The following is a 72,089-nucleotide window of genomic DNA, read 5'->3' as shown; positions in this document are numbered from 1 at the left end:
TTCTTAAAATAAGGCAACAATGAATTTTGCCACATCTATTGACTCTTCCTTTCATGAGAGTTTTCTCTGTAGCATGTGATGCTGTTTGATAGCATTTTACCCACAGTACAACTTTTCTCAAAATTGGAGTCAGTCCTCTCATAACCTGCCACTGCCTTATGAGCTAAGTTTATGAAATATTCTAAATCCTTTGCTCTCATTTCAAAAATGCTCACAGCATCTTCACCAGGAGTAGATGCCATCTCAAGAAATTACTTTCTTTGCTCATCCATAAGAAGGAACTTCTCATCCATTACAGTTTCATCATGAGATTGCGGCAAATTCAGTCATATCTTCAGGCTCTACTTCTAATTCTACTTCTCTTGCTTTTTCCACCACATCTGCAATTACTTCCTCCACTGAAGTATTGAACCCCGCAAAGTCATCCATGAGGGTTGGAATCAACTTCTTCGAAACTCTTTTTAATGCTGATATTTTTACCTCATTCCATAAATCACTGATGTTCTTAATGGCGTGTAGAATGGTGAGTCCTTTCCAGAAGGTTTTCCATTTACTTTGCCCATTTTCATCAGAGGAAACACTGTCTATGGCAGCTATAGCCTTATGAAGTGTATTTCTTAAATAATAAGACTTGAAAGTTGAAGTTACTCCTTGATGCACAGGCTGTAGAATGGCTATTGTGTTAGCAAGCATGAAAACAACATTAGTCTCCTTGTACATCTCTATCAGAGCTCTTGGGTGACTAGGTGCATTGTCATTGAGCAGTAATATTTTGAAAGGAATCTTTCTTTCTAAGCAATAGGTCTCAGGAATGGGCTTAAAATATTCAGTAAGCTGCATTGTAAACAGGTGTGCTGTCATTCAGGCTTTGTTGTTCCATTTATAGAGCACAGGCAGAGTATATTTAGTATAATTCTTAAGGGTCCTAGAATTTTCAGAACAGTAAATAAGCACTGCGTTCAACTTAAAGTTCCCAACTACATTACCCCTAATAAGAAAGTTGGCCTGTCCTTTGAAGTTTTGAAGCCAAGTATTGACTTCCCTCTCTAGCTTTGAAACTCCTAGATGGCATCTGTGATGGTTAGGATGGCGTGTCAACTTGGCTGGCCGTGATTCTCAGTGTTTGTATGTGATCTCCCCATGATGGGATCTGTGGTGAGCAGCCAATCAGTTGAAAGGGAGTTTCCTTGGGTGTGTGGCCTGCATCTGAATATAAGTTGATGCCCTGGTTCTTGCCTACTCTAGATCCTGCAGCTGGCTCTTATCCATCTGACCTCTTGTTCTTGGGACTTGAGCTAGCAGCTTACCTGCTGATCTTGAGATACTTCGATCTTCACAGCATGTGAACAAGAGCCCTACTCTCTGACCTGCTGGTGGTGGGTTTGCCAGCCCCTGTGAATCAGGAGAAGCCTCTATCCCTATCCATGGAGGTGGGAGGTTCCAGGCTTTACAATCACATGAGCCGTTTTCTTGATATGAATCTTTATATATATTTATACTCTTTACGGCTTTTGCTTCTGTAGAGAACCTGCCTAAGACATTTGGTACCAAGCATGGTCTTACAGAAACAAAATTGTAAGGATGAGTTTTCTAAATTGATTCTCAAATCTAGTTAGTCTTAAAGATGTTGCTGATTCTGCTTTCAGTAGTAAAGAGAGCACTGCTAATCCATGACATGAGGTGGTGTCATAGACTGAATTATGTTGCCCCAGAAATGTGTGTATCAACTTGGTCAGGCCATGATTCCTAGATCAAGGGAAGGCTGATGACAAGGACATTCCTTCAGAGCCAATTGAGAAAGAAAGCCTTCCCCTGGAGCTGGCATCCTGAATTCGGACGTCTAGCTTACTGGACTGTGAAAGAATAAACTTCTCTTTGGTAAAGCCACCCACTTGTGGTATTTCTGTTATAGCTGCACTAGATGACTAAGACAGAATTTGGTACTGAGAGTAGGGTGTTGCTCTAACAGATACCTAAAATGCGAAACCAGTTCTGAAATTGTGAGTGGATAGAGGACAGGCTGTGGCAGAGAAACAGTAGCAGAAGAGAAGCAGCAGCAGCAGAACCAGGAGGCCAGCACCAGACAGCACTGGAGCTGACCCACAGAGCTAGAGAGCTGAGTGCCTTGGAGCAGGAGGCTTCCTGGTGGAGTGGGGTTCTTCTGGGCACTTATCAGTTGAGCTGGGCTTGCCAACCCACGAGCAAGAGAGCTGAGTGCCTTCCAGCTGAAGTTTACTGGAGGAGTGGGGTGCCTCCAGTGGAGCTACAGAGCTTTGGCGCATTTGCCCCAGCAGAGTAAATGTGGGCATGAGGTCGGAGAAGCCTAGAGGCCAAGAAGCCAGGAAGCAGAAGCTGAAGAGACAAGGAACACAAGAAGCTGAGCTTTCTCAATCTCAAAAGGTAGGGCCAGAGCCTCTAGGGCTTCAAAAGTGGAGCCACGGCCTCCGGTGTTTCTAAGGGTGGAGTCTCCACTCAAATATACTAGGAGAATGGTGCTGCTAAAACAGAGGAAGCAGAATTGCTGTCCCGAGGGCCTGGAAGGTGGAAGTGAAACCCAGGGCCCATAAGTCTCCACTCAGAATCTGGAGAGGGTGGCCAATACCTAGAGTCTGAAGGGCAGGGTTATTGAGTAAATTGTCTCAGAGAACAGAGGATTATTTTCAAAGCACGGAGGGCTAATGTAATGTGTTCCACTGACTTGCTTGGTGCCTGTTATCCCTTCTTTTCCTCCAGTTTCTTCCATTTGTAATGGAAATGTATAGCTTGTGCCTGTTCTGCCATTATACCTTTGGAAGCAGATAACTTGTATTCTAGATTTCACAAATGAAGGTGACTGCTTGGATTTTGGACTGGGAGTTAAGACTTTTGCTATGATATGATGGGGTGACTATGTTTTGCATGTTGCAAGGATGTGATTTTTGGGGGGCCAAAGGATGAAATGTCATTATTGAATTATGTCCCCCCAAAATCTGTGTATCAGCTTGGTTAGACCCTGATTCCCAGGCCAAGGGAAGACTGATGACAAGGACCTTCTTCCAGAGCCAACAGAGAGAGAAAGCTTTCCCCTGAAGCCGTTACCCTGAATTCGGACTTCTAGCATGGTGGACTGTGAGAGAATAAACTTCTCCTTGTTAAAGCCATCCACCTGTGGTATTTCTGTTATAGCAGCATTAGATAACTAAGACAGGTGGCAATTCAAATATGTAAAATATTACCACCAATAGATCAGGTATTTGTGAAAGGCCAAGCTCCAAGCAATTTCATATATGATACTCTTCTACAATTTTGTCATAATGAGAAGTGTAAGGAAGCTGGTTGGTTTCTTTCGCTAGACCAACTGGTAAAAGAAAGAAATGCACTCAGAGATTCAAAGGTCAAGTGCCACGTAAACAACCTCAAATTTTCCATTTGTGCTTTGAAAGAACTTATTTCTTGTAGTAGCAGAACTGATATTGCCGAAAATCAAACCCAGGGTCTCACAGTAAGGGTGGCTGAATTACAATGCCAGCTCAATTTCCAACCTAGAGAAATGTCTGAAGTTAAAGTGAGGGCACTGATTGGGAAGAAATAGGATGCTGAAACTTGAGATAGGGATGTGTGGGCAGATAATCAGGAAGCTGGAGACACTGAGCCCCTAAATTCCATTGAACCACTCCTGCCAATAGAACTACTCCCATCTGAAGAGATTACTTTATGTTTTTCTGCTACACCACCCTGCCTAGAAACACCACTAGCCTCTCTACTCCCATCTAATGAGATTAGCCCTAGCCCAACCCAAACCAAAAAAAACAAACCCATTACTGTCGAGTCAATTCCAACTCATAGCAACTGTTTAGGACAGAGTAGAACTGCCCCATAGAGTTTCCAAGGAGTGCCTGGTGGATTCGAACTGCCAACCTTTTGGTTAGCAGCTGTAGCACTTAACCACTATGCCACCAGAGTTTCCAGCCCTAGCCCAGCTACCTATAAAGAGCCGTTGCCTGAGTTATTGTCTGAGACAAATGTTTTACAAGACAATGCTGAATGTTCTCAATACAATTCCACAGTCTCAATTCTGGGTTCTAGACCTATAACTAGACTTGAGTCCCATTGAGCCCCAAAAGGTGAAGTATAAAGTGTGACCCAGGAGGAGGTATGCTACATTCCAAAAGAACTGCTTGACTTTTCTAATGTGTACAAAAAGAAACCTGGGGAATACGTGTGGGAATGGCTATTAAGGGTATGGGATAATGGCTCAAGGAACATAAAGATGGATCAATCTGAGTACATTGATATGGGTCCAGTAAGCACAGATTCTTCATTCAATGTTTCAGCTTGAGAAGTTAGGAAATGATTTGATAGTTTATTTTGTTGGGTTGCTGAAGTACGGATTATGTGGTAAAAAAAAAGCCTACACTAAATCAAGTTAAAGTACCAGACCTGCCTTGGTGTACTGTACAAGAAGTCATCCAAAGGCTTAGGGAAATTGGCATGCTAAAGTGAACTTATCAGGTTAGACCCATTGACCCACACATGGAATGCCCAGAGGACACACCTTTTACCACAATTGTGAGGAATAAATTTGTGAAGGGAGGTACAGAATCCTTGAAGACTGCTGTGATTGTTATTTTATGTAAATAAGATTTTTTTTTAAATTGTGCTTTAAGTGAAAGTTTAAAATTCAAGTCAGTTTCTCATACAAAAACTTATATACACATTGCTATACAACCCTAGTTGCACTCCCTGTAATGTGACAGCACATTCCTTCCCTCCATGCTGTATTTCATGTGTCTATCCATTCAACCAGCTCCTGTCCTCTTCTGTCTTCTCATCTCACCTCCAGGCAGGAGCTGCCCACATAGTCTCACGTGTCTACTTGAGCTAAGGAGCACACTCATCACCAGTATCATCTAATAGTTCAATCTAATCTTTGTATGAAGGTTGGCTTTGAGAATGGTGTTAGATATGTGCTAACAGGGAGTCTAGGGGCCGTGACCTCTGGGGTTCCTTCAGTCTCAGACCATTAAGTCTGGCGTTTTTACTAGAATTTGAGATCTAGCATCCCGCTTTCTCCTGCTCCATCAGGGACTCTCTGTTGCATTCCCTGTCAAGGCAGTCATTGGTAGTAGCTAGGAAACATCTAGTTCTGGTCTCAGGCTGATGGAGTCTCTGGTTTAGGTGACCCTGTCTTTCTCTTGGGCTCATATTTTCCTTGTGTCTTTGGTGTTCTTCATTTTGTTTTGCTCCAGGTGGGTTGAGACCAAATTGCTGCATCTTAGATGGCCACTTGCTAGCTTTTAAGACACCAGATACCACTTACCAAAGTGGGATGCAGAACATTTTCTTAATAGACTTTGTTATGCCAATTGACCTAGATGTCCCCTGAAACCATGGTCCCCAGACCCCTACCCTGCTACTCTGTCCCTCAAAGTGTTTGGTTGTATTCAGGGAGGGAGGGAGAGGGGTATTCACTAAATAGATAGGAGATAAGACTTATTTTAGGAGAAGGGAAGGTCAACACACAATAGAGGGGAAGTAGCACAACTGGACTCATCTAAAAGCTAAGAAGTTTCCTCAATACAACCAAACACTTCAAGGGACACAGTAGCAGGGGCAGGGGTCTGGGGACCATGATTTCAGGAGATGTCTAGGTCAATTGGTATAACAAAGTGTATTAAGAAAATGTTCTTCATCCCACTTTGGTGAGTGGCATCTGGGTTCTAAAAAGCTTGTGATCAGCCATCTAAGATGTATCAATTGGTCCCATCCCACTTGGAGCAAAGAAAAATGAAGAAAACTAAAGACATAAGGAAAATATTAGTCCAAGAGACTAAATAACCCCATAAACCAGAGAATCCCCTAGCCTGAGACCAGAAGAACTAGATGGTGCCCAGCTACCACCAACAACCACCTTGACAGGGAATACAACAGAGAGCCCCGGACATGGCAGGAGAAAAGTGTGGAGCAGAACTCAAATTCATGTAAACAGGCCACACGTAATGATCTGGCAGAGACCGGATGAACCCTTGAAACTATGGCCCCTGCACACTCTGTTAACCTAGAACTGAAACCATTCCCAAAGCCCACTCTTGAGACAAAGATTAGACAGCACTATAAAAAAAATTAAAATAATACACATGAGGAGTGTGCTTCTTAGTGCAATCAGATACATGAGACCAAATGGGCAGCTCCTGTTACGAGGCAGGATGAGAAGGCAGGAAGGGACAGGAACTGGTTGAATGGACCCAGGGGACCCTGGGTGGAAAGGGGGAATGTGCTGTCACATTGTGGGGATTACAACTAATGTCCCAAAACAATATGTATAAATTTTTGAATGAAAAATTAACTTGAGCTGTAAACTTTCACTTAAAACAACACAATTAAAAAAATTAATTAACAACAATAAAAAAATGAGATATGCCTGTATGGCCAATAAAAATGAACACACACTATTATTGTATTTTCCAGCCTAACCATCTATATAGCAAGTTCAGTAGACACAAATTTATATTATCCCATGCCACAGCCTAACATGAATTGGGGCTGATGTCTCTGCTCCATGCATTCATTCAGAGATATAGGATTCTTTTACCTAGTGACATATACCATTTTCATATTAAGTCTATCCCATAAAGTAAAAGAGAATTTAAAGTTGTCAATGGGGTATTTAATAGACCTGGAGGTGGTGTACATAATTACTGCCCACACTGCCTTATCCAATGTATAGTCACATGCCCCCATATATCTGCTATGTAGTTGGTACATGTAGTTTAGAATTGTTTCTAGAGAAAAAAAGAACATGAATATTGGTAAGTATTAGGGTTCTTTACCAAAAGGCAGGCACTTAAAGTAATTCATATATATTATATTCTTTAAATCACACCACCAATATTTGAAGTAGGTTATTAGTTGTATTTCTGTTTTACAGAGGAGCATTCTTGAGGGATATGGAACATTCTCAGACAAATAACTAAATTTACCAAATGTCTATAGTCTACAAATGATTTCAGAATAGTGTAAGTACTTCAGTCCAGGTAGAACAGCATAAGGGTTGTAATGGCCTAGTTTAGAATGCCTAGTTTGTGCTTCACATGGTGATGGCAGTCGAAAATATAGTTTCCGCATTGTACTATCACCTTAAATTTTACTTTTTTTACTAATCTTATACACTTACTTTGTCATTCCATGTATTTGGTCTGGCGGAGATTAGTGATTCTGCTTGGCCCACAGAAAACAGGCCTTTTTAGTTTCAGTCTCTTTTGGACTCATAAACCATGTATGTTAATAATTATAACTTATGTTCCCTTACCAGCCTTCGTGGATTACTACTGATTCCAGAAACCAGTTACTTTTTAAAAAATAATTTTTATTGTGCTTTAAGTGAAAGTTTACAAATCAAGTCAGTCTCTCACATATAAGCTTATATACAGCTTACTACATACTCCCATTTACTCTCCCCCTGATGAGTCATCCCGCTCCCTCCTTCCAGTCTCTCCTTTCCTGACCATTTTGCCAGTTTCTAACCCCCTCTACCCTCTCATCTCCCCTCCAGACAGGAGATGCCAATATAGTCTCAAGTGCAAGTAGGTCACTCCTCATCAGCATCTCTCTCCAACCCATTGTCCGGTCCAATCCATGTCTGATGAGTTGGCTTCAGGAATGGTTCTGGTCCTGGGCCAATAGAAGGTTTGGGGACCCTGACTGCTGGGGTCCTTCTAGCCACAGTCAGACCATTCAGTCTCGTCTTTTTATGAGAATTTGGGGTCTGCAATCCACTGTTCTCCTGCTCCCTCAGGGGTTCTCTGTTGTGTTCCCTGTCAGGGCAGTCATCAGTTGTGGCTGGGCACCATCTAGTTCTTTTGGTCTCAGGATGATGTAGTCTCTGGTTCATGTAGCCCTTTCTGTCTCTTGGGTGCATAATTACCTTGTGACCTTGGTGTTCTTCATTCTCCTTTGATCCAGGTGAGCTGAGACCAATTGATGCATCTTAGATGGCCGCTTGCTAGCGTTTAAGACCCCAGGCGCCACACTTCAAAGTGGGATGCAGAATGCTTTCTTAATAGATTTTATTTTGCCAATTGACTTAGATGTCCCCTGAAGCCATAGTCCCTAAAACCCTGCCCCTGCTTTGCTGACCTTTGAAGCATTCAGTTTATTCAGGAAACTTCTTTGCTTTTGGTTTAGTCCAGTTGTGTTGACCTCTCCTGTACTGAGTGTTGTCCTTCTCTTCACCTAAAGTAGGTCTTAACTACTAACTAATCAGTAAATAACCCTCTTCCGCACTCCCTGCCTCCCCCCTCTCATAACCACAAAAGAATGTGTTCTTCTCAGTTTAAACTATTTCTCAAGATCTTATAATAGTGATCTTATACAATATTTGTCCTTTTGCATCTGACTAGTCTCACTCAGCATATTGCCTTCCAGGTTCCTCAATGTTATGAAATGTTTCACAGATTCATCACTGTGTGTAATATTCCATTGTGTGAATATATCATAATTTGTTTATCCAGTCATCTGTTGATGGACACCTTGGTTGCTTCCATCTTTTTGCTATTGTAAACAGTGTTGCAATAAACATGAGTGTGCATGTATCTGTTCGTGTAAAGGCTCTTATTTCTCTAGGATGTATTCTGAGGAGTGGGATTTCTGGGTCCTATGGTAGTTGTATTTCTAGCTTTTTAAGGAAACGCCAAATCGATTTCCAAAGTGGTTGTACCATTTTACATTCCTGCCAGCAGTGTATAAGTGTTCCAGTCTCTCCACAGCCTCTCCAACATTTATTATTTTGTGTTTTTTGGATTAATGCCAGCCTTGTTGGAGTGAGATGGAATCTCATCATAGTTTTAATTTGCATTTCTCTAATTTTAATGGCTAATGATTGAGAGCATTTCCTCATGTGTCTGTTAGCTGCCTGAATGTCTTCTTTAGTGAAGTGCCTGTTCACATCCTTTGCCCAGTTTTTAATAGGGTTGTTTGTTTTTTTGTGGTGGAGTTTTAGCAGAATCATGTAGATTTTAGAGATCAGGCGCTGGTCAGAGATGTCATAGCTGAATTTTTTTTTCCCAGTCTGTAGGTGGTCTTTTTACTCTTTTGGTGAAGTCTTTAGATGAGCATAGGTGTTTGATTTTTAGGAGCTCCCAGTTATCGGGTTTCTCTTTGTCATTTTTAGTAATGTTTTGTATTCTGTTTATGCCTTGTATTAGCACTCCTAACATTGTCCCTATTTTTTCTTCCATGATCTTTATTGCTTTAGACTTTGTGTTTAGATCTTTGATCCATTTGGAGTTAGTTTTTTGTGCATGGTGTGAGGTATGCGTATTGTTTCATTTTTTTGTAAATGGATATCCAGTTATGCCAGCACCATTTGTTAAAAAGACTATCTTTCCCCCAATTAACTGACACTAGGCCTTTTTCAAATACCAGCTGCTCATATGTGGTTGGATTTATATCTGAGTTCTCAATTCTGTTCCATTGGTCTATGTGTCTGTTGTTGTACCAGTACCAGGTTGTTTTGACTACTGTGGCTGTATAATATGTTCTAAAATCAGGTAGAGTGAGGCCTCCCACTTTGTTCTTCTTTTTCAGTAATGCTTTACTTATCTGGGGCTTCTTTCCCTTCCATATGAATTTGGTGATTTGTTTCTCCATCATATTAAAAAAAATAGTTGGAATTTGGATCAGAAGTGCATTGTATGTATAGATGGCTTTTGGTAAAATAGACAATTTTACTATGTTAAGTCTTCCTATCCATGAGCAAGGTATGTTTTTCCACTTATGTAGGTCCCTTTTAGTTTCTTGCAGTAGTACCTTGTAGTTTTCTTTGTATAGGTCTGTCACATCTTTGGTAGGATTTGTTCCTAAGTATTTTATCTTCTTGGGGGCTACTGTGAATGGTATTGATTTGGTGATTTCCTCTTCAATGTTCTTTTTGTTAAAGGAGAGGAATCCAATAGGATTTTTGTATGTTTATCTTATAACCTGAAACTCCGCTGAACTCTTCTATTAATTTCAGTAGTTTTCTTGAGGATTCCTTAGGGTTTTCTGTGTATGAGATCATGTTGTCTGCAAATAGAGATAATTTTACTTATTCCTTGCCAATCCGGATGCCCTTTATTTCTTTGTCTAGCCTAATTGCCCTGGCTAGGACTTCCAGTACAATGTTGAATAAGAGTGGTGATAAAGGGCATCCTTGTCTGGTTCCTGTTCTCAAGAGAAATGCTTTCAGGCTCTCTCCATTTAGGATGATGTTGGTTATTGGCTTTGTATAGATGCCCTTTATTGTGTTGAGGAATTTTCCTTCTATTCCTATCTTGCTGAGAGTTTTTATCATGAATGTGTATTGGAGTTTGTCAAATGCCTTTTCTGCATCAATTGATAAAATCATGTGGTTTTTGTCTTTTGTTTTATTTATATACCCAGTGCCATCGAGTTGATTCCTACTCATAACAACCCTATAGGACAGAGTAGAACTGCCCCATAGAGTTTCCAAGGAGTGCTTGGCGGATTTGAACTGCTGACCCTTTGGTTAGCAGCCATAGCACTTAACCACTATGCCACCAGGGTTTCCTATATTTATATGGTGGATTACATTAATTGTTTTTCTAATATTGAACCAACCTTGCATACCTGGTATAATCCCGCTTGGTCATGGTGGGTTATTTTTTTGATATGTTGTTGAATTCTCTTGGCTAGGATTTTGTTGAGGATTTTTGCATCTATATTCATGAGGGATATAGGTCTGCAATTTTCTTTTTTTGTGGTGTCTTTACCTGGTTTTGGTATCAGGGATATGCTGGCTTCATAGGATTAGTTAGGCAGTATTCCATCCTTTTCTATGCTCTGAAATACCTTTAGTAGTAGTGGCGTTAACTGTTCTGTGAAAGTTTGGTAGAACTCTGCAGTGAACCCGTCCAGGCCAGGTCTTTTTTTTTGTTGGGAGTTTTTTGATTACCTTTTCAATCTCTTTTTTTGTTATGAGTCTCTTTAGTTGTTCTACTTCTGATTGTGTTAGTTTATGTAGGTAGTGTGTTTCTAAGAACCCATCCATTTCTTCTAGGTTTTCAAATTCATTAGAGTACAATTTTTCACAGTAATCTGATATGATTCTTTTAATTTCAGTTGGGTCTGTTGTGATATGGCCCATCTCATTTCTTATTCAGGTTATTTGTTTCCTTTCCTGTATTTCTTTAGTCGGTCTGGCCAAGTGTTTAAATTTTGTTAATTTTTTCAAAGAACCAGCTTTTGGCTTTGTTAATTCTTTCAACTGTTTTTCTGTTCTCTAATTCATTTAATTCTGCTCTAATTTTTATTATTTGTTTTCTTCTGGTGCCTGATGGAGTCTTTTGTTGCTCACTTTCTATTTGTTCAAGTTGTAGGGACAGTTCTCTGATTTTGGCTCTTTCTTCTTTATGTATGTGTGCATTTATCGATATAAATTGACCTCTGAGCACTGCTTTTGCTGTGTCCCAGAGGTTTTGATAGGAAGTGTTTTCAATCTTATTGCATTCTATGAATTTCTTTATTCCCTCCTTAATGTCTTCCATAACCCAGTCTTTCTTGAGCAGGGTATTGTTCAGTTTCCAAGTATTTGACTTCACTTCCCTGATTTTTCTGTTATCGATTTCTACTTTTATGGTCTTATGGTCTGAGAAGATGCTTTGTAATATTTCGATGTTTTGGATTCTGCAAAGGTTTGTTTTATGACCTAATAAGTGATCTATTCTAGAGAATGTTCCATGTGCACTAGAAAAAAATATATACTTTGCAGCTGTTTGGTGGAGTGTTCAGTATAAGTCTATGAGGTCACATTGGTTGATTGTAGCAATTAGATCTTCCGTGTCTATATTGAGGTTCTTACTGGAAGTCCTATCCTTCACCGAAAGTGGTGTGTTGAAGTCTCCTACTATAATTGTGGAGGTGTCTATCTCACTTTTCAATTCTGTTAAAGTTTGTTTTATGTATCTTGCAGCCCTGTCATTGGGTGCATAAATATTTAAAATGTTTATATCTTCCTGGTAAATTGTCCCTTTAATCACTCTGTAGTGTCCTTCTTTATCCTTTGTGGTGGATTTAACTTTAAAGTCTATTTTGTCAGAAATTAATATTGCTGGTCCTGCTCTTTTTTGATTTTTTTTTTGCTTGATATATATTTTTTCCATCCTTTGAGTGTTAGTTTATTTGTGTCTCTAAGTCTAAGGTGTGTCTCTTGTAGGCAACATATAGACGGATCATGTTTTTTTATCCAGTCTGAGACCCTCTGTCTCTTTATTGGTGGGTTTAGTCCATTTACATTTAGCATAATTTTTTATGAGTTTAGTGCTGTCATTTTGATGCCTTTTTGTGTGTGTTGTCGACAATTGCATTTTTCTGCTTATTTCTTTATGCTGAGAAGTTTTTCTTTGTAAATTGTGTGTTCCTCATTTTCATAGTAGTTGAATTTATATTTGTTGAGTCGTTATGTTTATCTTGGTTTTTATTTTGAAGTATGGAATTGTTATACCTCTTTGTGGTTACCTTAATATTTACCCCTATTTTTCTAAGTAAAAACCTAACTTTTATCATCCTATATCACCTTGTTTTCCTCTCCATATGGAAGACCTATGTCCCCTGTATTTAGTTCCTCTTTTTTTTTTTTTTTTTGATTATTGTAATCTTTTACATAATGACTTCAATGATTCTGTGTTTTGAGCATTTTTTTTCTTTTTTAAATTAATTTTATTTTGTTTTTGTGGTTTCCCTTTTTGATTTGATATCAGGATGTTCTGTTCTGTGACCTTGTGTTGTGTTGGTATATGATATTATTGATTTTCTGACCAATTTCCTTTAGTAATTCTTGTAGCTTTGGTTTGGTTTTTGCAAATTCTCTAAGCTTGTGTTTATCTGTAAATGTCTTAATTTCACCTTCATATTTGAGAAAGAGTTTTGCTGGATATATGATCCTTGGCTGGCAGTTTTTCACCTTCAGTGCTCTATATATGTCATCTCATTGCCTTATTGCCCTCATGGTTTCTGCTAAGTAGTCTGAACTTATTCTTACTGATTCTCCTTTGTAGGTGACTTTTCTTTTATCCCTGGCTGCTTTTAAAATTTTCTCTTTATCTTTGGTTTTGGCAAGTTCGATGATAATATGCCTTGGTGATTTTCTCTTGGAATCTATCTTGTCTGGTGTTCAATAAGCATCTTGGATAGACATCCTTTCATCTTTCATGATGCCAAAGTTTTCTGCCAATGGATCTTCAACTATTCTCTCTGTGTTTTGTGTTATTCCTCCCTGTTCTGGAACTCCAATAACACGCAAGTTATTCTTCTTGTTACAGTCACACATGATTCTTAGGGTTTCTTCATTTTTTTTAATTAATTTATCTGATTTTTCTTCAACTATATGGTGTCAATTGTCTTATCCTCTAGCTCCCCCACTCTGCATTCCAATTCCCTGATTCTGCTCCTCTGACTTCCTCTTGCATTGTCTAATTCTGTAATTTTATTGTTAATCTTTTGGATTTCTGAAAGCTGTCTCTCTATGGATTCTTGCAGCTTATTAATTTTTCCACTATGTTCTTGAATAAGGTTTTTTTATTTCTTTAACTGCTTTATCAGTGTGTTCCTTGGCTTTTTCTGAGGTCATCCCTGATGTCTTGAAGCATTCTATATATTAGTTTTTTATATTCTACATCTGGTAATTTCAGGATTGTATCTTGATTTGGGAAAGATTTTGATTCTTTAATATGGAAATTTGTAGAAGTAATCGTGGTCTGCTTCTTTATATGATTTGATATCAACTGCTGTCTCTGAGCCATCTATAAGATATTGTAATGATTTATTTTATATTTCCTCATTGAGACTTCTTGTTTTGTTTTGTTTCAATATACCCAGATGGGCTGCTAGATTGCACTATCTTGATTGTTGTAGCTTTTAAGCACTTATGTCCTATTACCAGCTGGTTTGAGCAGTTACCAGATATATGAGCCTATGAGTCCATTCACTATTCTCGAATGGAATCAGCTTAGGTGTTCTGATTGTGGGTCGCCTAGTGTGTGGTGTAGGCTGTCAGCTGTTAACTTAGAGGAGTAGTGGTGGTGGTTGTATGCACCAGATTCTAGCAGCGGCAGGGGGTCACACTCCAAGGAGGGCAGGATGCTGACAGCCTTCCCCCACATGCCAGTGAGGTAGGCGTGTCTCTATTCCTGGAGCACTTTGGTGAGTGGGCTCTGCTGCTTTACCTTAGGCACCCAATGCTTGTACCTTTAAAGATGGGTAGGATTCACTATCCTCAGACCCCTTTAGCAGGTGGCTAGGTGGTGTGGGTGGAGCTTCAGCCCTCAGTCCTGTTTAATAGGTAGAGAGGTATCAGACCTCCAAAACTTGTGTTTCCACTGCTTTGCTAAAACAATTACAGTTAGATCTCTATCACAATTGCCTTTGCATTATAATATCCTCCTGGTTCCCTGTAAGGATGAAAGCCAGAGACTGTGGATATCTTTTGCTTGGCTGGAGCTGGTTGTGTATTTTTATTACAGTTTAGGGAAGTCAGGGAAGGATTTTTCTCTCTGGGATCGTTAATTGCTGCTTCTCTCAGGCCAGGAGAATGGGTAGAAAAAGAAAAAAAAAATCAGATAGACAGGAGAGAGTAGCGCGGCAATATAAACAAAGTTACTTATCTTGTTTGATGAAGACTGTTTTATCTGAGATTCCAGAGGGGCGTGTAGCCTGTGTGCTCTGGCTGGGTTGAGATTGCCCCCAAGGGTCAGGTCTGCATCCCGTGCTTGTACCATCTCAGGAAGCCGTGATCAGCTCCTCCACTCCTAGTCCAAAGCCCAGCACCAAGGTTTTCTGGCTGGGACCCTGTGCTCCAGGCTCCAAAACCAATCCCTGCTTCCCCTTGATTTCTCCTTCTCCTGTCAGCCACATCAGTGTACAGCTTGCGTGCGCTGGCTGGGTTTCTGGCCAAGGTTACTCCAGGGGTTTAGGGCTGTGTCCCATGCTTGTGCCATTTCAGGAAGAAGTGATCTGCTCCTCAGCTCTTAGTCCAAAGCCCAGCACCAAGGTTTTCTGACTGGGATGCTGGCTTCAGGCTCTGCAAAAAGTTGCTGCTTCCCCGTGGGTTCTCGTTCTCCTGTCAGCCACATCAGTGTGCAGCCTGCTTGCACTGGCTGAGTCTCTGCCGAAGTTACTCCAGGGGCTTAGGGGATAGGGCTGTGTCCCGCATTTGCCCCGTCTCAGTAAGCCACTGTCAGCCCAACTACTCTGGCACCAGGGAACTGTGAGAGCTCAGTGCTGTGGTGGGGGACGCTGGTTCCAGAAGTGGTCGCTGCTTCAGCGTGCGGCTTTTCACTCCCCTGTCACTCAGGTCAGCTCCTTAGTTCTGTGTTTGATGGTCAGGGTTCATAGATTGTCATGTACGTAATCAATTCACTTGTTTTTCCTAGTCTTTGTTGCAATAGGGATCCACGGTTGCTTCTACCTAGTCAGCCATCTTGGCCCTGCCTCCATAACTGGTTACTTTTAAAGGCAGAGAATTTTCCAAGACCCCATTGAAGATTATGGGCCACATTTACTTGCTTTTCCTCTATGTTAGTGACATAAAAGGAGAGCCCTATGTTTTGTTAAATATGTACAAACGTATGTCTTTTTTCCAAGAGAAAATCAACCTACCAGAAACTAAACAAACAAGCTAAAAATGAATAAATAACACTAAAGTTAAACTTCCTTATAAACACATTATCAAGCACATCAAACTAGAATGAATGATACCTAAATTATGTGAAGGAGATAATTTTTAATTGATGTGTAAATCATAAATGTTGACCAGTAAAAAAAATAAAATGCCATTTAGTCAATTCCAACTCATAGCAACTCTATAGGACAGAGTAGAACCACCGCATAGAGTTTCCATGGAGCAGTTGGTGGACACGAACTGCCCGACTTTTTGTTTAGCAGCCAAGTTCTTAACCATTGATCCACCAAGGCTCCAACATAAATGTTGAAGGTCTAAAAATTTTGGAAATTCTGTAATCACACTTTTTCAGAATTTTCTGCCTTAGTACTCAAGGTTAGATATCATTCCTATTTGATTGCACAGCAACAAATAATTCCCCTACTTTAGCACTTAGCACAAAATCGAAACGAGAATCCCATCTGTTACCATCCAGTCAATTCTGACTCATGGCATCCCCATGTGTTGCAGAGTAGAACTGCTGCATAGGGTTTTCAGAGTAGTGATCTTTGGGAAGCAGATTGCCAGGCCTCTCTTCTGAGGTACCTCTGGGTGGATTCAAACCACCAACATTTCAATTAGTAGTTGAGTGTTTAATCATTTGCATCACCCAGGGACTCCTAGCACTAAACACTTTGAATTACAATTTTCTGTTTACTTCTCTGTATCTTCCAACTATCTGGTAGGTTTCAATAGTACAGGGACCATGGCCCTCTTGTTCATTTCAGTATCTCAAGTGTATTAATAACTGACTAATTGTCTGTGCTAAAAAAATATGTCTTGTATAAGTGAAAAATTAAATACACGAAGTTTTCCCTGAATATCCCTGGTTTGCAACCAACAAATTTACCTGGAACTTAAAGAAAGAAAAAAAAAAAATTAGGAGAATGTCTATTTTCTCACATGTAGTACAAACCAAAAACCAAATCCTTTGCCACAGAGTTGATTCCAATTCATAGCAACCCTATAGGACAGAATAGAACTATCCCACAGGGTTTCCAAGAAGTGGCTGGTAGATTCGAACTGCAGATATTATGGTTAGCAGTTGTAGCTCTTAACCACTTCACCGCAAGCTCAGCAGATGTGCATGTTTACTTTGCATTTAATATTTACAAGATATTCTGCTAGGAAGTTCTGACCAATGAAAAGCATGTAGCTTAATGGAGAAAAATAGTTCTATTAGAAAACAGGGAAAGTGTCTGGAATCAGCCATATCAAGTGTTACAATACATCTTTTGTCAATACATAAAGCACCCCAGCTCTTTGTGAGTTGAAATCTTTTCAGACCATAAATTCTAGAATGTGTTCTAGGCTTATATTTCATTCTGCAATATGGGCCGTGTTTACTTAATTAGATTGCACTTGACTGACTATTCTCTGCGTGGAAACTCACATACTTTTCATTCACTTTTTTCCTGGGGAAATGGCCCTAATCTACTGGCATACCCCATATCTTGTCCACATTTCAGCTTTGACCTGTCATAACCGCCCAAGTGCATTTAGTTGTTTGCATCAGTGAATCACGGAGTAAATTAAGTACACTGGTGTCCTCTGTTCACTGCAGACCTTCCTCCTTCCTGCTCAGATGACCTTCATGCTTGCATTAAAAACAAACAAAAAAGGTTTACTGTCCCTGTAGAAAGATGAAAAAAAAAAGAAAGAAAGTTTTAGTATCTGCCTCAAAGGATTTATAATCTAACCTGTGACAAACACAGGTTTTCTCAGAGGTGATCCTAACATCCCAGGCAGTAAGAGAACTACTTGGATGAGGACCTCAACCAGTAGCATCAAGCCCCCTACGGGTGCTACGTCCATCTATTCTGATTGAGCCAAATCACAAAGTGTTGGCAAGTGAAAGTTGTTTAATTACTCACAGCAAACAACAGCAACAGTTCCATGGTGAATGGTCCCCCATGGTTCCAAAAGCTGTCCAGCAGAGATGGAGAATCTTCTACGTGTGCCCCCACTTTGCACCATAGTTGAGAGACCAGGAAGCCCCTCCTTCCAGCCACTTTCATATTCCTGGGGCTTCGTGACTCACTGCACGAATTTTCCGGCCTGACCACACCGAGGAGAGGGTGGTTAGCTAGATGGGTGCTGGGCCAGAATTTCATCTTTTTAGCCCTGCTAGTTACCTGGAAACCCTGGTGGTGTAGTGGTTAAGTGCTTCTGCTGCTAACCAAGAGGTCTGCAGTTCGAATCCGTGAGGCGCTCCTTGGAAACTCTATCCAGCAGTTCTACTCTGTCCTATAGGGTCTCTATGAGTAGGAATTGACTCGAGGGCAGTGGGCAGTGGGTTTTTTTTTTTTTTGGTTAGTTATCTGGACAGTACATCAGGCTTCAGAGTGGGCTGTTGTTTGTCCTAAAGCCTAAAAATTCCAGCAGGGGAGGAGTGGGGAGTAACTGTAACCTGTGGGCTGTCGGAAAGACTGCCTCCTGCCATCTTACGAAGATGAGAAAATCACTATGAAAGTATAGTGAAACCTGTGAAAGCCAAACTGCCTTATCTTTCCCAGTCTTGCCAGTTTTCCACCTTTGACAGAGTGCAGTCTTACCACCTTATTTTTGCTCTCTATTATGGAAAATATTTTAGTTTTCCTTCTCTGACAGGTTTCTGCCTTACACACGTTCTGACTTTCGTAGGTTGTACTGTACATATAAATACTCGTTATTTTTCATGTTGAAAAATGTTCATATAAGATTTGTTGCATTAATGGAACAGAATGATCAGAAGCATGTAATTAAAGAAGGAAACTTTGAGTGAGTTGAGTCTTGAAAGAAAGAAGACATGATTCTAAGTGTGGGGTGAAGTATAACAATTCAAAGAAAACAATGGAAATATTAAATCTATTCAGATAAATATGTTTTCTAAAAAGTAAAACTAATAAATAATCACTTTTTTTTTATATATAAGCACCAGGGGAGACCTGGTGGCACAATGGTTAAGAGCTCAGCTACTAACAAGAAAGGCTGGTAGTTCAAATCCACCAGCCACTCCTTTGAAATCCTATGGGGCAATTCAGCTCTGTCCTATAAGATCTCTATGAGTCAGAATCTACTTGATGGCAATGGCGTTGGTTTTTTTTTTTTTTTTAAACATATATAAGCAACACATTTATAATTATAATTATAATTGATGGAGAACAGTTTTTTAAATTTTTTTCCTAAGCCCATCAAAGGGAAGGATAAGAGTAATTCAAGATCCAGTTAGTTCTTCTCTCCATATTTGGAAAAAGCTATGAATATTTAAAGATACCAAATAATTTTCACTCAGTAATGTAGTTTGAGGGTTATTTTTTTTTATGAGCAGCATGGAGTCATCAGACTTGCCTTGTCTGTTAGAAATTACTGGGATAAGGGAAGAATGTGCATATACAATTCAATTATCTGAGGAAAAGCCATTTCAAATTTTATTCACACCCCAGAAAACAAAGTTAACCTGTTGCTATCATGAAACATTTGTTTGTTCTCAGATCTACTTTAAGTATGATGGAAACAGGGTTATTAAAAATAGGTATAAGTATAGGTATATAAGCCATAACCCCCTTTAACCCCATATTTAAGGTGGTAGAATATTTCTTTTTTACTTCTTAAAAAAAAAAACACAAACAGCTGATGAAAAAATAAAAGAATACCAAATATGAATTTTAAAATATCATTCTTCTATTTTAACATGTAAATATTTCTATTATTTTTCTCTTAAAAGTAGTTAGACCTGTTAGTGTCATGTGCTAATTTGACTGAGAAATAGAAAATTCTTTCATAAGTCACCTCATTTTAATAAAGTCGTCAAACTCAAACTCGATTCCTACAGGTCAGAATGATGCTTCAGTAAATTTAAAAAAAAATGGTGAGAGTTCGGTGTATTTATGACATGAATTTCTCAGATCATGCATTTCATTAAAAGATTTTTTCTATTATAGCAAGAGTTTTGAGAAATAAATGAATACATTTAAGGTTGTTCACAACTTTATTTTTTTTTTTCGTGTCAAATCAGTGCTGTAGTATTCTTAGGCTTGTCTTGATTTAATTAAATTAATTCTTTTCAATGGGTATTTTATTATTTCCACTGTTACATCTAGCATTCTAAAAATTTGAAAATAAAATAACTGTATGGTGCTAAAATAACCTTTCCATTATTACGTTAGTCATCAACCTTGTATTATTAATGGTACTATTTCTTACTTTTGGAGTAAATCCAAATACTTCTAGGATGAGCCTCTCCTTGAAGATAATGGATATGGCAATAATCAACTTTAGGCTAGATGGATGAGATCAATTGACTTTTTTCTTTTGCACATTCCTTCTTCAGACTTTAAGATCTTCTGAAAATAGGTTTAATGGGTTTTTGGCAGAGGCATTTATAGATTGCATTTAAACAATATGAGATTCAGGGAAAGCCTGTATGTGAAACAGTGATGATTAATGTTATGTGTCAACTTACTGGGCTATGGTTCTCTGTGGTTTGGCATACACTGGACTGATTGCTCTTGCCTATGTGATATAATGCAATCACCTCCATGATGTGATCATCCAATCAATTGAAAGGAGAGCTTCCTTGGGGATGTAGTCTGCCTCCAGTACACAAATGAATGTTCTAGCAAAGCTTGCTCTCTCTCTAGACCCTGCACTTTTCTAGTCACCTGACCTAAAGTTCTTGAGACGTAAGTCTGCAGAAATCTTCAGCCTGGTGCTTTACCTGCAGATTTTGGATAATGGTAATAAAACATGCTATGCGATAAACTTTTCTCAGTGTATATGAGGATTTCCAGAGGGGAGAAAAGGCCTACTCATTAAGGAAAATAAATGGCTGCCTTCAATAAATTGACTTTGACAGCAGATACAGAAATTTAACCAGGGAGATTTCAATGTATAATGGATTTTAAAGAGAAAACTACTGAACACTTATTTGACAAATGATGGAAATGTGATTAAAGAGGTTAAGACATTTGCACAAGGTCACAGATGGCTGGGGAGGGGCATAACTTAATTCAGAAATCCCTGACCAGAGCTTCAATTAATATTCCAGTTTAGAATCTTATGATAACTTCTTGTGGCATAACTATATTATCTGTGCAATATTTCTCATCAACAGTTATATATATATTTTGCTTATTTTTTATGCTTTGACTTAACTGACCTATATTTTGTTTCTGTACTGATAACTTCTTATTTAATTTTTTTGTGACTTTAGATATTTAAAGCATTTTTTATCTGTTGGTATATTTCTAAGTTTTTCCTAGAGTCCAAAATCAATGTCTTAATAATAATTGTGTTTAAATTTCCTCCCCTTTGGTCAGGATGAATGTAAAGGGAATAGAATCTGATTCTAGTGGTTTACTTGTGCAGTGAGAGAAAACATAGTTAGGAAATGCATAATCTGGTAATGTGTAGAACCAAAACTAGAACATATTAATGATCTACAAAAATAATTCTTTAAAGCTTTTTTTTTTTCCTCTCTCTCTTTCTCTCGTATAGAATATATCTTAACCTTCTATTTATGGCAATGAAGCACATTTCAAGTTTATCTTTTGAAGTTTGTGCAACATATTTTATAGTATATTTTATAAGCTCAGCTTCTATTTTCAACAAAACTACCTTAGAATAAAACTATAGTTTTTATTTGCACATTCATTTGTTAGATATCTGTTACTACATTATACTGTACAAGAGGATGAAGAGAAAATGATGACAAGATAGAGGTAGCTCCAGCTTTCACAGAGTAATCCATGTTAATGACTAATGCTGAAAATTGAGCAATCACTGTGAAGTGTGATGAGTAGCATGCTGGCGGAAGTGCAGTGCTCTGAGAAAGTACCTTTGAGGATGGCTTACTGAGACATGGGGAGTCAGGGAACCTGTTATGTTAGTGATATTTCAGCTCAGACCTAAGGTTTGAGGGAGAGAATTTTAAGCAAAGGTCAGAGATGTGTGAGAACACAGCCCATTCAAGAAACAAAACAAAACAAACAAACAAAATATTTAGTTTTGGGGAAATGGCAGGAAAATAATTGATAAGTAAGCAGAAGACTTAGCCCTTGAGGAACAAGTGATATCATTACTGATGTTAGATGGATATTGGCTAAAAGCAAAGAATACCAGAAAGATGTTGACCTGTATTTTATTGACTAAGCAAAGTCATTCAATTGTTTGGATCATAACAAATTACAGATAACATTGTGAAGAATGGGAATTCCATCCACTTGATTATACTCCTGTGGAACCTGTACGTAGACCAAGAAGCAATCATTCAAACAGAACAAGGGGACACTGCATGGTTTAAAACTGGAAAGGTGCGTGACAGAGTTGTATTCTTTCACCATATTTACTCATTTTGTATGCTGAGCAAATAATTTAAGAAGCTGGACTATATGAAGAAGAATATGGCATCAGGATTGGACGAAGACTCATTAACAATCTATGATATGCAGATGACACAACCATGCATGCTGAAAGTGAAGAGGACTTGGAGCACTTACCGTGAAGATCAAAGACTACAGCCTTCAATACGGATTACACTACAACATAAAGAAAAGAAAAATCCTCACAACTGAACTAAAAGGCAACTTCATGATGAGTGGAGAAAATAGAGAAATTGTCAACCAACACCCATGGAAGCAGCAGTCAAGGTATCAAATGACATTTTGCATTTAGAAAATCTGCTGCTAAAGACCACTTTAGAGTGTTAAAAGCAAAGACATCACCTTGAGGACTGAAGTGCTCACGACCCAAGCCATGGTATTTTCAATCACCTAATGCGCGGAAAAGCTGGATAACGAATACGGAAGACCAAAGAAGAATTGATGCCCTTGAATTATGGTGTTGTCAAAGAATACTGAATACACCATGCACTGCCAGAAGAACAAGCGATCTGAGTTGGGAGAAGTACAGCCAGAATGTTCCTGAGAAGCGACAATGGCAAGACTTTCAAAATGTAATTAGGACATATTATCAGGAGTGACCAATGCCTGGAGAAGGACATCATGCTTGATAAAGTTAAGGGCCAGTGAAAAAGAGGAAGACCCTCAATTAGATGGGCTGACACAGTGGCTGCAACAATGGTCTCAAATATAAGATTGTGAGGATGGTGCTGCACTGGGCCGAGTTTTGTTCTGTTGTAAGAGTCTCTATGAGTCAGAACCAACTCAATGGCACTTAACAACAAGCAGAAGACAAATCATAAAGTGACTTATACACCACCTTCAGGGTTTAGATTCTATTCCCAGAACACTGGGAAGGCATAAAAGGAGTGAAGCCTAGTTCTTCTTTGAAGTCTTGGAGTGAGTGTCTCCATATCCCTTTTTTATGACTGATTCCCCTCTCCCTAAGCCTAGAGTCCACCCTTACTTCTCTTTGTTAACATGACTATAGAATAAAAACAAACAAAGGAACAAACAAAACAGTTGCTGTCAGGTTGATTCTGTTGCAAAGTAGAACTGTGTGCCACAATGTTTTCATGGCTGCGTCTTTTGAGAGGTAGATTACCAGGCCTTTCTTCTGAGGTGTTTTGGGTGGGTTTGAACTGCCAACCTTTTGCTTAGTAGCCCAGTGCTTAATCATTTATGCCACCCAGAGACTCCTTGAGCATAGAATGATGGTGAAGAAAGATTGCTATCTGTCAGTAAAACCTGGAGAGATATCACTGTGTGTTTTGTTTGTTGCTATAAAAGAATCATGCAAAAGAAGAGCTTTTTATTTTATCATATACTTTAATTTCCAGAAATATTCTCTAGTTATATTCTCTATTCAATACTCCCCCTGCCCCAAAGGCAGATAGGAATCTAAATTAGTCAGAATTAAGGTTTTGCAGTCTCAGAGTTTCCTTTGTTCAAGAGAAGAGTTAAGCTTTATGCGCTTTGCCTTAGTTTTTCCCTAAAATCTTAAGCAAGTTTAAGATTCAAATGCTAACTCGTGTAAGGTAAGTAAACTAAATGAGTACACTTTTGCATACCTAAGAATTGAATCAGCAATTGAAACAATTAACTGAAAAAGATATTTGGGGAAATAATTGGAACTTTTGAATATACAATATTAGATGATATTAAGGAATTACTGCTAATTTTTTAGGTGTAATAATGCTAATGTGGTTATGCAGAAAAGAATTCTTATTTTTTAGAGATACACACTGAAGTCTTTTTTTTTTTTATTGTTCTTTAAGTGAAAGTTTACAAACTGAATCAGTCTCTCATACAAAATTTATATACACCTTGCTATGTACTCCTAGTTGCTCTCCCCCAATGAGACAGCACACTCCTCCTCTCCACCCTATATTCCCCGTGTCCATTCAGTCAGCTCCTGTCCTCTTCCATCTTCTCATCTCACCTCTAGACAGGAGCTGCCCACATAGTCTCATGTGTCTACTTGAACCAAGAAGCTCACTCCTCACCAGATCATTTTCTGTCTTATAGTCCAGTCCAATCCCTGTCTGAAGAAATGGCTTTGGGAATGATTCCAGTCTTGGGTCAACAGAAGGTCTGGGGACCATGACCCCCAGGGTCCTTCTAGTCTCTGTCAGATCATTAAGTCTGATCTTTTTACAAGAATTTCAGGTCTGCATCCCACTGTTCTGCTCCATCAGGGATTCTTGGTTGTGTTCCCTATCAAGGCAGTCATCAGTTACAGCCAGGCACCATCTAGTTCTTCTGGTCTCAGTCTGATGTAGTCTGATCTGTGATGCTTTCTGTCTCTTGGGGTCATAATTACCTTGTGTCTTTGGTGTTCTTCATTCTCCTCTGCTCCAGGTGGGTTAAGACCAATTGATGCATCTTAGCCACTTGCTAGCATTTAAGACTCCCAGACGCCACTCACCAAAGTGGGATGCAGAATGTTTTCTTAATACATTTCATTATGCCAGTTGAACTAGATGTCCCTGGAAACCATGATCCCCAGACCCCTGCCCCTGCTACTTTGGCCTTCAAAGTGTTCAGTTATATTCAGGAAACTTCTTTGTTTTTGGTTTAGTCCAGTTATGCTAACCTTTCCTGTAATGAGAGATACACACTGAAGTCTTTATGGGTGAGTTTCAGGATGTCTGCGTTTTACTTCATAACATTTTGCCAACAAGGTAAATAAGTATAAAAATGAAATGAGTCAGGAATTCTTAGCACTGTGAAGAAGTGAAGAAAAGTCTTAAAAATTAAGAAGTCATTACTCAGGTTTTCTCACATAAAAAATAAAAACATAGTCCCATTGTTGGCCAGATGTGCATATATTTTCAATAGAAGTCATAAACCCAGATTTTTACATAAAACCATCCACATTGTAAAGGTTGACAATTAATGCAACTTGTAAATATTATCTAGTCTAAATAAATTAATAAAATATACAAAAACAAATTATAGGGCTTTAAGACTTCAGACCTTTAGCCCAAGAGTTTGGAGAAGAGGCAGAAGCAAAAGAAGGGTTGAATGCATCCCTCTAGACTAGGAAGCAGACATGGTGCTTGAAGTTATCATACACAGGAGGCAGTGGAATTGACAGTGCTATATTTCTGAGATACACTTTAGATAATGATGCTTTTATTTAGAAAAATATGCTAGTGCAAGTCTTCTTTATCAAGAGTAATGTGGGCTTTGAATACACACATACTGACAGATACCAATATAAACCTACATCTTTTCAGTTTTGGATTTTATAAGACCCCTAGGACTTTTGCCTACATATGAGAGTGGTATCTTCTACAATGACTATAATTGCATTTTGGGCTCTTCTGGTGGGATAGAATGTTGTTGTTGTTAGGTGCTGTTGAGTCAGCTCTGACCCATAGTGACTGTATGTACAAGAGAACGAAACACTGCCTGGTCCTGCACCATCCTCATAATCATTGTTATGCATGAGCCCATTGTTGCTGCCACCTTTTCACTGATCCTCTACTTTACCAGGTATGATGTTCTTCTCCAGGGACTAGTCCCTCCTGATAACATGTCTAAAGTATGTAAGATGAAGTCTCACCATCCTTTCTTATAAGGAGCATTCTGGATGTACTTCTTTCAAGACAGATTTGTTTGTTCTTGAATAATATAGTCACATTAATTGGTCTTCCTTGTAGATGTATGGATAGAATCCTATCACTGACAGTGTTGTACATCAGGATAGGTCTTGAAATGTTCTTTTTGGCAACGAATGCAACACCATTCCTCATCAATTTGTCTTTCCTGGCATAGTAGACTATATGATTGTCTGATTACAAATGGCCAATACCAGTCCTTTTCAGCTAACTAATGCCTAGGATACCAATGTTTATGCATTCCATTTCATTTTCAACAACTTCCAATTTTTCTAGATTCATACTTTGTACATTCTGCATTCCAGTTACTAATGAATATCTGCAGCTATTTCTTCTCATTTTGAGTCATGCCACATCAGCAAATGAAGCTTGACTCCATCTATGTTATTAATGCAGACTCTACTTGGAGCTGGCGGCTCTTCCCCAGTTGTATTTTGAGTGCCTTACAACCTGAGGGGTGCATCTTCCAGCACAATATCAGACAATGGTTTTCACTAGCCAATTTTTTTCATAAATAGACTGCCAGGTCCTTCTTACTAGTTTGTCTTAGTCTGGAAGCTCAGCTGAAGCCTTCCACCATGGGTGACCCTGCTGGTATTTGAAATACCAGTGGCATAGCTTTCAGCAACACAGCAACATGCAAGCCACCACAGTGTGACAGACTGACATATGCATGGGAAATAATATATAATAATACATAGTAGTTTTAGTGTTTAGTGTTTCTTTCCCTTGATCTTTATACTCTTTTAAGTTCTTTCTTATCAGTAGTCAAATTGACACATTCCTGAAATCAGAAGTCGGTTTTATTGCAATTAGTAATTAATTATTATTTTACGCATTAAATGTAAAATAACTTTCTCAATATTTACATAAAATGATTTTTAGGATTTATCTTTACCTTATCTTGATCTTCAGATTAGAACAAAGCAAAAGTCTTACTTAGTATACCTTGGATGCGAGCCCGGCTTTGGTAATTGATGTTAAATTCACTAGAAATTTGGACATATTTAAAAAATGGCTAAAAACACAGTATTATTCTAAGAGTTGAGCCATGCAAGTAGCACGGGTTAGGGTGAGTAGGTGACAAGACTCACTAATTTATCTTCTAAGATTATGGTAAAAGTCAGTAACTTTACATTCTCACTAGATGGATTCATGTTAGAAAATACTACCTGCAGTATTGACTCTTAGACCCAGGCTGAAGTATAATAGATGAAAAGCAACGATTTTGGAGATATTTCAGACAGCAGCAGATAATTGCCTTCACTGGAGGTTTTACTTGGAATTCTTGTGAAGCAGATGACCAGTGTAAATGGCCCTTTATAATTTCTTAAAGTCATTTCACCTTTTTAATTTCCTGCCTGAAATTGTATTTCTGGGGGTTTGCTCTGAGCCTCATTCTTTTATTCAGATAGTTGTGAGAAGTAACTGTTTTGAATTTAAAATGAGATGTCATTTCTAAAGAAAGTGTGTTTATATGGAATTTCATTAGTAAGTAGGAGAATCATTAGGCCTCATTTATAATTATTATTTAATAAATTTTGTCTTAACCTTTTAATTTTCTTTTGACAAAAAATAGATTTTATGAAAAGCAGATCTATCATAATTACAATATTAATTAAGAGTCTATGGGGAGATACCCAAAAACCCGGTGCTGTCGAGTCGATTCCGACTCATGGCAAGATAATAAAGGTCAATTGCATTTGTTAATCTTACTTGTTTTCTATGTACTTCCATCTGAAAAGACATGTACATTACATTCTTTTAAGAGAAACTAAGTAGATGCTAAAACATAATTTCTAAATGTGTTATAAACATGCTAATATTATGGTGATGGAATATACTAGATGCTACTTTTTAATTTAAAATAAATCCAAGTACATCTAATGTGTATGATGGCCAATTTGCAGTTATGATCTTCATGATGAGATTCTTCCAGGAAATGAGAAGTACATTATAATTTAAATGAAGTTGTAGATCTGGTTGATTTTAATTTGTAACCTAGAGGTCAACAGTTATTGGGTATAATAGCCATCTGGTAATGGGGAAATTCAAGGCACATTTGTATAATGAGAAATCATAAGTAGTTATGGTTCAGGATGATAATTTTTCTCTTTGCCATTCTGATCTGCTATGATTCTGCCTTCATTTTATAGACTTCATATCTCTAATCTTTAAGATATGTCTTTACTTGGAAAAGTTATAAAAAACTCATTTTTAATTTACACTAAATTTTATAATAGCCACTGTGTTCAATATACTGCTACTTTTATTTGCTTGCCATTTTTATAAGTGTTTTTATTGTCTTTCTGGTTATTCTCATAGTAATGTTTGCATAATACATTTTGTTCTCAGGAATGTCTTTCAGACAATTAGATTTTCCTAGTTTCAAGTTTTCTTTGCTTCTTTTTTTATTTCTGACTAAATAAAATGTACATGTCCTAGATAGAAGAAAAATTCAGAGTGAAGCTATTCTTGTATATAAAACTTTTTATTGCACATTAACACAAAAATAAAATTTATTGCAGGGTTAGAAACTAGTATTTGCAAGTGAAATGAGAATTACACACAATAAAATAACTTAAAAGCTGATCTTTACTTGTCATTATCTGAATGAGAATTTAACCTTGAATGTGGAGTAATCTGTATCAAAATATACTCCAAACTTTAAAAAGAGCATGAAAAAGATTTTACTGTATAGAAGAAGGGCTTTAATCATGAATAATAATATAATAATTATAAGGACAAAGGTAATCATTTTTTGGCAATTGTGCTATTATGTTGGAAACCCTGGTGGTGCAGTGGTTAAGAGCTACGTCTGCTAGCCGAAAGGTCAGCAGTTTGAATTCACTAGGAGCTCCTTGGAAACTCTATGGGGCCATTCCACTCTGTTCTATAGGGTCGCTATGCTTTGAGATCAACTTGACGGCAATGGGTTTGGTTTTTTGGGGTGCTGTTATGTGACAGAAACTCATTAGGTAATGGCTGTGTGTTCTTTCACTTAATCTTCATAACTGTCAGATGAGATATGTACTATCATTATACACATTTAAAAATGAGAAATCTGAGACTTAAAGTGGTCAAATAACTAGGGCAAGTCTCATTGCTATTAAGTGGCAGCAACAAAAACAACAACAAAAAACTTAGGTCTTTGTGGCTTCAAGCCCTTTGTTCTCTGAACCACTCTTCTTCCAAATGTTTACTTTGACCCTCTGTTGCAGACCTACTGAATCAGAGTCGGCTGTGGCACACAAGGATCTGTATTTTAACATCTGCACAGGAATTCGCATTTCTTACACATGGTAGGTCACCTCCAAAAGGCAAGAATTACCATAAGTAACTAATGAGGAGTCTAATTCACTTCCAACAATATGCTAATGGACAGGATTGGATCCAGCCCAACAATACAGTGGGATAAACTGGTAGAAAACTATTTTATATGATACCTAATGTGGTAAAGCCTTAGGACAGTGCTTTAATTGGGCTTTACCTCTTCTGGTAAAGTAGGTCTCTACATCCTTAAAATAACGTGTTTGGGCTCTTACACTTTACTCACCTAATGGGCAGCGATCCAGGTCAGAGGAGATGTTGGAAGCAGCAACAGCAACGTGTGGTAAAAACTACTCCATTCCCAGTTATATTGCGTTTTCCCTTGTTTTGCTTCATGGAGATTTTTAGTCACCACTTCTGCTTTTCATTGAATACAACACAGAGCTTGCAATCATAATGAGAATTTCTTTAATATCAGCATTCCTTTTTCTGGTGTTTAAGCAGTTATAATAGGTGAAACAAATATGTTTACTTGAGGCCTTTGATATTTAAATGAAAGGATTTTTGTTCACCATTTCATATTAAAAACAAATCCAGAAAACTGATCTATCAAGGGAAAAATTAAAAGAAATTAAAATCCAAAAATATCAAAGCAGAAATTTAGACATTTACTGTTTGAAATATGGATGAAACAAATACTTAATGTGTTTCAGGTTTTTAAATAATTCCAGTAAAAATGCTGAGTTTTGACTTACTGGAATCCTGAAATATATATATATATATATATATTTTTTAAAGACAATATTGAGTAATTTATGGTAGTGTCAATACGTGATTTTTTACTGGTGAAAACCACACTTTAAAAATAAAGCAGAGAGAGGCGGAGCCAAGATGGGGGACTAGGCAGACGCTACCTCGGATCCCTCTTACAACAAAGACACAGAAGAACAAGTGAATCAATCACATACATAACAATCTACGAACCCGGAACAACAAACACAGATTTAGAGACGGAGAACGAACTAATACGGGGAAGCAGTGATTGTTTTCAGAGCCTGGAACCAGGGTACCAGTCAGGTACGGCACAAGCACAGAGAGCTGCTCCACCCCCCTGAACTAACCCCAGGAGGGGGACCAGCCGGTTCCGCGGGCGGAGTGGGACGCAGCCCATAGGAGAAGTCTCCGGAAGGCAGTGACAGGTCTTGGAACGGGGAGAACAGTGTCCCAGCCGGGGAACCGTCCCACTGGGATTTGGACTGGACGCAGGTACGGCATAAACACGGAGAGCTGCTCCACCCCCCTGAACTAACCCCGGGAGGGGGCCCAGCTGGTTTGGGCAGGCGGCGTGGGGCGCAGCCGGTAGGAGAAGTCCCTGGGAGGCAGCGACTGGTATTGGAGCGGGGAGAACAGCGTCCCAGCCAGGACACTCGGTCACGGCACAAGCACGGGGAGCTGCTCCACCCACCGGAACTAACCTCAGGAGGCAGCCCAACTGGTTCGCGGGGGCGGCACGGCAATGCGGCTGGAGGGACGAGAAGTCCCCGGGAGGCAGCGACTGCATTTTGGAGTCGAGAGTGCACCGCCCCAGTAGGGGAGCCTTGACGCTGGGTGTGGGGCTGGAAGCGGAGGATCTGACCTTGACTCCAGCTGGCCAGACCCCCTGGGGGCAATCTCCACACAGCCAGCACACATAGGCGACGCGCCCCACGGGAATCTCAGATATAATAGTCATTCCAAGCAAGACGAGCAACTCTGGCTATATTCTGAGGTGCTACTCTCCTATCTCTCTGTTCCCTCCGACACCCTCCCCAGGCGGCTTCATTAAGATCCTAATAGCCTCAGCCAGAGGGAGAACTCTGATAGGGGTCTGACTGCATTTTTTTTTTTAGCGCATTTTCTGGAAAAACTAGTTTCCCAGTGATGGCTCGGAGACAACAATCCATATCAAACCACTTAAAGAAGCAGACCATGACAGCTTCTCCAAGCCCCCAAACAAAAGAATCAAAATCTTTCCCAAATGAAGATACAATCCTGGAATTATCAGATACAGAATATAAAAAACTAATTTACAGAATGCTTAATGATATCACAAATGAAATTAGGATAACTGCAGAAAAAGCCAAGGAACACACTGATAAAACTGTTGAAGAACTCAAAAAGATTATTCAAGAACATAGTGGAAAAATTAATAAGTTGCAAGAATCCATAGAGAGACAACATGTAGAAATCCAAAAGATTAACAATAAAATTACAGAATAAAACAACGCAATAGGAAGTCAGAGGAGCAGACTCAAGCAATTCGAATGCAGACTGGGACATCTGGAGGACCAGGGAATTAACACCAACATAGCTGAAAAAAAATCAGATAAAAGAATTAAAAAAAAATGAAGAAACCCTAAGAATCATGTGGGACTCTATCAAGAAGGATAACCTGCGGGTGATTGGAGTCCCAGAACAGGGAGGAGGGACAAAAAACACAGAGAAAATAGTTTAAGAACTCCTGACAGAAAACTTCCCTGACATCATGAAAGAGGAAAGGATATCTATCCAAGATGCTCATCGAACCCCATTTAAGATTGATCCAAAAAAAAAAAAAACACCAAGACATATTATCATCAAACTCGCCAAAACCAAAGATAAACAGAAAATTTTAAAAGCAGCCAGGGAGAAAAGAAAGGTTTCCTTCAATGGAGAATCAATAAGAATAAGTTCAGACTACTCAGCAGAAACCATGCAGGCAAGAAGGGAATGGGACGACATATACAGAGCACTGAAGGAGAAAAACTGCCAGCCAAGGATCATATATCCAGCAAAACACTCTCTGAAATATGAAGGCGAAATTAAGATATTTACAGATAAACACAAGTTTAGAGAATTTGCAAAAACCAAACCAAAGCTACAAGAAATACTAAAGGATATTGTTTGGTGAGAGAACCAATAATATCAGATATCAGCACAACACAAGGTCACAAAGCAGAACGTCCTGATATCAACTCAAATAGGGAAATCACAAAAACAAACAAATTAAGATTAATTAAAAAAAAAATACACATAACAGGGAATCATGGAAGTCAATAGGTAAAAGATCACAATAATCAAAAAGAGGGACTAAATACAGGAGGCATTGAACTGCCATATGGAGAGTGATAAAAGGCGATATAGAACAATACAAGTTAGGTTTTTACTTAGAAAAATAGGGGTAAATAATAAGGTAACCACAAAAAGGTATAACAACTCTATAACTCAAGATAGAAGCCAAGAAAGACGTAACGACTCAACTAACATAAAGTCAAACACTATGAAAATGAGGATCTCACAATTTACTAAGAAAAATGCCTCAGCACAAAAAAGTATGTGGAAAAATGAAATTGTCAACAACACACATAAAAAGGCATCAAAATGACAGCACTAAAAACTTATTTATCTATAATTACCCTGAATGTAAATGGACTAAATGCACCAATAAAGAGACAGAGAGTCACAGACTGGATAAAGAAACACGATCCATCTATATGCTGCCTACAAGAGACACACCTCAGGCTTAGAGACACAAACTAAAACTCAAAGGATGGAAAAAAATATATCAAGCAAACAATAAGCAAAAAAGAAGAGGAGTAGCAATATTAATTTCTGACAAAATAGACTTTAGACTTAAATCCACCACAAAGGATAAAGAAGGACACTATATAATGATAAAAGGGACAATTGATCAGGAAGACATAACCATATTAAATATTTATGCACCCAATGACAGGGCTGCAAGATACATAAATCAAATATTAACAGAATTGAAAAGTGAGATAGATACCTCCACAATTATAGTAGGAGACTTCAACACACCACTTTCGGAGAAGGACAGGACATCCAGTAAGAAGCTCAATAGAGACACGGAAGACCTACTTACAACGATCAACCAACTTGACCTCATTGACTTATACAGAACTCTCCACCCAACTGCTGCAAAATATACTTTTTTTTCTAGCGCACATGGAACATTCTCTAGAATAGACCACATATTAGGTCATAAAACAAATCTTTGCAGAGTCCAAAACATCGAAATATTACAAAGCATCTTCTCAGACCACAAGGCAATAAAACTAGAGATCAATAACAGAAAAACTAAGGAAAAGAAATCAAATACTTGGAAACTGAACAATACCCTCCTGAAAAAAGACTGGGTTATAGAAGACATCAAGGAGGGAATAAGGAAATTCATAGAAAGCAACGAGAATGAAAATACTTCCTATCAAAACCTCTGGGACACAGCAAAAGCAGTGCTCAGAGGCCAATTTATATCAATAAATGCACACATACAAAAAGAAGAAAGAGCCAAAATCAGAGAACTGTCCCTACAACTTGAACAAATAGAAAGTGAGCAACAAAAGAATCCATCAGGCACCAGAAGAAAACAAATAATACAAATTAGAGCTGAACTAAATGAATTAGAGAACAGAAAAACAATTGAAAGAATTAACAAAGCCAAAAGCTGGTTCTTTGAAAAAATTAACAAAATTGATAAACCATTGGCTAGACTGACGAAAGAAATACAGGAAAGGAAACAAATAACCCGAATAAGAAACGAGAAGGACCACATCACAACAGAACCAAATGAAATTAAAAGAATCATTTCAAATTATTATGAAAAATTGTACTCTAACAAATTTGAAAACCTAGAAGAAATGGATGAATTCCTGGAAAAACACTACCTACCTAAACTAACACCTTCAGAAGTAGAACAACTAAATAGACCCATACAAAAAAAGAGATTGAAACGGTAATCAAAAAACTCCCAACAAAAAAAAGCCCTGGCCCGGACGGCCTCACTGCAGAGTTCTACCAAACTGTCAGAGAAGAGTTAACACCACTACTTCTGAAGGTATTTCAAAGCATAGAAAATGACGGAATACTACCCAACTCATTCTATGAAGCCACCATCTCCCTGATCCCAAAACCAGGTAAAGACATTACAAAAAAAGAAAATTATAGACCTATATCCCTCATGAACATAGATGCAAAAATCCTCAACAAAATTCTAGCCAATAGAATCCAACAACACATCAAAAAAATAATTCACCCTGATCAAGTGGGATTTCTACCAGGTATGCAAGGCTGGTTTAATATCAGAAAAACCATTAATGTAATCCATCACATAAATAAAACAAAAGACAAAAACCACATGATCTTATCAATTAATGCAGAAAAGGCATTTGACAAAGTCCAACACCCATTTATGATAAAAACTCTTACCAAAATAGGAATGGAAGGAAAATTCCTCAACATAATAAAGGGCATCTATGCAAAGCCAACAGCCAATATCACTCTAAATGGAGAGAACCTGAAAGCATTTCCCTTGAGAACGGGAACCAGACAAGGATGCCCTTTATCACCGCTCTTATTCAACATCGTGCTGGAAGTCCTAGCCAGGGCACTTAGGCTAGACAAAGAAATAAAAGGTATCCGGATTGGCAAGGGAGAAGTAAAGTTATCACTATTTGCAGATGACATGATTATATACACAGAAAACCCTAAGGAATCCTCCAGAAAACTACTGAAACTAACAGAAGAGTTTGGTAGAGTCTCAGGTTATAAAATAAACATACAAAAATCACTTGGATTCCTCTACATCAACAAAAAGAACACCGAAGAGGAAATAACCAAATCAATACCATTCACAGTAGCCCCCAAGAAGATAAGATACTTAGGAATAAATCTTACCAAGGATGTAAAAGACCTATACAAAGAAAACTTCAAAGCTCTACTACAAGAAATTCAAAAGGACATACTTAAGTGGAAAAACATACCTTGCTCATGGATAGGAAGACTTAACATAGTAAAAATGTCTATTCTACCAAAAGCCATCTATACATTTAACGCACTTCCGATCCAAATTCCAATGTCATATTTTAAGGGGATAGAGAAACAAATCACCAATTTCACATGGAAGGGAAAGAAGCCCCGGATAAGCAAAGCACTACTGAAAAAGAAGAAGAAAGTGGGAGGCCTCACTTTACCTGATTTCAGAACCTATTATACAGCCACAGTAGTCAAAACAGCCTGGTATTGGTACAACAACAGGCACATAGACCAATGGAACAGAATTGAGAACCCAGACATAGATCCATCCAAGTATGAGCAGCTGATATTTGACAAAGGACCAGTGTCAATTAATTGGGGAAAAGAAAGCCTTTTTAACAAATGGTGCTGGCATAACTGGATATTCATTTGCAAAAAAATGAAACAGGACCCATACCTTACACCATGCACAAAAACTAACTCCAAGTGGATCAAAGACCTAAACATAGAGACTAAAACGATAAAGATCATGGGAGAAAAAATTGGGACTACCCTAGGAGCCCTAATACAAGGCATAAACAGAATACAAAACATTACCAAAAGTGATGAAGAGAAACCCGATAACTGGGAGCTCCTAAAAATCAAACACCTATGCTCATCTAAAGACTTCACCAAAAGAGTAAAAAGACCACCTACAGCCTGGGAAAGAATTTTCAGCTATGACATCTCCGACCAGCGCCTGATCTCTAAAATCTACATGATTCTGTCAAAACTCAACCACAAAAAGACAAACAACCCAATCAAAAAGTGGGCAAAGGATATGAACACACATTTCACTAAAGAAGATATTCAGGCAGCCAACAGATACATGAGAAAATGCTCACGATCATTAGTCATTAGAGAAATGCAAATTAAAACTACAATGAGATTCCATCTCACACCAGCAAGGCTGGCATTAATCCAAAAAACACAAAATAATAAATGTTGGAGAGGCTGCGGAGAGATTGGAACTCTTATACACTGCTGGTGGGAATGTAAAATGGTACAACCACTTTGGAAATCTATCTGGCGTTATCTTAAACAGGTAGAAATAGAACTACCATACAACCCAGAAATCCCACTGCTGGGAATATACCCTAGAGATACAAGAGCCTTCATACAAACAGATATGTGCACACCCATGTTTATTGCAGCTCTGTTTACAATAGCAAAAAGTTGGAAGCAACCAAGGTGTCCATCAACGGATGAATGGGTAAATAAATTGTGGTATATTCACACAATGGAATACTACGCATCGATAAAGAACGGTGACGAATCTGTGAAACATTTCATAACATGGAGGAACCTGGAAAGCATCATGCTCAGCGAAATGAGTCAGAGGCAAAAGGACAAATATTGTATAAGACCACTATTATAAGATCTTGAGTAATAGTAAACCTGAGAAGAACACATACTTTTGTGGTTACGAGGCGGGGAGGGAGGGAGGGTGGGAGAGGGTTTTTTATTGATTAATCAGTAGATAAGAACTGCTTTAGGTGAAGGGAAAGACAACACTCAATACATGGAAGGTCAGCTCAATTGGACTGGACCAAAAGCAAAGAAGTTGCCGGGATAAAATGAAGGTTTCAAAGGTCAGCGGAGCAAGGGCGGGGGTCTGGGGAACATGGTTTGAGGGGACTTCTAAGTCAATTGGCAAAATAATTCTATTATGAAATCATTCTGCATCCCACTTTGAAATGCGGCATCTGGGGTCTTAAATGCTCACAAGCGTCCATCTAAGATGCATCAATTGGTCTCAACCCACTTGGAGCAAAGGAAAATGAAGAACACCAAGGCCACACGACAACTAAGAGCCCAAGAGACAGAAAGGGCCACATGAACCAGAGACCTACATCATCCTGAGACCAGAAGAACTAGTTGGTGCCCGGCCACAATCGATGACTGCCCTGACAGGGAGCACAGCAGAGGACCCCTGAGGGAGCAGGAGATCAGTGGGATACACACCCCAAATTCTCATAAAAAGACCAAACTTAATGGTCTGACTGAGACTAGAGGAATTCCGGCAGCCATGGTCCCCAGACCTTCTGTTGGCACAGGACAGGAACCATCCCCGAAGACAACTCATCAGACATGAAAGGGACTGGTCAGCAGGTGGGAGAGAGACGCTGATGAAGAGTGAGCTAATTATATCAGGTGGACACTTGAGATTGTGTTGGCAACTCTTGTCTGGAGGGGGGATGGGAGGATAGAGAGAGAGAGAAACCGGCAAAATTGTCACAAAAGGAGAGACTGAAAGGGCTGACTCAAGAGGGGGAGAGCACGTGGGAGTAGGGAGTGAGATGTATGTAAATTTATATGTGACAGACTGATTGGATTTGTAAACGTTCACTTGAAGCTTAATAAAAGTTAATAAAATAAATAAATAAATAAAGCAGAAGCAAAAACTAGAAAATGAGGTAATGAAACAATAAAATAAAAACAATAATTTTGATCACTTTAATCATATTTGAAACAATAGACTTATTTTTTCACCCACCAGTGCTAGCAATCGGAAACCCTCGTGGCATAGTGGTTAAGAGCTGGCTGCTAACCAAAAGGTTGGCAGCTCAAATCCACCAGGAGCTCCTTGGAAACCCTATGGGGCAGTTCTACTCCATTTTATAGATTCACTCTGAGTTGCAATTGACTCCATGGGAAACAAGTTTTATGATTTTTAGGTAGCAATCTTTTTTTTTTGTTTGTTTATGGTAGCAATCATGAGGCCCTGGCAGTGCAATGGTTAAAAGCTATGGCTGCTAACCAAAAGGTTGGCAGTTTGAATCCACCAGCTGCTCCTTGGAAACTCTATGGGGCAGTTCTACTCTGTCCTATAGGGTTGCTGTAAGTCGGAATCAATGGGTTTTTTTTATGGTGACAATCAAGTCACTGCTTCTACTGACTGGAAAAACTTCAGCAGTAGAAAATAAACCCACCAGATCAGACCAATTTGCTCAATCCTAGAAGCCTTCTGACTGGAATAGAATTAAGGCAAATAAACAAAAACAAACAAAATATAACAAACACTTTATATAACAGAGGTTCTTTGTAGAATGCATAATGAAAAGATGAGTAACAAGAAGAAACATAAAAATTACTGGTAGCTCACCAATCAAAACATGAACATTGTTGTTTCTTGCATATATATTCTCTCTCTCCTCCTCTCTCTCTCCACGTATACACACGGGATAGGAATCTTAGTAGTAGAATATGTTATAAATTAGTTCCTTCACTTAACAACCTATCTTGTGTCTTTCCATGCCATGAAATAGTCTTTTATAACTCTGTTTTATAATGGGTTTATACTATTCAGCTATAAGAATTAAAAAAAAAATGAAATAAGCTATTGTTGGGCATAACCAACAATGTAGGCGATAAAATACAAGCTGTTCAAACCAACTATAAACCAAAAAAAAAAAAAAAACCCCAAATCTGTTGTTGTCGAGTTGATTTCAGCTCATGTTGACCTTATAAAACAGGGTAGAACTGCCCCATAGGGTTTCCAAGAAGTGCCTGGTGGCTTTGAACTGCCAAACTTTTGGTTAGCAGCAGTAGCTCTTAACCACTATGCCACCAGGGTTTCCAAACCAACTATATGGACTCAAGTGTTAGGTCTTTTCCAAGCTGAATAGTCTGGACTACGTTACTTAACCTATCTGTATCTCAGGTTCCTTAAGTAAAAATGTGGATAAGAATAGTACCTGCCTCATGGAATTGTGAGGATTAAATGAGTTAATATCTCTTAAGCACAGTGACTGAAACAGGAAAATGCTCTATAAATACATTTTAGAGTGGCAACGGTAATAATTAGATACCTTCCTAGAAGTAATACTTATTTTTCTTATCCTCCACAGCCATGCTAACTAGCACATAGTATTATAACTTTATAAGCACTTCCCCAATTTGAAAGATGCAGATAGCATCTCAGTGTTGTTTTAACTATTCTTGAGACAAACTATATATACATTTTTTTTCTTTTCTCCAAACTGCACATCTTAGGGATATTTCTACTGGTTATTTGTTTCATTCATTACTGATATTAAACCTTTGCCTGCAATGTAATTTGCACATTTTTATTTTTTTTAACTATTTGTTACATTTTTAATTTTTTTTTAACTATTTGTTACATCCTTGACTTCATTCTCTTCCATTCTTCTTCATAAAATTTGTGTGTGTGGTATGTGTATGTAGTCAAATCTATCAATCTGTAAGTTTAACAACTATTTAGTTTCTATAAGTGATATGAACTGAATGGTTATTTTTAATATTTGATTTGATGTGAATAGAGTATTAGGCATTTCATTTCATTTTTTATGATTTCTAATTTTCCTAGATTCGTACTTTGTACATTCCAGGTTCCAATTATTAATGGATGTTTGCAGCTGTTTCTTCTCATTTTGAGTAGTGTCACATCAGCAAATGAAGGCCCTGAAAGCTTTACTCCATCCACATCATTAAGGTCGACTCTACTTTGAGGAGGCAGCTCCTTACCCTGTCATCTTTTGAGTGCCTTCCAACCTGGGGGGCTCATCTTCCAGCACGATATCAGACAATGTTCTGCTGCTATCCATAAGGTTTTCACTGGCTTATGCTTTTCAGAAGTAGACTGCCAGGTCCTTCTTCCTAGTCTGTCTTTGTCTGGAAGCTCAGCTGAAACCTGTTCTCCATGGGTGGCCCTCTTGGTATCTAAATACCAGTGGCAAGCTTCCAGCATCACAACAACATACAAGCCCCTGCAGTACGACAAACTGACAGACATGTGGAGGCATGACTCAAAATGAGAAGAAACAGTTGCAAACATCCATTAATAATTGGAGCCTGGAATGTAGGAAGTATGAATCTAGGAAAATTGGAAATCATCAAAAACAAAATGGAACGCATAAACACCGATATCCTAGGCATTAGTGAGCTGGAATGGACTGGTATTGGCCAATTTGAATTGGACAAGCATATAGTCTACTATGTCGGGAATTACAACTTGATGAGGAATGATGTCTTATTCATCATCAAAAAGAACATTTCAAGATCTATCCTGAAGTACAACGCTATCAGTGATAGGCTAATATCCATACACCTACAAGAAAGATCAGTTAATATGGCTGTTATTCAAAATTATCACCATCCACTAAGGTCAAAGATGAAGAAGTAGAAGATTTTAATCACCTGCTGCAGTCTGAAATTGATTGAATATGCAATCAGGATGCATTGGAATGCAAAAGTCGAAAACAAAGAAGAAGGATTGGTAGTTGGAAAATACGGTCTTGGTGATAGAAATAATGCAGTAGATCAAATGAGAATTTTCCAAGACCAACGACTTCTTCATTGCAAATACCTTCTTTCACCAACATAAACAGCGACTATACACATGGACCTCACCAGATGGAACACATAGGAATCAAATTGACTACATCTGTGGAAAGAGACGATGGAAAAGCTCAATATCATCAGTCAGAAAAAGGCCAGGGGCCATCTATGGAACAGACCATCAATTGCTCATATGCAAGCTCAAGCTGAAACTGAAGAAAATCAGAGCAAGTCCATGAGAGCCAAAATATGACCTCAAGTATATCCCACCTGAATTTAGAGACATCTCAAGCATAGATTTGACGCATTGAACAGTAGTGACCGAAGACCAGATGAGTTGTGGAATGACATCAAGGACATCATCCATGAAGAAAGCAAGAGGTCACTGAAAAGACTGGAAAGAAAGAAAAGACCAAGAAGGATGTCAGAAGAGACCTGAAACTTGTTCACCAATGTAAACCATCTAAAGCAAAAGGAAGAAATGAAGAAGTGAAAGAACTGAATGGAAGATTTCAAAGGGCGGCTCCAGAAGACAAAGTAAAGTATTATAATGACATGTGCAAAGAACTGGAGATAGAAAACCAAAAGGGAAGAACATGCTCAATGTTTCTCAAGCTGAAAGAACTGAAGAAAAAATTCAAGCCTTGAGTTGCAATAGTGAAGGATTCCATGGGGAAAATACTAAACGATGCAGAAAGCATCAGAAGAAGATGGAGGGAATACACAGAGTCATTATACCAGAAAGAATTAGTCGATGTTCAACCATTTCAAGAGGTAGCATATGATCAGGAACTGACGGTACTGAAGGAAGAAGTCCAAGCTGCTCTGAAGGCATTGGTAAAAAACAAGGCTCCAGGAATTGATGGAATATCAATTGAGATGTTTCAACAAATGGATGCAGTGCTGTAGTTGCTCATTCATCTATGCCAAGAAATATGGAAGACAGCTTCCTGGCCAACTGGCTGGAAAAGATCCATATTTATGCCTATTCCCAAGAAAGATGATCCAACTGAATGCAGAAATTATAGAACAATACCATTAATATCATACACACGAGAAATTTTGACTGAGGTCATTAAAAAATGGCTGCAGCAGTATACTGACAGGGAACTGCCAGAAATTCAGGCCGGTTTCAGAAGAGGATGGGGAACTAGGGATATCATTGTTGATGTCAGATGGATCCTGGCTGAAAGCAGAGAATACCAGAAGGGTGTTTACCTGTGTTTTACCAACTATGCAAAGACATTCCACTGTGTAGATCATAATAAATTATGGATAACATTGCGAAGAATGGGAATTCCAGAACACTTAACTGTGCTCGTGAGGAGCCTTTACATAGATCAAGGGGCAGTTGTTTGGACAGAACAAGGGGATACTGATTGGTTTAAAGTCAGGAAAGGTGTGCATCAGGGTTGTATCTTTTCACCATACCTATTCAGTCTGTGTGCTGAGCAAATAATCTGAGCAACTGGACTATACGAAGAAGAACGGGACATCAGGATTGGAGGAAGACTCATTAACAACCTGCATTATGCAGATGACACAATCCTGCTTGCTGAAAGTGAAAAGGACTTGAAGAACTTACTAATGGAGATCAAAGACCACAGCCTTCAGCATGGCTTGCACCTGAACATAAAGAAAACAAAAATCCTCACAATGGACCAATGAGCAACATCATGATAAATGGAGAAAAAATTGAAGTTGTTAAGGATTTCATTTTACTTGGATCCACAATCAACAGCCATGAAAGCAGCAGCCAAGAAATCAAATGACGCATTGCATTGGGTAAATCTGCTGCAAAGGACCTCTTTAAAGTGTTGAAAAGCACTTAGTTGAAGACTAAGGTGTGCCTGACCCAAGCCATGGTATTTTCAATTGCATCATATGCACGTGAAAGCTGGGCAATTAATAAGGAAGATTGAAGAGGGAATGACACTTTTGAATCGTGATCTTGGTGAAGAATATTGAATATACCATGGACTGCTAATAGAACGAACAAATCTGTCTTGGCAGAGGTACAGAATGCCCCTTAGAAGCGAGGATAGTGAGACTGCATCTTACATACTTTGGACATGTTGTGAGAAGGGATCAGTCCCTGGAGGACATCATGCTTGGCAAAGTATAGGATCAACGGAAAAGACAAGATCCTCAACGAGGTGGTTTGACACAGTGGCTGTAACAATGACCTCAAGCATAGCAGCAATTGTAAGGATGGCTCAGGACCAGGCAGTGTTTCGTTCTGTTGTGTTTAGGGTCACTATGAGTCTGAGCTGAATCGACGGAACCTAACAACAACAATGAGAACAGAGTATTAGGCTATTGTAAACTTGAGATTCACAAGCTATAGTTTCTTTTGACACTCTCATCCTCACTTTCAGCTTCCATAAAAAGCTACATAATTTCCGTGGTATCTATAATAAAAACCAACACGTGTCACACACTGAAGGAAAGACAGCAATTCTGTTAAGTAATTAGTATGGGTTCTCTAATTGATTCGCATAAGGAATAGCTATTCTGTTAACTTCATGTTTTTCAAATTAGGCAAGTTAAGTTTAAGCAATGACTCAATTCTCGGTCTAGAAATGGCAGGGCTGGACCTTCCTGGTCTACTTGGTGATCTTTTCTATACTACAAATTAGTAACATTTGCATAAAGATAATAAATGGTGATGAAAGACTGTGTTCATTGGAACTATGGAGCTGGAAGGCATTTTTGAGATAATCTGGCTCAAGTGCTTCCCTCTTTCCGTGAGTGGACTCAGGGGAGGGCCCGAGTAGTTAATGTCTTGCCTGACACATCATCTACTCAAAGATGTCAAGCATTTCAAATGTTTGTATTTCATATACATGTAGTAAGAGTTTGGTTGATGTCTTTGAATCTGGAAAGACAAAACATATGGAATAATTTAAATTATTTGTTTAGTATAACCATCTATAGTTTTATTCTTTATATTTGGATGCTTTTAATTATAAGAAATTGATACTTTATCAAAATTTTCTCAGAAATCTCCATTATAGGCTCTTTCGTGGAAAGATTGAAATAATAAACTCTCCAATACTCAAGATTGTTATTGACTTTATTAGACATTGATAACATAGAGACATTCTATTTGTTATACCTAGTGCGCTCTGCCTTTGTGGCTGTGCAACGTATTTGTTTAGGTATTTTCCACTGGCATTAGGTTTGAATGTAAAATTAATACAAAGATTTTTTGATACACTTTGATTTTCATGTTAAGGGAATGTATTTATAAGCCAACACTTTTAAAGAGTGCCATTGCAAAAACACATTAAATTTAAAAAAAAAAGCAATAAATAAAATAGCTGGCGGTAATGGAGAACAGCAAGTCCTCACATCTCTGCCTTTTTCAGCCTTTCTGTAGTTACATCTCACTCCACCTTGAATGTCATCCCAAGTTTTTTTCTAGGGCTAGCTCTGGGTAGTGAGATGGAGCAGTAAACTGGAGATGCAAAGAATGACTTCCTATGGAAAAAAATACCTCGCAACTTCAACTCTGAAGGAAATTCTGTATGTGAATACCACATTTTAATTAAGTCATTTCAAACACTTTATCTCCTTTCCCTTTGAGTCTCTTGAGTAAAAAAGAACTTGTGTAGAAGAACAAAAGACAGATGTATCAGGATTAACACAGGTAAAACCAAGTTAGGTCTGGCATTAATGATTCCCATGAATTTAAATTTCTGTGAGGACCTGCTTGTCCCACAATGATTAAAACCCTGGAAGTATAAATGAATGGTGTTTTCCCATTCCCTCTCCCTACCCCCACCCATTTTTTCTAGCCTCAAACCATATATTAGCCAGTTTCCTTTGATATGCTGTGTTATTTATTTTTTGTTTTTATCTCTTTGGTTATTGACTTCCCTCCTGTTTTGCTTTTTCTTTTCTCAACATCCTCCTATCCCATCCTGATAAAACTGCAAATTGGTTTGACGATATTTTCCTGACAAGAATCCGCCGAAGCTTTACATACATGCAAAGGAAAAAAATCCAAAGAAATTGTTTACTAAGATCTGCAAAACTTGGTGTTTTCTTATATGGCTGAGATAGGGTGCCTTTATAGCACACAAGCAGATCTATATTGATCATTTTGACTAACATTTTTTGAACACTTATGTGTATCCTAAGTACTGTGCTAGCTATTAGGAAATTAAAAAAAGAAGAATAGACTCCATTTCTTCCCTTGTTGAAACCAATCTCTCTGATGACTTTTTTGTACCTTTCTTAACATCCAGAAAGAATGAGTAGTCATAGTGTCTTTTCAGGATTAAAAAGTGTTATGTTTTATTGGCTGGTATAATTGGTACTGATTCTGGTGGTGTCATAAGAACTCAGAAAACAGGCCTATTAGAGGAGATTTTATTTAAATTGAAGATAGAATTACCTACATAAACTGAGATGGGGTAAAGTGTATTCCATGCTAAGCATATAGATTATTGTAAGTGCAGATGGGATGCAGAAATTGATTCAAGAGAAACTAACCTTCCCAGTCATTTTATTAGTGTATTTATTTGAAGACAATAAATGCACACACACACACACACACGGGCAATATGCCAAAATAGCACTTTTGTATGAACAACTGAAGAAGAACAAATAAACTCAGTAGGAAAGACTGAAAAGCAAAGGAAGGTGGAGATTTTATATTGGGACAGTATAACCATCACATTGTTATCGGAGAAGTAGCAGCCATAGCTGACTATGCCTTTGTGCAATAAGTAGATGAGGTGGTTTAATTTGGAGGAAAAGCACAAAATCAGCCTGAGGTTAGCAGAGTGGGTTTTAGGCTCTCTCCCAAGCTCTAATACTAAGAATAAATGGTGTGTGCTGACTAAGTGGGAAAAACAACAATGATAATGCCTTTAAGCAGACAGAAAAAAAAAAATGGTTTTGAGATCACCTTCCCATGGAAAAAGCAATGATTATGGGGGAGTGTCTATCTAAACCCCATATTCAGGGCTAAGCTTATTCAAAAAGTATAAAGAAGGGGAAGTGTTTTTCAAGGTCTCTAGCCTCCTCTGTAAAGTTCTGTATGCCCCTTGGTGATGTACACGTAAATGAAAAAGAACATTTTGTCACAGCCGATTTGATGCCATTAATATGAGATACTTGTTAGATGCAAAGGACACTCAAGATGGGAAAAGGCAAGTGGAAACTCAGGAGATATTCCTGACCCTTACCTCAAGCTTTCACTTAACAGTCCATCTCTCAGATTCTCCTATGGTGATATTAAGTGAGATGAGGATGTTTGTCTTCCACAGTTATTAAAACCCTAGAAGTATTGAGATTTTTAACAGTACTAGGGGATAAGTGTAAGTAACTATTTTTATTATTTTAGTATGGAGGAAAATATTCATATTGGAACACAAAAACTAGAAAAGAATTGCAGCATTTAGCTATTGTTAAGTTTTTTTTTTTTTTTTTACTGATACACTGGGCAAAATATTTGCTGTATATGTATAAGTATCAGAAGGCTTATATCCTTTGTGTAAAAAGCGCTTATACATTAACAGAAAAAGTGGGGAAAGAATATATGCAGTTATTTTTTTTAAAGAGAGATAAATAATTCATGGACAATGATATGATATTCAATGTCATGAAAATTTTTCAACATGTGGTTTTTTAATTTTTTTTTTAACATCAGATTGACAATGATGGAAAAATCTCCAAGATTTAACTAAAAAAAATCAAGTTTATACAAAAATATGAGTAGCATGATCTCAGTTATGAAAAGCAATACAATTGTATGTGTAGATTATGTAAATACAAACCTGTCTACATACTAACACTCACACATACACACACATGTATATGTTCATTAAGGAAAGGTCTCCTTTTACATTTCTTTTTTTTAGCCAGAACTGGAGCAAGTGTCTAAATCAAATCCAAGTTCAGATGTGAGAGATAGGAGAAAAAGCGTGCTAAAGCTGGCTTGAACCAGCTCACTAAAGCTGATTGTGAATATCTCTTTCTAACTTCATGTTCATATCATGCGGATAGCTTAAAACACACCATGGAGGGAGTATTCACACCATGTTGTTGCTTTTAGTTGCCATTGAGTTGGCTCCAACTCATGGTGACCCCACATGCTACAGAACAAAACGTTTCCAGTTGCGTGCCACCTTCACCACCGTTGGTATGCTGAAGTCCATTGTTGCAGCCGCTGTGTATTTTCGGTGCCTTCCAACCTAGGGGCTCATCTTCCAGCACTGCAGTAATCAGCAAAAGTAAGTCCCTGAGTGGTGTAAATGGTTAAAGTGCGTGGCTGCTAGTGAAAGTTTGGTGCTTCACGTCCACCCAGAGGTGCCTCAAAAGAAATGCCTAACAATCTAATTCTGAAAAATCAGCCACTGAAAACTCTGTGGTGTACAGTTTTACTCTGACACACTTGAGGTTATCATGAGTCAGAATAGACTCCATGGCAAGTTCTTCTTTTTGTTTTTTTACATCAGGGACTGCTTCAAACCAGGGCTTGCCCCCCGACTTTTCTTTCACTTTTTTTTTTTTTCTGAAGAGATGATTATTGAACATTTATCAGCACACCACTGGAACTGACACATCAGGATTTATCCTCAGCAGTGAGTCATATGTGCAGGATACTGTCTTAGTCATCTAGTGCTGCCATAATAGAAATACCACAAGTGGATGGCTTTAACAAAAAGAAATTTATTTTCTCACAGTCTAGTAGGTTACAAGTCCAAATTCTGGGCCTCAGCTCCAGGGGAAGGCTTTCTGCCTCTGTCTTCTCTGGAGGAAGGGCTTTGTCCTCAATCTTCTCCTGGTTGAGGAGCTTCTCAGGAGCAGGGACCCTGTGTCCAAAGGAGGCGCTCTGCTCCTCGTGCTGCTTTCTTGGTGGTCTGAGGTCCCCAACTCTTTGCTTGCTTCCCTTTCCTTTTATGTCTTGAGAGATAAAAGGTGGTACAGGCCACACCCCAGGGAAACTCCCTTTACATTGGATGAGGGAGGTAACCTGAGTAAGGGTGGTATTATAATTCCACCCTAATCCTCTTTAGCATAAAATTACAATCACAAAATGGAGAACAACCACACAATACTGGGAATCATGGCCTAATCAAGTTGATACACACATTTTTGGGGGGACATAATTCAATCCATGACAGATACTCAGGATTTTGAGCAATTTTAAATGCCAAATAAATGTTAGTCAATGAACAGCATCTGCTGTTCTAGCATAGACTTCAAGAACAGTGATAGTTTCATTGTAGTTTGGATGGGACTAGCACCTTTGAATTACTGTATTCAATTCTAGATAATTCATTTTAAGTGTTATACTGACAAACTACAGAATTCAGATAAAAAAAGTGTTATGTCTAGAAAGCATGGCACATGAACGATTATTCAAAGATATGAAAATATATACTGAATACTGGAACAGGCAAGTATCAAGAAGTATATTGTCTCTCCTCAACTTGGAAAGATCATCACTTGAATGAGTGCTTTGGTTTTTGTCAAAGAGTGGGGCTGGGATATGCACATACACCTTCATGGAAAACAAACTATATTCTTGATAGCTTAGGTGTGATTAACAGCATAATTATGGTGTATGTGACTAGCTCTACCTCATTAGAAATATTTTTTTAGTCATGTATAATTTAATAACCATATCCCTTATCAAATTTTGGAGATGTAATACTGTCTTTAAATTAAATAACAAAAAAATAAGGCATAAGTCAACCTCATAAACCTCCTCCTTCATAATCTTATTCTTATCAACTTTTTAAATTATTTACATTAATAATTCAATGTATGAAAAAATAATCTTTACACAATCATAAAAGCACACTGATTTCTACGCTTTTGTGTACACATTTCCATTAGCTGTGGCTGAATATTGTGGATATTATCATTGAGGATCACAGCAGATTAGAAGAAGCAAGCACGTTTTGTGCAGTGTTATTGTCAGTACAGTGAGAGAAATAATCATTATTACACATAAGAAAAACGATGTAATTAGGACCAGGAAGGCTGTTCTTTACTTGAGTTTCTCATTAGCTTTTCCTCTGCATTCTTACCATAGCTGTAAAATGCTTCCTTTTCTCTCTCATTTTGCTTTAGTTCGTGGTGACCCCACTCTCGCGACAAAACTAGGTAAATGCCAAGCACAACCCATAAGCATATTGTCATGCTTCTTAGTATAATAGCATCATACCTTCTACATGTAATCCACGCTGTGCCATAAACATTTCCCACATTTGTCCTAGGAAAAAACAGTTCCGATAATTTACCTCAGAAACAAAATGGCTGAATCTGTGTGAGTTACAGAGGGATGGTCAAAGTAGCCCATTTAAAATAGGGAGTTTGTACTACTTCAGGTATTAAAAAAATACCATTCAATAATTCTATGGTTCTAAACAGACTGGCAAGCTGGATGCAATAGCTAAATACATATTTTGTATTTTATTTATTATTTCAAGGCAATATGGGATGTAAGAAGTCAAACGATTGTTGGGGAAGGCAAATTATTAATTCATTAGTTTTCATTATTATTTCAACCATGAGCATACATTACGAAGATTAAAAATTTGGTAAAACAAAATATTTACTTGAAATATTTGCTTGGAACTCATGATCTTAATTTACCCTCTTTATTCAGGATATTCAGGATATTCAGGGTTTGGAAATCAGAACCACACAGCTTCCTATGAATTAGTATTCATAGTTACCGTTTACAATTAAGACTAGCTTACCACCTTTAGTAGAACAGTATTTATCTTGTACTTCCCAGCAGCTCAAAAGGCACTTGATAATTAGTGCTTACAGTATATTTTGAGATTAATAGATTAAAGATTTTTTAAAATAATTTTTATTGTGCTTTAAGTGAAAGTTTACAAATCAAGTCAGTCTCTCACATAAAAACTTACATTCACCTTGCTACATACTCCCAATTACTCTCCCCTCAATGAGACAGCTGGCTACCTCCTTCCACTCTCTCTTTTTGTGTCCATTTTGCCAGCTTCTAAGCCTCTCTACCCTCCCATCTCCCCTCCAGGCAGGAGGTGCCAACATAGTCTCATGTGTCCACCTGATCCAAGTAACTTGCTCCTCACCACCATCAACCTCCTACCCACTGTCCAGTCCAATCCATGTCTGATGAGCTGGCTTCTGGAATGGTTCCTGTCCTGGGCCAACAGAAGGTCTGGGGGCAGGACCACCGGGGTCCTTCTAGTCTCAGTCAGACCATTAAGTCTGGTCTTTTTATGAGAATTTGGGGTCTGCATCCCACTGTTTCCTTGCTCTCTCAGGGGTCCTCCACTCTGTTCCCTGTCAGGGCAGTCATTGGTTGTGGCCGGGCACTATCTAGATCTTCTGGTCTCAGGATAATGTAGTCTCTGGTTCATGTAGCCCTTTCTGTCTCTTGGGCTCTTTATTACCTTGCATCCTTGCTGTTCTTCATTCTCCTTTGATCCAGGTGGGTTGAGACTCATTGATGCATCTTAGATGGCCACTTGCTAGCATTTAAGACCCCAGACGCCACTCTTCAAAGTGGGATGCAGAATGTTTTCTTAATAGATTTTATTTTGCCAGTTGACTTAGATGTCGCCTGAAACCATGGTCCCCAAACCTCTGCCCCTGCTTCCCTAACCTTTGAAGCATTCAGTTTATTCAGGAAACTTCTTTGCTTTTGGTTTAGTCCAGTTGTGCTGACCTCCGCTGTATTGAGTGTTGTCCTTCCCTTCACCTAAAGTAGTTCTTATCTACTATCTAATTAGTAAATATCCTTCTCTCACCCTCCCTACCTCCCCCATCTCATAACCACAAAAGAATGTGTTCTTAGTTTGAACTATTTCTCAAGATCTTATAATAGTGGTCTTATACAACATTTGTCCTTTTGCAACTGACTAATTTCACTCAGCATAATGTCTTCCAGGTTCCTCCATGTTATGAAATGTTTCACAGATTCATCACTGTTCTTTATCGACGTGTAGTATTCCATTGTGTGAATATGCCATAATTTATTTATCCAGTCATCTGTTGATGAGCACTTTGGTTCCTTCCACATTTTTGCTATTGTAAATAGTGCTGCAATAAACATGGGTGTGCATATATCTGTTTGTGTAAAGGGTGTTTTTTCCCTAGGATATATTCTGAGGAGTGGGATTGCTGTGTCGTATGGTAGTTCTATTTCTAGCTTTTTAAGGAAGCGCCAAATCGATTTCCAAAGTGGTTATACCATGATATTAAAGGTTTTTTATAGATAGATTTTTAAATCCTAAAATGAAATTTTGTTAGGTGCCTTCAAGTTGGTTCTGACTCATAATGACTCTGTGTAAAACAGAATGAAACACTGCCCTGTTCTGAGCCATCCTCACAAGTGTTGCTATGTTTGACTTCCTTTTTGCACCCACTTATGAGTTCATCTCATTGAGGGTGAAATTTTAGGATTATTATGTTCTTAACACAACAGAACAAAAGAGACAAATGTACTAAGAGAATGTCCTAAGAATTTGCCAACATAAATGGCTTAAGTTCCCTGCCAGTAAAGTAATTTGATTTCAAAATATAATAAATGGAACTTAGTGTAACAAATACATAAGTAACAAATTGATATAACACAAATTGTTTGATATACAGTCAGTGTATAGCATATATGTGCCTTGAGAGTGGTTGTTTGATCTAAAGATCAGACAATTTTTAAGGTTTCTTTCACATTCATGCTTTTTAAAACTTTTTTTTTTTTTTTTTTTTTGTATTTTACCACTATGAGTAGAATCCTTAGTCCTCTTGACTGGTGCCTTTTTTTTTTTTTTAATGCACATTCTATGTATATGTCTATGTCATCCTGAGGTAAAAGGTGTATAGCCACCTGTTTTCAAGTGGTAGAAGTAGACTTATGCAAAATAATTCACAACTATTATCTCTGAGGTCTGACCTAATCAAAGATAGGCTTGCTAATGTCGAATCAATCAAATATTTCTTGACTCATCAACTGATCAGACTCATTGTATTAAGCTCATCCTCTCTCCTAAGAAACTCTCCTTTGCTGGTTTTCGTATATATTTTATGAAGTTATATCGATTGCATATATATTTCAAGCAAATGTATTATTACTTTATACACAACGGGTAGCTAACTACCCTGTTCTCTCTTTAGGAACATGGCTTCTGTAATCGTGAAGGATAGTGCTGACTGACATAAGTATGGTCATTATTACCCTAAAACATTTAAATGTTAAACCACCTAGAGAAAAAATAGAAATTTGGAATATATTTTATTTGGCAAAGATTTTTCATTTTGGGGGTTAGTAGAAGATTATTACAAATTAAATTTGCCTTTTCTGAAACAGAAAATGATTTCTAGGAAGTATTGTATACATAATCTGTGACTTTTTATTTTAGAGTACATTTTATGATGAAAGATGTGCATGTATTCACAGACCTGACCAAGATTTTAGGGCAGGAGTCTTTAAACCAGTGGACCCTGAAAAATGAAGTCCTAGAAATATCATTAGTGCTGTGCTCTCCCCTTTTTCTCTTCCTTCTCCTTCTAAGGAAAAACCAAGAAAAGGTATTTGTGAAACACACTAACAAACACCATTTCTACCATTCATATGATCTAAAAATAATAACGATGTTTCAGTATAAAAACAGATTATGATCATACTAAATACGTTTTGTTCATTTTTTTTCCTAAGCCATAAGTATAAGATTATCAATTCACTAGCTAATGAGGTATTATTAAACTGGGTAGCATTTCTTACAGCATTTAAGATCAGGGATTAGATTACTATCTGAGGTTCATAGTTGAAGACTAGTCTCACATAGAAAAGTAGAATTGCCCTTCGTGTTTTCATAGGATGTCAGCAATCTCTTTAGACTACTAAAAAAAAAAAATTTTTTTTTTTAGGTGTACCCAAATACAGTCTTGCGCTGTAGCTTATGAATAAGTTGAATCTTGACTCCTACGGTTAGCATTTCCATTATCACCAGCAGTACAGTAGAGTCAATCATTTCCCGTTTAGTAAAGCCTACCAGGCTTCCTCAGCCAAATTAACAATGCCGATTTGAACGACAGCAACTCTGTTCACAGGTCTTACCTTGGTGATTTGGAAAAGTCTCTTCTTATATATCCTTTGAATATACCCAAATCCTACTATCCTTTTCTGAGCCCGGCAAATTTTGTAGACTTTATTGTGAGGTCATCAATTGTTTGGAGGCAGCTCATACTTAAAAGCAAGAAGTAGATATCTACCACTTTATTCAATAATTCACTTAATTAAGATTTAAGTGTCACATCTCCGACCAGCGCCTGATCTCTAAAATCTACATGATTCTGTCAAAACTCAACCACAAAAAGACAAACAACCCAATCAAGAAGTGGGCAAAGGATATGAACACACATTTCTCTAAAGAAGATATTCAGGCAGCCAACAGATACATGAGAAAATGCTCTCGATCATTAGCCATTAGAGAAATGCAAATTAAAACTACGATGAGATTCCATCTCACACCAGCAAGGCTGGCATTAATCCAAAAAACACAAAATAATAAATGTTGGAGAGGCTGCGGAGAGATTGGAACTCTCATACACTGCTGGTGGGAATGTAAAATGGTACAACCACTTTGGAAATCTATCTGGCGTTATCTTAAACAGTTAGAAATAGAACTACCATACAACCCAGAAATCCCACTCCTCGGAATATACCCTAGAGATACAAGAGCCTTCATACAAACAGATATATGCACACCCATGTTTATTGCAGCTCTGTTTACAATAGCAAAAAGTTGGAAGCAACCAAGGTGTCCATCAACAGATGAATGGGTAAATAAATTGTGGTATATTCACACAATGGATTACTACGCATCGATAAAGAACAGTGACGAATCTCTGAAACATTTCATAACATGGAGGAACCTGGAAGGCATTATGCTGAGCGAAATGAGTCAGAGGCAAAAGGACAAATACTGTATAAGACCACTATTATAAGATCTTGAGAAATAGTAAACCTGAGAAGAACACATACTTTTGTGGTTACGAGGGGGGGAGGGAGGGAGGGTGGGAGAGGGTTTTTTTATTGATTAATCAGTAGATAAGAACTGCTTTAGGTGAAGGGAAAGACAACTCTCAATACATGGAAGGTCAGCTCAATTGGACTGGACCAAAAGCAAAGAAGTTTCCGGGATAAAATGAATGCTTCAAAGCTCAGCGGAGCAAGCGCGGGGGTCTGGGGAACATGGTTTGCGGGGACTTCTAAGTCAATTGGCAAAATAATTCTATTATGAAATCATTCTGCATCCCACTTTGAAATGTGGCGTCTGGGGTCTTAAATGCTAACAAGCAGCCATCTAAGATGCAGCAATTGGTCTCAACCCACCTGGAGCAAAGGAAAATGAAGAACACCAAGCCCACATGACAACTAAGAGCCCAAGAGACAGAAAGGGCCACATGAACCAGAGACCTACATCATCCTGAGACCAGAAGAACTAGTTGGTGCCCGGCCACAATCGATGACTGCCCTGACAGGGAGCTCAGCAGAGGACCCCTGAGGGAGCAGGAGAGCAGTGGGATGCAGACCCCAAATTCTCATAAGAAGACCAAACTTAATGGTCTGACTGAGACTGGAGGAATCCCGGCGGTCATGCTCTCCAGACCTTCTGTTGACACAGGACAGGAACCATCCCTGAAGACAACTCATCAGACATGAAAGGGACTGGTCAGCGGGTGGGAGAGAGACGCTGATGAAGAGTGAGCCAATTATATCAGGTGTACACTTGAGATTGTGTTGGCAACTCTTGTCTGGAGGGGGGATGGGAGGATAGAGAGAGAGGGAAGCCGGCAAAATTGTCAAGAAAGGAGAGACTGAAAGGGCTGACTCAAGACGGGGAGAGTAAGTGGGAGTAGGGAGTGAGATGTATGTAAACTTATATGTGACAGACGGATTGGATTTGTAAACGTTCACTTGAAGCTTAATAAAAGTTATTATAAAAAAAAAAAAAAAAAAAGAAGTAAAAAAAAAAAAAAAAGATTTAAGTGTCTACTTGGTATATTTCACTGCAAAAGTGGAAGAGAAATATGGCAGGCTCTAGTAATAGATGACATTCATGACAATTTTTGTTTGTTTTCTAACCCAGTTAAGGAGAGAAGGGAGCCCTGGTGGAAGAATGGTTAAGTGCTGCTAATCAAAAGTTTGGTGGTTCGAACTCACCAGCTGGCCAGAAGGAGAAAGATGTGGCAGTCTGTGTCCATGAAGACTACAGCTGTGAAAATCCTATGGAGCAATTCTCCTCTGTCCTATAGAGTGGCTATGAGTTGGAATCGACTGGACTGCACGTAACAAGGAAAGAAGACATATATCAATAAATAATACGTAATCTCAGATAGTATGTCAACTATCTGCTCATAAATATAGTCAATGTATGTGAAAAAATCAAATTTTCAAATAGATTGAGCAGGTATGGAATAAAATATTCTATAAAAGGATTGGCAATGTTTAGCCCATTTATTTGGAAAATTTAGCTGTTCAAAAAATGTTTATTAATTGGAATTGGAACCCCACTCCCACTGCCTTAATTGCCAGGGGTTTGCAGAGTACCCTGTTTTCTCCCATTATGTTTCAGGAACATAGGACAAAGTACACATGCCTGGCAACTGAATACGCCGAAAGCAGCTTTGCTAACCAGATATGGCCATGTTCCAAACACATTAACTTGACATTTACTTTGCAGGCCTATAACTTTCAGCTCTCCCAGGTGAATGACATTCAAGATGTAATTGGCCATTGAATTTTCCAAGCTCATATTATTGTTAAATGGAACTATATGAAAAGAATATCACAGAAATAAACGTATTTTTTCCAAGTTTTACTCTAAGTTGCATTCACTGGATAAATAAAAAAATAAAGGTTCTCTTTGTAGACAACTTAGCTTTTGCATTTCTGTACTTAGATCTGCAAATTAAGAATGTTTTGAAATTCTATAGTATCCCTCTTTCCATTAGAAATATGCCCAAAGGCTGCCAAGTGATTGGAACATCCAATATGCCTAGTAAATAATAGATGTTACTATTGACTATAGTTAATGTGGACCTCCTCCTCCTTCAGGATATGGAAGAACATTCAATTATTAACTTAAAAATGGCACTCAAGAAATAAATAGCCTTCTCAGTTTAATCAGTGAATCTTAAAAGAACTATTGCTAAAAGATTATATAATTTTTTCATATGATTTTTTATATTTGTCTCAAATAACTTGTGATATCTTCTTACTTATAAATTTGGTACCTCTCAAAGACTAGCATCTATCTTAAAGGCTGGGTCTTTCACGTCCCCTGAAATTGCATCTTCTTGTAAATTTAGCATTTTACACATTGTAAGAATTTACATGTTATGTGTAAGGTTCTACACTGGTTATCTTTGAATTTCACATCATCAGAAAGCAATTACTTATTTCTCAGCCAGGGACATTAATATAAATGAAAATTCCACAATTTACTTCACTTAGGGATTTCATAGTTTTATTTGTTTATTTATTTATTCATACTTTATAGTATTAGATGCCAGTATAAAAGAATCTGGTTTAAAATCAGAAAAGGTGTGAGTCAGGGCTATATCCTTTCCCCATAATTATTCAATCTGTATGCTGAGTAAATATTCTAAAAAGCTAGAATATATGAAGAAAAATGTGGCATCAGGATTGGAGGACGACTCATTAACAACCTGCATTATGCAGATGGCAAAACCTTGCTTGCTGAAAGCAAAGAGGACTTGAAAACTTACTGATGAAGATCAAAGATTACCACATTCAGTATGGATTACACTTCAACACAAAGAAAACAAAAAACCTTATGAATTACAGGGACAGTAAGCAACATCATGATAAATGGAAAAATATTAAGGCTGTCAAGGATTTCATTTTACTTGGAACCACAGTCAACGCCCACCGAAGGAGCAGACAAGAAATCAAACTACATATTGAATTGGGCAAATCTGCTGCAAAAGACTTCTTTAACATGATAAAAAGCAAAGATGTCACCTCGAAGGCTAAGGTGCTCCCGACCCAAGCCAAGGTATTTTCAGTCACCTCATATGCATGCTAAAGCTGGACAATTAATAAGGAAGACTGAAGAAGAATCGATGCATTTGAATTATGGCACTGATGATGAATATTGAATATACTATAGACTGCCAGAAGAATGAACAAATCTGTCTTGGAAGAAGTACAGCCAGAATGTTCCTTAGAAGAGAGGATGCAGAGACTTTGTCTCATGTACTTCGGACATGTTACCAGGAGGGACCAGTCACTGAAGGACATCATGCTTGGTAAAGTTGAGGGTCGGTGAAAAAGAGAAAGACTCTCAAAAAGATGGATTGACACAGTGGCTATAACAATGCAACAAAGGGCTCTAACATAGCAATGATTGTAAGGATGGCACAGGACTGGTCAGTGTTCAGTTCTGCCTACTCTATGGTACCCAAAAGCAACAAAAACATATATTTTTAAAATGCTGTTATGTTAAAGGCCTTGCAAAAATCACAACTAATGTTCAATTTCCCAGCTTAAACTTTACTGGCTTCTCATTACACAAAGAATGAACCCCTTGTGATTGTCAACAACACTCTTAACCTGTGTTGATATTCCCAGGTTCATTTTTTACTTTGCTTTTTGCACTCCACCAGAGCAAAGCAGCAATGAGTCCTGCTCTTCAAACTGGCCTGGTTTTCCAGACCTGTGATATGACACAGGGTATTTCTCCGTCCATTCTCTACCTTCCAAAAACTCTAATGACTCTTCTATTTCATGATAATGGCTCTTTGGTCCTTTCTCTGTTCCAGGCACTGCACCAAGTGCTTTTCATTTGTAAACCTACAAATAACTTATGAAATAGTTATTTTTCTTGCCACCTCCTGAGACACGGTAACGTTAAGTAATTACCTGCCAGTCACTCTCCTAGTTATTGGTGGAGCTAATATTTGTACCCACATGATGAGCTTCCAAAACCTGTATTCTTAATTCCTACACCTCCTCTTTCTTGCTAGCTCCAGCTCAAGAATAATGATTTTCTTAGGAAGCATCCTGACTCTGATAGGAAAAAAAATACTTTTCCATTCATTGTATTGTCTTTACTCTTTGTACATATGTTTATGTTCTTATAATAAGCAAAGTTGGAGTATGTAAAATAAACTAGTGAAATGTTATTCACCTCTTTCATAATTAAGTATTAAATCACCATTTGAATTTGAAATACTCTTAGGATCCCTTTTTCTGTCCCCAAATATTCACTCCACATTGCATCTATTAATTTTTCTGAATAAAAAGCTTTGTAAAACCCACTGAAAAACTCATTGGCGTTGAGTTGATTCCAATTCATAGCAACCCTATAGTGCAGAGTAGTACCGTCCCATAGGGTTTCCAAGGAGCGGCTGGTGGATTCAAACTGCTGACCTTTTGATTAGCAGCTGAGCTGTTAACCACTGTGCCACTAGGGCTCCAAAAAGCTTTATAAAAGGTGCTCAAATAAAAAGGCATGTAGAGCAAATACAGACAAAGCATTGCTAAAAAGCATCATTGGGGACAATATTTAAAACTGTTTTGTTGGTCACCAATCTCTACCCATTGTTTTATCTTTTAAAACTGAAAGTTAATAATGGAAAAGCTGCAAAATCAGGGACTGAAATATTTGATTTTATCAAATTCACATGTAGATGTTTTCTTTGTACTTGTTCATTTCTCCTATACATTTACCTTTTTTTTTTTTTTACATCTTGGAAATCTAGGATATATTTACTTTGAAAAATAAGGCAATCTCGTTCTTGAGATTTTTCAGAGACTCATTGAGTATCCTGATGTCCTATTTTTTTTTTTTTTTAATTCTTTCTTCTTCAAATCAGAATCACCAGGAGTGGTTGATGGTTGCAGCAGAAAACGTTCACCAAATGTGCTAATATGATATTATCTGTCCCAGGTGGGGCTTAGAGCTATAAAAATTCAGCACACTTTAAAGAATGAGAATTTTGCAGCCTATGACATGCAATAGTATAACAACTAATTGAACAATAATCTGTGGTTATCTGAAATTAAGTGAGCAGTAAAGAAAATAAACTTAAGAAAATGGAAGGTCAAGTGGCTTTTATAGGCAGTTTTCCAACTCACAACTCAGTTCTGTTCCAACAACTCTGTCCTAAGTCACTTCTGACATAAGTCAAATACTTTTTTGTGTGTGTGGTTTCCATTATTATTGTCTTTTATTATCAATATTTTTATAAATTATTTGTCTTTGGAGGTTGGAAACATTACATATAAACTTACAGATATATCTCAATAGACCCATAAATACATACAAAAATACACAAATTATAAAAATTTACTCCTACAATAAAGAAGAGTTGGACAACGTGAGGATTTTGTCAGTTAATACCCGTATTTCTGGAAGGTTCTGGATCATCTGGATTATCCCTGGGAATGGGGATGGTGTTTCTAGTCAGAAAATTAGTGAGAGTTGTCTTATGATTTTTTTCTTCATAACTCCCTGCTCCCAGAATCTGTCTATCAACTTTAGCAAAGTGATCAGCATCTGGGTCCATGTTTCAAGCAAGTGAAGCCCCTGATTTAGTTTAGAAAATTAATCTATGTGGCAGTGTTTTGAACAGTAAATCATAAATTTGAACATCTTCAAGTGAGCATCTGAGAATAACGTCGGCAAATTACATACTGCAACATTGAATGTAGTTCATATTATTAATGATAAGATGTACCAAAAACAAACAAAACAGTCTTAAGTGCAGTTTGTCATAACTTGAATGTGTCATAAGTTGTCAACTCCGTGTATTTATTAAAACTAATAAACAATACAACGACAACGTAACACAATTGTTGGGATGATGTTAAAGATTGATTTGTGTCCTCCCAAAATGTGTTGGAATCCTAACCCCTGTACCTGTGGAGATAATCCCATTTGTTAGGTTAATGAGGCCATATCAACATAGGGTGTGTCTTAAACGTAATCACTTTTGAAATATAAAAGATCAGATTAGGCACAGAAAAGCAGGCACAAATGGGAGAAAAATAGATGCCACCTGGAGATCTATAAGGAATGCTGGGCTAAAGACATCGAGACAAGAAATTCCCACCAGAGCAGACAGAGAGAGAGCCAGTATTCTGAATTTGGACCTTTAGTCTCCCAATCTATGAGAAAATAAATTTCTGTCTAAACCTAGCCACTTATGAATTTCTGTTACAGCAGCACTAGGAAACCAAGAACAAAGAGGGTGGAGATATAAGGGTTGGGGGTAAGTTGGCTGCCTATGGTGATAGATACTAGAAGACAAAGAAAGACAGGCTCAAACATCTACAATTTAATATCAAGACGCCAAGTGAAGGGACTTCCTATAACTCTGATAAATGAATCTTTTAATTCTTACAAGAGTAAGACCAAGGTAGCCAAAATATGTATGATAAGTCTGAATTGGTCAGTTGCCAAATTGTAATGTTAGTTGGATTTACAGTCTCACAAGTATTTAAAAATGAAATTGAAGGTATATATAAGATAGATTTATGCTAAGAATTGGAATGGGAAATCAAAGGACTTTGAGTAATTTATCTTCCAATTTCCATAAGAATTAACTTGCCACCTGAACAGCTGCTCCTTTATTGTTCAGGAATAGTTTCTTGCATTAGTTGAAGCCTTTGCAATAACTTCCTGTAAGAGAATTACATGAGAGAGAAAGCCAATTCTCTTCCTTCCGGATATCTTTCTTTCTAATCCCTCTTCTACTTCTGCTCATTGCTTCTATACCTACAACTATAATCAAAACCCTTGTACTCTGATGGACAAGTTACAAAGTCATGATAAAGAGTAGAAGGCTTATCCCACAGAAGTATTTCAAGGCTTTACTATTTTATATAATCAAAATTTGGAGAACTATTCATAAGAATGAATTTTGGAAGTATAAACAAAGGATAGAATAATAAGTTTTAGGTGGAGATAAATTTACAGATGTGATTGGATTTATTCATAATCTCATATTCAGATAATTAGAACACTGTTATTATTATAGGAATAAGAGTAATAGCTAAAGCTAACATTTATCGAATAATTCTAGAGCACACTGTTTAACGTTTTTTTTTTACATATAATAAAATTCACTCCTTTTGTTGTATAGCTCACTGATGTTTGATACATGCATTAAAAAAAAAAAAAAAAAAACAAAGCCACTGCTGTCGAGTCAATTTCAAGTCATAGTGACCCTAGAGGACAGAGTAGAACCGCCCCACAGAGTTTCCAAGGAGTGCCTGATGGATTTGAACTGTCGACCTTTTGGTTAGCCATCATAGTCTTAACTACTACGCCACCAGGATTTCCAATAGATGCATAAAAATTCCTATAATCACCAACACAATCAAGATGTAGGTAAATTCTGACACCCCTCCCAAATAAAAATTCCCTCCTTATACCCCTTTGTAGGCAATCCATCCCCTTACACCTAACCCATGGCAGCCACTCTTCAGTTCCTATAATTTGGTGTTTTTCAGAAAGTCAAATAAATGGAATCACACAACATGGAGCTTGGCTTTTTTCACTTACGATAGTAAATTGTGTTGTTGTACTTATCTGTATTTGTTTCCTTTTCATTGTTGAGAAGTATTCCACTGAATGTGTGGAGCAGATTTGTCTTATGTCCAGTTTTTGGCAATCGTAAGTAAAATTACTAACCATAGTCATGTAGAGATTTTGATGAACATAGTTTTATTTATCTCACTTAAGTACCTAGACATAGGATTTTTAAGTCATATGGTAACATAAAAAGAAACTGTAAAACTGCTTTTTCATTTAATGTAATGGTTGATATGGCTTGAGTAAGATCTAGTATTTTATTATCTATTTTCTGTTTGCCCCTCGTTTATTATTCACCTGTTTCTACTTCTTTGCCATTTTTGGATTATGTGAATAATTTTTTGTATTTCATTTTATCTACTGAATTTTAGGCTATTTCCCCTCCTTTCTTTAGTAATTTTTGTAGCTTGTTATGTCTAATACTTCCATGTCTACCTATAATTTATATTTTACCAATTTAGTACTATATATAAGCCTTATAATTATATGGGTGTTTTTATCCTTTTCACTTGTATTAAATCTGCCATATTCACTACATGTACAGGCATTGAAAACCCTATCAGACAATTTTAATTGTTGCTTTCAATAGTAATACATGTTAAAAAAAAATTAATACTAGCAAAATAGCCTACTGTTTTTACTGAGATATTTACTATTCCTGAAATTCTGATTTTCCCTCTGATCATTTCCCCTCAGTTTCAAGAACTCCCTTTAGTCTTTCTTTCAGAGTGGGTCTGCTGCTGACAAATTCTCTTAGTTTCTTTTCTTCTGAAATTGTATCGCCCCCCACCCCATACCTGGAGGATATATAATACTTTGTGGATACTTCCTTCAACTCCTCAAATATATTTCAGTTTTCTGTAGTTATTCTAAACTGTAGTTATTCTAATCATTGATTATCAATATTTTAAAACTACTTTCAAGACTTTTTTTTTAATCCTGGATTTTCAGCAATTCGTTTATATCTGGGTGTAGTTTTATTTGAGTTCATTCTCTTTGGGGTTGGCTGACCTTCTTGAACATGTAAATTTATGTCTTTTATCAAATTAGGGAAGTTTCCAGCCTTTATATCTTTAAATATTTTTTCTGTACCCATTTAATTCTCTCCTTCTTGGACTTCAATAAGGCAAATATTAGACTTTTAATAATGGCCCACATTTTTCTGATCTATTTTCTTCTTTATTTTTTTTCCAATAATTTTCTCTCTATTACTGATAGTTGATAATTTCTGTTCACTGATGTACGCGTTCCCTGACACATTCTTTTGTCATCTTCCTACTTCTCCTGATCCTATCCAATATATTTATATGTAAAATGTTGAATTTTTAAGTTCAAAAATTCCCATGGGATTTTAAAAAATGATTTCTATTTCTCTGCTGAGAATTTCTATCTTTCCATTCATCTCTAGAAAGTTTGCATACTTCATGTTGCATGAGTTTAATAGCTACTTTATAGTCTTTGTCATCTCAGGATTAGCACTTCTGACTATTTTTATTTAATAGTTTGCCTTATTTTATCATTTTTGTACATTTAGCAAATTTTTATTTGTATCCTGGATTTATTGAATATTATGTTGTAAGCCCTTGACCCTGTTACAACCCTCTAGAGACTATTGCTTTTGTTTGTTTTTGTTTTGCAGATTGTTGAAATATTGAACATTTATTTTATTTCAGAAAAGCCCGGTGGACTGTGCTGTTCTAGATCCTGTGTGCTGTAGTAGTTGCCTGGAATTCTGATTCAACAGTAACAGAATGGTGATGGGCCTGAAGTTCCACATACTACTTGATATAATATCAAGAAAGAAATCTCAAGATTTAGGGAGATACAGATGTGGAAGTAGTTTTAATATGAACGATTTTTTCATCTACACCTTAAGTTTCCTTGAGTAGATATAAAAAATACTCTCTATCAGAACTTATGAGTATATTCATGAAAAGAGGTGCCAAACTATTTGAAGAGGTGGTTAATGCCAAATTCCTGGAGGAACTTGTGAGAGATGGTGGATATGAAATTGGCTTTATGATCCTAGGGTGAAATAGGTCAAGTGTCATGGCTTGAATTCTGTCCCCCAAAAATGTGTGTCAACTTGGCTGGGCTATGATTCTCAGTGCTGTGTGGTTGTCCACCATTTTGTCACCTGATGTGATTTTTCTATGTGTTGTAAATCCTATCTCTGTGATGACCCTTAGGGGCAGTTCTTCTCTGTCCTGTAGAGTCACTATGAGTTGGAATCAACTCTTCTGCAGTGGGCTTGATTTTTAGCTTTATTATGTTAGTGAGGAAGGATTAGAAACAGTTATGTTACCGAGGCAGGACTTAATCTATAAGATTAGGTTGTGTTTAAGTCAATTTCTTTTGAGATATAAAAGAGAGAGGGGAATAGACAGACAGAGGGACCTCATTCCCATCAAGGAAGAAGAGCCAGGAGGGTGCATCATTTGGACCCGGGGTCCCTGTGCTGAAAAGATCCTAGACCAGGGGAAGATTGAGGACAAGGACTTCCCCCAGAGCCAATAGAGAGAGAAAGCCTTCCCCTGGAGCTGGCGGCCCAAATTCAGACTTCTAGCCTCCTAGATCGTGAGAGACTAAATTTCTCTTTATTGAAGCCATCCACTGGTGGTATTTCTGTTATAGCAGCACTAGATGACTAAGACATCAAGAAAGGACACTTAAGAAGCAGGAACAATGCAAATGGTTAGCATATAGTTAGTAGGTCTGACATGGTAATCAGCCAATACTAAGACCTAGGCCTGTATACAAAGCTAGAAAACCTTAGTACAGCTGAGGAAGCATCTTACAAGAGCATTGTTAGTTCATGCTGTAATATCCCTTATATACTTCCCCAAAAGGTTCTGGGTATTATTACCAACATGTCTATGAACTGAGAAAAAGAAATATCAAGATGTTTTCAGATTTATTAGATATTAGCTCTAATTATTGTAAATACAGAAAGACCCTCTGATAGAGTGAAGGCTTATGTAGGACAGATATGAAAAGGGGTTTTCTCAGAGAAGCACATTTTGCCACCACCAGATGAGTTCCACTAGGTGGTTGGATAGTAAAGAGGAGGATGGCAAAGAGCATAGTGCTAAGGGCAGTATCCCTAGTATGCCAATCCATTCCATGGTTTGCAGGTGCCTGGGTTGCCAACAAAAACACAACTCACACAGGCACTGCATAGATCAGTATTTATTTACAGGGAATAGAAACAGAATAAGATCAGCTTCACTAGTGGATGTTGGTCCCCCATGGCCAATGGGACATTCCCAGCAGTCAACACTGAAGTATGGACTACATGCATTCCTCTTATGCTGTAGGTAAAGGACCTTGTTCTCTCCTCACCGAGACTAAATATAGCATGAGGTTGGCCAAGTGCCATAAGAAGTCAAACATACACAGGACAAAGAGATAATACACATCAAGCCATAACAGGGAGATGTCACTAAAAAAGTCAGAATGCTCAGTACAATCTTTCTATTATGGAGAGGGTAGTAATATTTTCTAGAAAAATATACATTTATTATAGACTTATATTTATTTTCAATGCCTGACTTTTTCCTACAGAATTATTGAAGGCCTCTGTGGACTTATGGAATATGTTTTATTGTACAGTATCCTACCACATTGCTTCACATTTGAAAACTCATTTTAGAGTACATAAAGGAATTGTTAAAGGGATTTTCTGGTTTTATTATGTATCCTCTTATTCAAAATTGCCTGGCCTTAAAGAATAAGGAATGGCCAAAATGAAGCAAGTTTGCTGTGCTCAACTATACAATTCAAAATACACATAGATTAGTTATGCATACATGGGACTATTTTTTCCAAGATCAAATACACATATTCCACCATCAAGGTGTCAAAATGGGAATAGATCCTTTTGTTATTACAATCCTTAACCCATTTCCAAAATAAACCAAAAGTTTTTTTTTTATTAACTTTTATTGAGCTTCAAGTGAATGTTTACAAATCCAATCAGTCTGTCACATATAAGTTTACATACATCTTTCTCCGTACTCCCACTTGCTCTCCCCCTAATGAGTCAGCCCTTTCAGTCTCTCCTTTCGTGACAATTTTGCCAGCTTCCCTCTCTCTCTATCCTCCCATCCCCCCTCCAGACAAGAGTTGCCAACACAATCTCAAGTGTCCACCTGATATAATTAGCTCACTCTTCATCAGCATCTCTCTCCCACCCGCTGACCAGTCCCTTTCATGTCTGATGAGTTGTCTTTGGGGATGGTTCCTGACCTGGGCCAACAGAAGGTCTGGGGACCATGGCCGCCAGGATTCCTCTAGTCTCAGTCAGACCATTAAGTATGGTCTTTTTATGAGAATTTGGGGTCTGCATCCCACTGATCTCCTGCTCCCTCAGGAGTTCTCTGTTGTGCTCACCGTCAGGGCAGTCATCGATTGTGGCCAGGCACCAACGAGTTCTTCTGGTCTCAGGATGATGTAGGTCTCTGGTTCATGTGGCCCTTTCTGTCTCTTGGGCTCTTAGTTGTCGTGTGACCTTGGTGTTCTTCATTTTCCTTCGCTCCAGGTGGGTTGAGACCGATTGATGCATCTTAGATGGCCGATTGTTAGCATTTAAGATCCCAGATGCCACATTTCAAAGTGGGATGCAGAATGTTTTCATGATGGAATTATTTTGCCAATTGACTTAGAAGTCCCCTCAAACCATGTTCCCCAGACCCCCGCCCTTGCTCCGCTAACCTTTGAAGCATTCATTTTATCCTGGAAACTTCTTTGCTTTTGGTCCAGTCCAATTGAGCTGACCTTCCATGTATTGAGTGTTGTCCTTCCCTTCACCTAAAGCAGTTCTTATCTACTAACTAATCAGTAAAAAACCCTCTCCCTCCCTCCCTCCCCACCTCGTAACCACAAAAGTATGTGTTCTTCTTAGTTTTTACTATTTCTCAAGATCTTATAATAGTGGTCTTATATAATATTTGTCCTTTTGCCTCTGACTCATTTCGCTCAGCATAATGCCTTCCAGGTTCCTCCATGTTATGAAATGTTTCACAGATTCGTCACTGTTCTTTATCGATGCGTAGTATTCCATTGTGTGAATATACCACAATTTATTTACCCATTCATCCTTAGATGGACACCTTGGTTGCTTCCAGCTTTTTGTTATTGTAAACAGAGCTGCAATAAACATGGGTGTGCATATATCTGTTTGTGTGAAGGCTCTTGTTTCTCTAGGGTATATTCCGAGGAGTGGGATTTCTGGGTTGTATGGTAGTTCTATTTCTAACTGTTTAAGATAACGCCAGATAGATTTCCAAAGTGGTTGTACCATTTTACATTCCCACCAGCAGTGTATAAGTTCCAATCTCTCCGCAGCCTCTACAACATTTATTATTTTGTGTTTTTTGGATTAATGCCAGCCTTGTTGGAGTGAGATGGAATCTCATCGTAGTTTTAATCTGCATTTCTCTAATGGCTAATGATCGAGAGCATTTTCTCATGTATCTGTTGGCTGCCTGAATATCTTCTTTAGTGAAGTGTGTGTTCATATCATTTGCCCACTTCTTGATTGGGTTGTTTGTCTTTTTGTGGTTGAGTTTTGACAGAATCATGTAGATTTTAGAGATCAGGCGCTGGTCAGAGATGTCATAGCTGAAAATTCTTTCCCAGTCTGTAGGTGGTCTTTTTACTCTTTTGGTGAAGTCTTTAGATGAGCATAGGTGTTTGATTTTTAGGAGCTCCCAGTTATCGGGTTTCTCTTCGTCATTTTTAGTAATGTTTTGTATTCTGTTTATGCCTTGCATTAGGGCTCCTAGGGTTGTCCCAATTTTTTCTTCCATGATCTTTATCGTTTTAGTCTTTATGTTTAGGTCTTTGATCCACTTGGAGTTAGTTTTTGTGCATGGTGTGAGATATGGGTCCTGTTTCATCCTTTTGCAAATGGATATCCAGTTATGCCAGCACCATTTGTTAAAAAGACTATCTTTTCCCCAATTAACTGACACTGGTTCTTTGTCAAATATCAGCTGCTCATACGTGGATGGATTTATATCTGGGTTCTCAATTCTGTTCCATTGGTCTATGTGCCTGTTGTTGTACCAGTACCAGGTTGTTTTGACTACTGTGGCTGTATAATAGCTTCTGAAATCAGGTAGAGTGAGGCCTCCCCCTTTCTTCTTCTTTTTCAGTAATTCTTTGCTTATCCGGGGCTTCTTTCCCTTCCATATGAAATTGGTGATTTGTTTCTCTATCACCTTAAAATATGACATTGGAATTTGGATCAGAAGTGTGTTATATGTATAGATGGCTTTTGGTAGAATAGACATTTTTACTATGTTAAGTCTTCCTATCCATGAGCAAGGTATGTTTTTCCACTTAAGTATGTCCTTTTGAATTTCTTGTAGTAGAGCTTTGTAGTTTTCTTTGTATAGGTCTTTTACATCCTTGGTAAGATTTATTCCTAAGTATTATCTTCTTGGGGGCTATTGTGAATGGTATTGATTTGGTTATTTCCTCTTCGGTGTTCTTTTTGTTGATGTAGAGGAATCCAAGTGATTTTTGTATGTTTATTTTATAACTTGAGACTCTGCCAAACTCTTCTATTAGTTTCAGTAGTTTTCTGGAGGATTCCTTAGGGTTTTCTGTGTATAAGATCATGTCATCTGCAAATAGAGATAATTTTACTTCCTCCTTGCCAATCCGGATACCTTTTATTTCTTTGTCTAGCCTAATTGCCCTGGCTAGGACTTCTAGCATGATGTTGAGTAAGAGCGGTGATAAAGGGCATCCTTGTCTGGTTCCCGTTCTCAAGGGAAGTGCTTTCAGGTTCTCTCCACTTAGAGTGATATTGGCTGTTGGCTTTGCATAGATGCCCTTTATTATGTTGAGGAATTTTCCTTCAATTCCTATTTTGGTAAGAGTTTTTATCATAAATGGGTGTTGGACTTTGTCAAATGCCTTTTCTGCATTAATTGATAAGATCATGTGGTTTTTATCTTTTGTTTTATTTATGTGATGGATTACATTAGTGGTTTTTCTGATATTAAACTAGCCTTGCATAAAAAAATATATAAATCCCACTTGATCAGGGTGAATTATTTTTTTGATGTGTTGTTGGATTCTATTGGCTAGAATTTTGTTGAGGATTTTTGCATCTATGTTCATGAGGGATATAGGTCTATAATTTTCTTTTTTTGTAATGTCTTTACCTGGTTTTGGGATCAGGGAGATGGTGGCTTCATAGAATGAGTTGGGTAGTATTCCGTCATTTTCTATGCATTGGAATACCTTCAGAAGTAGTGGTGTTAACTCTTCTCTGACAGTTTGGTAGAACTCTGCAGTGAAGCCGTCCGGGCCAGGGCTTTTTTTTTGTTGGGAGTTTTTTGATTACCGTTTCAATCTCTTTTTTTGTATGGGTCTATTTAGTTGTTCTACTTCTGAAGGTGTTAGTTTAGGTAGGTAGTGTTTTTCCAGGAATTCATCCATTTCTTCTAGGTTTGCAAATTTGTTAGAGTACAATTTTTCATAATAATCTGAAATGATTCTTTTAATTTCATTTGGTTCTGTTGTGATGTGGTCCTTCTCATTTCTTATTCGGGTTATTTGTTTCCTTTCCTTTATTTCTTTAGTCAGTCTAGCCAATGGTTTATCAATTTTGTTAATTTTTTCAAAGAACCAGCTTTTGGCTTTGTTAATTCTTTCAATTGTTTTTCTGTTCTCTAATTCATTTAGTTCAGCTCTAATTTGTATTATTTGTTTTCTTCTGGTGCCTGATGGATTCTTTTGTTGCTCACTTTCTATTTGTTCAAGTTGTAGGGACAGTTCTCTGATTTTGGCTCTTTCTTCTTTTTGTATGTGTGCATTTATCGATATAAATTGGCCTCTGAGCACTGCTTTGGCTGTGTCCCAGAGGTTTTGATAGGAAGTATTTTCATTCTCGTTGCTTTCTAAGAATTTCCTTATTCCCTCCTTGATGTCTTCTATAACCCAGTCTTTTTTCAGGAGGGTATTGTTCAGTTTCCAAGTATTTGATTTCTTTTCCCTAGTTTTTCTGTTATTGATCTCTAGTTTTATTGCCTTGTGGTCTGAGAAGATGCTTTGTAATATTTCGATGTTTTGGACTCTGCAAAGGTTTGTTTTATGACCTAATATGTGGTCTATTCTAGAGAATGTTCCATGTGCACTAGAAAAAAAAGTATATTTTGCAGCAGTTGGGTGGAGAGTTCTGTATAAGTCAATGAGGTCAAGTTGGTTGATTGTTGTAAGTAGGTCTTCCGTGTCTCTATTGAGCTTCTTACTGGATGTCCTGTCCTTCTCCGAAAGTGGTGTGTTGAAGTCTCCTACTATAATTGTGGAGGTATCTATCTCACTTTTCAATTCTGTTAAAATTTGATTTATGTATCTTGCAGCCCTGTCATTGGGTGTATAAATATTTAATATGGTTATATCTTCCTGATCAATTGTCCCTTTTATCATTATATAGTGTCCTTCTTTATCCTTTGTAGTGGATTTAAGTCTAAAGTCTATTTTGTCAGAAATTTATATTGCCATTCCTCTTCTTTTTAGCTTATTGTTTGCTTGATATATATTTTTTCGTCCTTTGAGTTTTAGTTTGTTTGTGTCTCTAAGTCTGAGGTGTGTCCCTTGTAGGCAGCATATAGACGGATTGTGTTTCTTTATCCAATCCAAGACTCTCTGTCTCTTTATTGGTGCATTTAGTCCATTTACATTCAGGGTAATTATAGATAAATAAGTATTTAGTGCCGTCATTTTGATGCCTTTTTATGTGTGTTGTTGACAATTTCATTTTTCCACATACTTTTTTGTGCTGAGACGTTTTTCTTAGTAAATTGTGAGATCCTCATTTTCATAGTGTTTGACTTTATGTTTGTTGAGTCGTTACGTTTTTCTTGGCCTTTATCTTGAGTTATGGAGTTGTTATACCTTTTTGTGGTTACCTCATTATTTACCCCTATTTTTCTAAGTAAAAACCAAACTTGTATTGTTCTATATCGCCTTGTATCTCTCTCCATATGGCAGTTCAATGCCTCCTATATTTAGTCCCTCTTTTTGATTATTGTGATCTTTTACCTATTGACTTCCATGATTCCCTGTTATGTCTATTTTTTTTTAATTAATCTTAATTTGTTTGTTTTTGTGATTTCCCTATTTGAGTTGATATCAGGATGTTCTGTTTTGTGACCTTGTGTTGTGCTGGTATTCGATATTATTGGTTTTCTGACCAAACAATATCCTTTAGTATTTCTTGTAGCTTTGGTTTGGTTTTTGCAAATTCTCTAAACTTGTGTTTATGTGTAAATATCTTAATTTCGCCTTCATATTTCAGAGAGAGTTTTGCTGGATATATGATCCTTGGCTGGCAGTTTTTCTCCTTCAGTGCTCTGTATATGTCGTCCCATTCCCTTCTTGCCTGCATGGTTTCTGCTGAGTAGTCTGAACTTATTCTTATTGATTCTCCCTTGAAGGAAACCTTTCTTTTCTCCCTGGCTGCTTTTAAAATTTTCTGTTTATCTTTGGTTTTGACGAGTTTGATGATAATATGTCTTGGTGTTTTTCTTTTTGGATCAATCTTAAATGGGGTTGGATGAGCATCTTGGATAGATATCCTTTCGTCTTTCATGATGTCAGGGAAGTTTTCTGTCAGGAGTTCTTCAACTATTTTCTCTGTGTTTTTTGTCCCCCCTCCCTGTTCTGGGACTCCAATCACACGAAGTTATCCTTCTTGATAGAATCCCACATGATTCTTAGGGTTTCTTCATTTTTTTAAATTCTTTTATCTGATTTTTTTCAGCTATGTTGGTGTTAATTCCCTGGTCCTCCAGATGTCCCAGTCTGCATTCGAATTGCTCGAGTCTGCTCCTCTGACTTCCTATTGCGTTGTCTAATTCTGTAATTTTATTGTTAATCTTTTGGATTTCTACATGCTGTCTCTCTATGGATTCTTGCAACTTATTAATTTTTCCAGTATGTTCTTGAATAATCTTTTTGAATTCTTCAACAGTTTTATCAGTGTGTTCCTTGGCTTTTTCTGCAGTTTGCCTTATTTCGTTTCTGATGTCTTGAAGCATTCTGTAAGTTAGTTTTTTTATATTCTGTATCTGATAATTCCAGGATTGTATCTTCATTTGGGAAAGATTTTGATTCTTTTGTTTGGGGAGTTGGAGAAGCTGTCATGGTCTGCTTCTTTATGTGGTTTGATATGGACTGCTGTCTCCGAGCCATCACTGGGAAACTAGTTTTTCCAGAAAATCCGCTAAAAAAAATGCAATCAGATCCCTATCAGAATTGCCTTTGGATTATACCTGCCACCTTGATCCCTGTAAGGATGAAAGTCTGAGGTTTGGATCGTATATGCTTGGCTGTAGGTGGTTCTGTGTTTTTAGTCCAATTAGGGGTGTATTTTTGGTCCCTGGGTTTTTTTTTTTTTTTTTTAATTGTTGTTGTTCCTTCTCTCAGGCCAAAAGAGTGGATTAGGAAAAGAAGAAAAAAAAAGGGGGGGTAGCAAAGCCGCCGTGGAGCCAGAGGAGCCGTTCTCCCTCTGGCTCAGGCAATTCGGATGTTAATGAAGCCGCCTGGGGAGGGTGGGGGAGGGATCAGAGAGATAGGAGAGTAGCACCTCAGAATATAGCCAGAGTTGTTTGTCTTGCTTGGAATGACTATTATATCTGAGATTCCCACGGGGCGTGTCGCCAATGTGTGCTGGCTGTGTGGAGATTGCCCCCGGGGGGTCTGGCCCGCTGAAGTCACGGTCAGATCCTCTGCTGCCAGCCCCACACCCAACGTCAAGTTTCCCCTGCTGGAACGGTGCACTCTCGACTCCAAAATCAGTCGCTGCCTCCCGGGGACTTCTCGTCCCGCCAGCCGCGTCACCGTGCCGCCTCCGCGAACCGGCTGGGCCCCCTCCCGGGGTTAGTTCAGGTGAGTTGAGCAGCTCCCCGTGCTTGTGCTGTGACCGAGTGTCCCGGTTGGGATGCTGCTCTCCCCGCTCCAAGAGCAGTCACTGCCTCCCAGGGACTTCTCCCACCGGCTGCGTCGCCACACTGCCGGAGCGAACCGGCTGGGCCCCCTCCCGGGGTGAGTTTGGTGGGTAGGGCTGGGCCCCTTGTTAGGGCTGGGCCCCTTGTTTGCGCTGTCTGCTCCCCTGGGCTCTGCCCTAAATCGTGAGCCAAATGTTACCTGACTGGTACACTGGCTCCAGGCTCTGAAAACAATCGCTGCTTCCCTGTATTTGTTTGTTTTCTGTCTCTAAATCTGTGTTTGTTGTTCAGGGTACGTAGATTGTTATGTACGTGATCGATTCACTTGTTTTTCTGATTCTTTGTTGCAAGAGGGATCCGAGGTAGGATCTACCTAGTCCGCCATCTTCCCCAGTCACCCCTCAAATTGCCACTTCATTGCTTTTTATGGTTGAATA

The sequence above is a fragment of the Elephas maximus genome, chromosome 5 (assembly GCF_024166365.1).
Source record: "Elephas maximus indicus isolate mEleMax1 chromosome 5, mEleMax1 primary haplotype, whole genome shotgun sequence".
Lineage (NCBI taxonomy): Eukaryota > Metazoa > Chordata > Mammalia > Proboscidea > Elephantidae > Elephas > Elephas maximus.
Note: the sequence above shows the minus strand (reverse complement) of the source record.